A 72,089-nucleotide genomic window follows, 5' to 3' on the forward strand; every position below is an offset into this window, starting at 1 on the left:
TACACACATTTAAGAAAATAAAGAAATTAAATAAAAATGATAAATGCTATTTATTTTATAAAAAATAAAGCTAAAAACAATTAAAAATATTAAAACAACAAAAGGTATGAGTATAATAATGATTCTAACATAACACTAAGCCAAACACCAAAAAATAACTACGTATGCACAGCCACACACACACACACACATATATATATATATATATATATATATATATATATTATTTCATTTCCATTTAGTATGTTGAAGTACTAAAATAACTCAAATTAAATAAAACTAAAACTCAATGTAGAAAAAAAAACTATACAGATATAATAAAAAATGAATAAAATGACAACAATGAAAATTATACTAAATATTTTGGCGTTGCACCAGTAAACTTAGTTTAAACGTAACTCTACATTCCAACTAAATATTTACGGAAGCCTCTACCCATGAATAACGGTCGAAAAGAGATGGCAGCCAGATTAGATCACATCGATGAACTCGTGATCGATAATGAAGAACCGCATATTCGTAGACAAATTTTACGAGACAGACATCATCCTTTGGATATTTATGATGATGTGGACATATATGCTCGTTTGCGCTTTAAAAGAGAGGGAATACTGCGCATAACAGACTTGATAGCGTCTGATATTCAACAAGAAACAGACCGAAACGGCACTCTCTCCCCCAGCCTACAAGTGTGCGTCGATTTACGCTATTACGCAACAGGATCAATGCAGAATTTAGTAGGCGACAGCATCCAGATTCATAAATCTACAGTGTGTAGAGTGATCCGCAGGGTGTCACTTGCCCTGTGTCGCCATATGAGAACCTACATACGCATGCCAAGCATTAACGGACAAAATACAAACAGGCAAAAATTGCATGCCATTGCCGGTTTCCCTGATGTCATTGGCTGCATTGATGGTACACAGATAAAAGATAAAAGCACCCACAGTTGATGAGAATGCTTTTGTTAATAGGAAGGGCTTTCATTCTCTAAACACCCAAGTCATCTGTGACCCAAATTTATGTTTTTTAAACTGTGTCGTTAGATGGCCTGGTTCAAAGCACGACAGCTTTATCCTGAGGAGATCAAACATCCATGACAAATTTGATTCTGGCCAGTATAGTGGCATTTTGCTGGGTGATTCTGAATACCCACTTAAAAAGTGGCTGATGACACCATACTTAAATCCGTCCACGCAAGCAGAGGAAAAATACAATTCTGCACATACCAAGACACGAGTAACAGTTGAAAGAAGTATTGGTGTTCTAAAAAGGAGGTGGTCATGTCTTCACAGGGGTAGGCCTGTGTTACAGCAGATTTATTTTTCTTTGATTATTTGTTTATCTGTTCAGACAGGATAATATGTCAAACGAAGTACAAGTTTTGAATCAACTGTCCTCATTAGGAATTGCATTGGAGCCAGAAAGAGCAGCAAAGGTGACAGGAGCATGCATTGTTTTGCATAATTTGGCCATGCTGTGGAAGATGCCAGTTGATGATCTGGGAGGTGAAGAGATTGAGGAAGTCCCACAGGAAGAGCAATATAGACAGTTCCAAGACCCAGAAGTGCAGGAGGGTGCAACTGCCAGGCGTTTCATTACACAGAACCATTTCACGTAAACTGCACAAAACACATAGGCTAATTGTCCTTTTTATATAAATATGTCAATATTTGCCAATAGGCCAATACATAAAAGTTATTTACAGTAATTAATCTTTTTAAAAAACTGCATTATTCTTCATAGATTATTTTAATTAAACTTTTTTAATTATTTAAACATTTTTTTAAAACTATTTAAATTATAGGTGTACTTTTTATTACTAATTTAACTTGTCAATATTCTATACTACTACTATCTCCTATAGTTGTGCATTCAATTACTTACATTTTTATATTTATGAATATGGGGATCTGTTCTGTTGAAAGTAAAAACTATCTTTTTTCTTTTTACTTTTCTTGTCAAATTTATTGTGTGGTGTCTGCATACCAAATAAATACAGTAATCATACAAAAAAACTATATTAAACTAAGAATAATAAATATTTAAAAAAATGTTACGAACAGCAATTACATTTAATAATGAACAGTAGGTCTCAAAATTACATACTTTAACAATACTTTAATACTGGCCTTTAACAAAGAATTGAATCTGTCAATATGACACTACATTTCAACAACGTTGAAGGTGTAGCCATGAGGCTTTAACTCCTCTTGTAATTTAATGATCTCCAGGTTTATTTTCACATTTTCTAGGTCTATTTTTTTGCGTTCACTTTTTATTTTCAGGATCTCCTCTTTTACTTTTGCGCATTCAAGCTTGAGAAGCTTGCAGCGGTTATAGTTTATGTCCTCATCCAGCTCATTTGCACGCTTCCTTTTCCTTGCATTTTCGACTGAAGGTGGCAGTTCTTTGTCTTGTGTGCTCCCTGGATGGTCTGCATGAAGGACAGGAGGATCTCCTGTTGACGCTGGCAGTACGATGTTTCCAGCGCAAGTTTCTGTTACTGGTGTTGGCTGACTTGATGCAATAACGCCTGCTGGTGGATAAACAAGACCTCGTTTGTTTGTTTGTTTTTTACTTTACAACATTGTGTGCATTTAAATCACAGGGTAGAAAATAGTGATGTTGATAATAAATAGTGATGCTGATAATAATAATAATAATAATAACAACCACAACAACAACGTCACTGACTGTTCTCTCGCAACTGCGAGTCAGAAAAGTCAAAATGACCTTAATAAGAATAAAATTTAGTAATAAAGTATTTATACTTTGAGCCATGTCTGCGGCTTCAATTCCACTTTCAACTCCAGTGATTCCACAGACGGTGGGTGAGTTGTCGCCGATTATTTCTAGGATAACGGTTGAATACGGGCCAGGCTCTGGTCTCGGACCACCTCCAGTGGGTACATGTTTAGTGCGAGGAAAGTCCTCAATTGCTTGTGTCTTAAGGTCGCTCCACTTCTTCCTCAATTCCTTTACCTCCCTCTGCTCAAAGCCTTTTGCGTTTATTTTGTTTGTTATGTCCTGCCAAATCTCACATTTTTTCCGGTTTGTAACAGACGAGTTTAATTTGCTTTCAATGACTGTTTTGTTTTCTTTGTATCCATCAATTAAAATGAGAATTTCTTCATGACTGAAATTTTTCTTCCTGTTTCTTTTCTCTTCCATACCTTCGATTAAAAGTTTTCTTTGATTTTTGATTTTGATGACTTAAACGTTAGACGTTAACGTCTTTTTTCAGGTTCAATTTACACGGAGTTCAGTTTAACAATTTGAAGGTGTTTGATTGGGTAAGAAACATATACGTCATTCTATGCGACTACACATTACTTTACGGAGAGCTTACGGACTACTAGCTACGTCCTGCCTTACTAACAACTGGTGCAACCGAAGTAAGTACAAATTTAGTTACAAACTAGCAAGTAGTTACTAAGCCTCTAGTGTGGACTTAATGTTCTAATTTACATAAGAACTTATGAATGGCTGGTGCAACCCTACCCTGGGCCCGTATTCATGAAGAATCTTAGTGCTAAGAGTTGCTCCTAGTAACAAAATTCTAAGAAAATTCTTAGAAATGTGGGTGTTTCCTCTTAAAATTAAAGAAAAGATCATAGTAAAGAAAAAAGTAATTCAAAAAGCATCTTAACCCTTAAAAGAGGTCTTAAGGTCCAAAATTGTTAGGAGTACGGACGAGGACTTTTAAGAGGCCTAAGAGTTTCTTAGCAGTGGAGAAAATGGACGAAACATGAAGAGGGAGAAGAGATGTGTTGCACATAATGCATGACAGTGAGTTAATAAGACGCTATATTAGATTGTGCAGGAATCATGTTTGTGACCGATCTTATTTGAGACACGCTAATATCTCAGACACCGCGCAGAAATGCCATAGCGCCAGAAATGGACGTAATCACTACATTAACTACATTAACATATTTGGCAACTGGAAAAATGCAACTCTGCAGCAGCGGTGATTTGGGTCTGTTACAGCACTTTCAGAACCTCATTGTGTCGCTGTTCATTTCCTATAAAATACGTTAAGTACGACAGCATGGTAAATAAAAAATAAAGAATATATATACATATATAATGTGTGTGTGTGTGTGTGTGAGAGAGAGAGAGAGAGAGAGAGAGAGAGTATGGTAAAACAGGAAAAATTACGCCTGTAATTTCAAAGTGAAGGCTTATAATAAACCCTACTCTTAACATCGCTCTTTTATTTCCTTCTTGGACAACCAACCAATCACATTCTTCAAAAGACTGTGTCATCGCTAGAAACGGGTCAGCCCCGCCTCCTCACTAAGATAAAAGTTTCTGTCTTTTCTTCGCTCAGAGTTGCTCTCAGATTGGTCCTGAATCACTTTTAAGCTAAGACTCCTAGTTAGAAATGTTTAGGCTAAATTAGGAGCTCTCTGAGAGGACTCTTAGAATCTTTAGGAATACGGGCACTGGAATGCGATTTTTGACATTGTTAAATCTTTTGTTTCTTCTTTTTGATGTACAATTTATTTTGAATTCATGCATATTTTTTTATTTATCTTGTGATTGGGTATTGCACTATGTACTTTTCTCCACAAGTGTCTTGTTTTTGTTTTTTTGGCAGTGTGGGTCTGCCTGGTGGGTTGGTGGGTGGGGGGTATGGCTGCAGTCTGGGTTGGTGTGTTATATTTTGTGTTGTACTGAAATGACTGCTTAATAAAAAATAATTGTTTACAAAAAAAAAAAAGATACCAAGTTGTTATACCAACTTACCAACAGCTACTAAATGAAGTGTTGGAAGCAGTTGCACCAAATATTATTTCCGTTATCAACAGTTCCTTACAGACAAGTTCAGTTCCATCTTATTTTAAACATGCAGTGGTTCATCCAGAAAGCAAATCTTGATCCAGCTGATTTGAACAATTATGGACCTATTTCGAAATTGCCATTCTTATAAAAAGTATTAGAGAAAGCTGTTTTAAATCAGTTATCACCTTACTTAATTGAGAATACTATACTAGATCCTTCAGTCTGGTTTTAGATCAAAGCATAGCACTGAATCTGCCTTGTTAAGAGTGGTAAACGACTTATTATTTGTGGATTCTGGAAATTTTGCAGTTTTGGCACTGTTGGATTTAAGTGCGGCATTCGATACAGTAGATCATTACATTCTTTTAAGCAGGTTAAAAACTGAGGTTGGTATCTGGGATTCAGCCTTAGATTGGTTTGAATCCTATTTTACTGCGAGGAGTTTCTCTGTGGAGATAGGTCAGTCTCATTCATCACCTGCCTCTGTTACTGGTGGGATGCTGCAGGGCTCCATATTGGGCCCAATTTTGTTTGCTTTATATATGCTCCCTCTTCGTTACATTTTTGAGTTTCACAAGGTCCCATATCACATTTATGCGGATGATACCCAGTTGTACATGTCAATCAAACCTGGGTCAAAATCTTTATCCGACATGCTTGCTTGTGTAAATGACATCAAAAGCTGAATGATGATAATTTTCTTCAGTTAAATGAGAACAAGACTGCAGTCATTCTATTTGGCTCCCACCATTTGGTTAACGGCCTGTCCTCTAGTTTAGGACCCTTGCAAGCAAATAGCCGTACTCATGTACAGAGGTGGGTAGTAACAAATTACATTTACTTGAGTAAATTTTTTGGGTAACTAATATTTTTAGAGTATATTTAAAAATGGGTACTTACTCAAGTACATTTTTAGTGAAAAAACTGTACTTTTACTTCATTACTGTGGGCGACACTCCTCTCGTTACTTTATCTTAATGCAATACAAGTTATCAATCCTTCAATTTATTCCAAACGCGCCGTCTACTTTTTTTCTGGGCAATGAGCGATGCCCGTTCGTGAATGATTCATTATTTTGAGTCAATTCTGTTCGAAAGGCTTGATCAAACCAGTTGGCAAACCAGTGAATTGGTTCGCAAATCAGTTTGAATGATTCGTTCAGTTCCCTGCCGCATGCGCTGAGTCTTCTGAAGCGGCTCTCACTCAGAGTTGTAACAACAAGAGCATTGAAGACGTGGATTTGGATCAACAGTTAGTTGAAAGCAAATCTGCAAAGGCTATGGTTTGCTAGCTATGAAGATCTTTATTAGTGTGCTGTCGAATCCACAGGTATAGATTCGATTACAGTACACGAAACCACTATGACATTACCAGTTTGTTGTACATGTACCTTGCACATTAAATACAATGTATAATTTATTCATTAAATAAGCTGTGACAGAGTATGTAATGAACACCCGCCAAACCCGTGTTAGTTCCAGGAGGAATGCCTTTGCCTAGACACAATTAATATTGATATTTTCACAATATTTACGCTTGCAGAATTAAAGGCTACATTTGTTTACATTTTGCAGAACAGACGGAAGAAGATCCGTCAATGTGCATTTCTTTCGTTATGTTCAGATATTCTGTAGCGGTCATGTGAGGAGTTTTCACTCTTCTCCGTGTCAGAGGTTATATACATACATTTATAATACATAATTAAACTTTAAAATATAATTTAATTTAATTTAATTCAGTGATGCAAATCAGAATTTTTATCAGCTGTTACTACAGTTTTCAGAGTCATATGATCCTTCAGAAATCATTAAAATATATTGATTTATTACCAGTGTTGTTGAAAAAAAAAAAATGAAAAAAACAGCATAGGCTGGTTAGGTATGTTTTGAAGCTGGGATGCTGGTTTATGCTGGTCCTTTGATGGTTTAAGCTTGTCCTTAGCTGGTCATGTGCTGGTCGGACCAGCTTAAATCAGCTCAAACCAGCATCTCATGCTTCAAAACATACCATACCAGCATATGCTGTTTTTTTTCAACAGGGAACAGTTTTGCTGCTTAATATTTGTTGGAACCTGTGACATTTTGTTCAGGATTCTTTTATGAATAGAAAACTAAAAAAGAACAGCATTGATAAGTCAGGCTGATACTACTTTTTTTATACGATACTTTTTTACTCTTACTCAAGTGACTATTCAGACTATTACTTTTACTTGAGTAAATATTTCTTCGTGGGTACTCTACCCACCTCTGCTCATGTAAAGAACCTGGGTGTTATTTTTGATTGAGTTAAAATTCGACAAGCAAATAAAATCTGTTGTCAGGGACAGATTTTTTTAAAAAATTTTTCCAGCTTATGGGCAGTGGCGGTTTTAGGCATGGGCGAACGGGGCAGCCGCCCGGGGCGGCATTTTTCATGACACGTGGGGGCGGCACAAGCACTTGGAAAAAAAATCATTCATGACGCTAAGCGGTTTTCTATTATCTATCATATTATCTATCATATAACTGTGCGGGAATTGGCAAATTGGCGCCCCTGCTTGTTGAGAAGGTACCGAGCACAGAAGCTGTGTGAGAAGTGGAAAGGGGAGGGGGGTGCGGCCGCAGGGGACAGGTCACCTCTCTCAAATTAGTGGGACAAGTGGGCTAAAGTCAGTCACACCCAGGGGCGCGGGAAGTGTTTTTTTCATGTGGGCAACTGTTTAATTGTTGGGAATATATAAAAAAAAAAATCGGAGTGTCTATTTAAGTGCAAATAGCTATGTTGCTGGCAGAGGCTATTTACATTAACTCCACCCACAAATGTATGATTGGGATAGTCAAATATGCAAAAGACGGTTACTAGTTGTCAGATTCAGTGGTGCAGATGGTAAAATTTGCAATACACTTCTTTAGACACGATCGACAGGGGTTCGAATCTGCCTTTTGGCGAACTTTTTTTCTCCCTTTTTAAATTTCAAATCACATCACATCAGAAAAGCATTTATTTTTTAATAAAAATGAAGGAAATAATCAAAGAGTTGAACATAAAGTATCGGGTAGGGTTAGGGTAGGTGTAGAGAGGGCTTTTGTCCCAATAAGGTGGCATCCATTTAATAATTCGAAATAAAATTTAAAAATTACACTCAATAAGTTATTGCATACTATTTTATAATGTATTACAATGCAGAAGTGCAGATAATTACCACTATTTTTGCAATAAGTAATGTTTTTCTCTAATAATGTTTTTCGCCATGTTTTTATTTTATTTTAACATAGAATAAATAGAATCTAAAGCTATTTGCACTGTGTAAATAACATCACTAAAGAATACTGCTATTTTCACTTCGTGGTTTAGTCTTGACTTCTGGTCGTGAGTGAGTGTTGGGGGAAATCTGTTGATTGTCGAGTGCCAAATAAACACAGAGTGTTTATTATGTATATAGAGTATATTTATTTAAGTTCTGATAACTTATACTGTTTTGTGCAGAATTGTGTTTTTCATGTTGAAGGATTTGTGCAATTGAGAAATATAAGCTTGTCTTACACTTATATTGTTATAGTAAAACTGTTTGTGCAAAATTTTTTAGCAAAAAAACCTAAAAAAAAATTTCTCGAATGGGGGGGGGCGCTCGGAGGGGGTCTCGCCCGGGGAGTAATTCAATGTAGAACCGCCACTGCTTATGGGGTTACGTAAACTGAAATCTCTTCTATCTTTTAGTGATTTAGAGACAGTTATTCATGCCTTCATTTCTACAAGGCTTGATTATTGTAATGCTTTATATACTGGTGTCAACCAGTTTTCCCTTTCACGTTTGCAACTGGTTCAAAATACCGCAGCCTGCTTCTTAATGGGGAAGAAGAAGAGGGAGCATATGACCCCTATTTTAGCACATTTGCATTGGCTACCAGTTAAATTTAGAATTGAGTACAATGTTTTAATTTTCATATTTAAAGCCTTGCATGGTCTGGCTCCGGTCTACATCTCAGACCTTATTTGTCCATACTCACCTCGTAGATCTCTTAGATCCCCCTCTGATAATCTATTAACCGTCTCAAGGTGCTATATTAATAAAAATTAACCTTGACCTTGAATGACCTTGACTGCTGTAGGATCTGATTGAGACGGACACACAAATAACTGCAGAACAGCACATTCCTTAGAAGTTAAAGGTGCTGTATGTAGGATTTTGACTCTACTAAAGCATAAAAATGCCATATGTTTGCAGATATTTAAGAAACATCCTAAGTTAACATACTTGTTCATCTGAAAAACAATTCTACAATCAGTTATTCCCCTTTGAAAATGTGCATTCCGGCCCGGAATGTCTGTGTTTGTAATGGTTTGTGAAACCCGCCCACTGCCAGTTTACCCAATTGTATTTTGGCACCGCGGGTTGCCAGTTGGTGGAAAACACAGCGCATTTAATTTCATTCATCGGCATGTAGTGGACTTCGCCTCTCGCTACAAAGAACTCCACGACACCACTGGCTTCGGTGGACCACGTCTGCAGTTTATTAAAGACAGGACAGGGATCAACGCCACACAAACACACACTCTCAGTTCTTTGGTCTGTCTCGCTCAAGTCCAAAGCTGTTCTGACCATATTTAACAATAAACACTTTCTACATCCAGTGTCTTGTTTCACTCGTTTTCTTTCAACATGCATCAGACATAACATATAACACAACCTTAGACAAATTCAATAAGGTAAATGTATCCTCAATATAATATAATGTTCAATATATTATATTTCTACACACATATCATTTCATACTTTGAAAATACAGAAAATTATTTCAATCTAACATTAAAATGAAATATGATCGTATAGTGGTAATTATTTTGTTGCAATTACATACCTGCAGTTTATTAAAGACAGGACAGGGATCAATGCCACACAAACACACACTCTCAGCAGTGTTGCCAATTTGGGGATTTTGTCGCCAAATTTAGCTACTTTCTCATTGTTGCTGCGACTTGTCGCAAAAAATCAATACAAGGAGCTATTTTAGCTATATTTAAATAAAAATAGCGATTTTTTTGGAGATTTTTAATTTTTTACTTGGCCACACTAGGCCCGTGACCTCTCACGTTTGCTCTCAATCATGCCAATAGGTGCGTTCGACTTTAAGCGGCGCTGCACAGAATGGTCAGTGTCAAAGTACCGCGAGAGCGATTTGAATGCATAGGATCCGTCTGCTCTCTTATCGCTCTCGCGGTGCTTTGATGACACTGACCATTCTGCGCAGCGCCGCTTAAAGTGGAACGCACCTAATGCGTCTGCGCAGTGAACACACATCAGTACATCTGCCATTCAGACTAGAGGTCTGCAAGCCCGTCGGAGTCCATTCGGGCCGGGCTCGGGCCATTTTTTTTTTTTACAGATCGGGCTCGGGCTCATTTAGCTTCTCTCCTTTTATTGTGCCCATATACGCGCAGAGCACACATGGCTAATTAAATACTGATTATTTTATAAATATTATACATCGCCTAAGCAATACGCAACGCATACGCACACATTAGCATACAGGTGACCATGCAGAGCATCAGGAAGAAGTTGGAGCGTGGAATTACAAAAAGTTCCCAATGCTTCGGGAAAAGCTGCATTTTTGATCAGCCATGCATTTGATGATGATCCGCCATCTCCTCACTGGATGCGCCTTTAGAGAGAAATGCATCTTTAGGTATTTTATAATGAAAGTTTTTGTTTTCGATTCGAATTATTTTGTTTTAAAGTAGTAATTCAAAGCTTTCTATAGATACTATATTTATCAAGTCAGTGAGGCAAGTAGGCTATATGCTGTGTTTCGGTTTTTCAGAAACGCTCCCCTTGCTCAAAACCGAAACTTTTTTTTTTTTTTTTAATGAAAGCACGTTGTTTATATTGTGAGTGCACGCAAATAAAAGTAGACCCTTTGCGGTTCCGAACAACGTAGCCTTTTACTCTTGCCTTTATGAGCAAAAATGACAGCGTATTTTGAAATGTTTCCAATGCAAGTGATCATTCTTGCGCGTCGTGTAAAGCGCGCTTCAGCTTCCACTCTCCGCACAAACTACTGGATATGCATCAGTGCACATTTATCTAGCTCAAGCGTTTAAACTAACATTGTTAACATTGGAGCTGTTTTATAATTATAGATTTAATTTTAGAGAAGTCGTGATGATTTGAGAAAGCTAAATTTATCAAACGTAGGCTATGATCAACTCGCTGTCTGCCGCTGGCCGCTTGGTCGTTACTTTAAAAAACAAAAACTTACATTTAACGAATAAAAAAAAAAATGCTCCAAACGTTTTTCTAAATTAACTTAATAAAATAACTAACTAACTAAACGAATTACAATCACTTTGCCATTTCATACAAAACTGAACTATTTTAATAGCTGAAACGGTAGTAGATAAGCTGTTTTGGGAGAAGGGGGAAAAAAGACGGGCTCGGGTCGGACTCGGGCCGAGAATTCTGATAAGCTGTCGGACACGGGCCGGGCTAGGGCCTGAGCGTCTCGGGCCAGGGCCTAAATTTTAGGCCCGTGCAGGGCTCCAATTCAGACATGATGACACACACCACCATTTCATTATAAACATCAAGATGGTGGAGAAAAAAAATATGATTAGCTACATCAGTGCATGAACATCTTGTTTTAACCACAGACACAAAAGTTATGCTACAATTCATGCACAATCATGTCAACCAGATACTGAGAGACACAGTGCATCATTGTGTCATGTGTGCTGGGATGCAGTATTTTGCACTTACTTTGTAGTAATAGTAAAAGAAGAAAGAAAAGAAAGTGACCCATACTTGGAATTTGTGATTCAGAATTTACTGATTCAAATGTGTCCTGTAGAGTTACAAGTAGGCCTAAGCATTTCCTAATTTCACTTCAGATTTTTTTGTTATAGGCCTACATCTTTTGTTATATTTTTTATACTGTCATCATTTGTAAAGTAGATATATATATTTACTTTCCTTTACCAAATTTACCTGTATTTACTTTCTTTTCATATTTGGCGACTTTTTTTGAAAAATGGAGACTTTTGAGGGTGGTTCTAGAGATTTTCTGAGGGAGGGGTTTGGCAACACCGACTCTCAGTTCTTTGGTCTGTGAGAGTTGCGAGAAGAAAGAAAAGTGAACCCCTGTCCCCATTAGCACTGTAACTGCAGCTGATAAGTGACTCAACAATAGGACATGGCTACAAAAAATACAATTTAAGACATAAAATGACAATATACTTTTGACAAATTTAACTGCATGATGTTTTAAGAACATAATCCACCTTTTTTTCCGTTTTATTTAAGAACCAAAGTTACCAGAAAAATACCCCGTCATTAAAAATGGCGCTGGCGGTAACATGAACCAACGCATTAACAGCTCATTAACACAAAACTCTAAAAATACTGAAAAATAACGCCAAACGAACACACCATTCGACTCAATCCAGCATCAAAACATGTCATCCACTGATATCAATCAAAATTTTAACTCAATCTGATATATTTTAACACCATATCACGGAGCACATTTGCAAAGTACCTGTCTCGCTCAAGTCCAAAGCTGTTCTGACGAGAGCGGGACGCGATTGGGCAATTCAACCAGAGGAAGTGACATCACACAACATAAAACTCGATACATTATTTTAAAACAAATACACATAGCTTCCATATACTCTTATATAGGTTATTAAGAGAGTTATGTATAGAGAGAGACATGAAAAATAAAAATAAAATAATTACAATTTATTTCTTGGAAAAATGGAAAAAGTTTGCTGGAATGGTAAAACTCAAAACACTACACATTCATCGGCATGTGAGCTCCTTCCTGTTGGTGTTGTTAATCTGGCAACCTGCGTGTGCGTCAAGTCTGAGGAGGAGGGGCCTGGTGAAAAACCGTCTCCAATATTTTGAATTTGAACTGCAATACCTAGTTCAACCGCTGGGTGTCAACCCTACATACAGCACCTTTAAGGAGTCTCCTCTCCACCATCTGCAGGTCATAAAACTGATCCATGATCATCCTATGACTCCTAGTTGTCTGGACTGGCTTTCTCGAGGCCTGGTCCCTTTGCCCTCTGGGAATTGAAACTGCTAAAAATCTAACTCAATCAACACAGAACAAGTGCCCAGGTGGAGCAGAGAGAGAAAACTGTCTTGTTCAGGCCTTCAAGCGCAGGTCAGTTACACCTGTAACTAGCCCAGCAAACAATGACCTGGCGGTCCACCAGCGTTTTTTGGGCAGCACAAATTCAGCGGCTTAATACGGTTAGACCACCGTCGGCACACCATCGGCGAGCCGACCAATCTAAAAACGCTGTCTGCGTTTTTTGGGTGGCACGCCACCAGCTGTTTGCCGCAGCTAGGCCTCCGTCGGTGCACCAGTGGCAAGCGGAGGGTCTGTTCTGTGTTTCTGCTGAGCTCTTACATGACATATTTGTATTATAAATGTACACATACATATATTACATTTATGTATTGCATTACATTTTTACAGTTAAAAGGAATCTGAAGCACTGAATAAAAATAGTGAGAGTTATAATTAACAAAAGTTTAGCATAAAAACTGCAAGCCCATTTTTAAATGAAATGAATAGTTTGAATGATCGTAAAAACAATACAAAATCTAATAAAAATAGGAAAAAAATAAAAGAGCTAATTTATCCCACTATCACATGCGGGTTGCAGTTTACACCTAAATTCAAAATTAAATAATTTTTTTTTTGTTGTTGTTTATGTTCTATATAAAAAGTTTATTTAAATAGTGCATGACTGTGACGTGTTTTGAGCGCGCTCTGAGTCTCATTCAAACGCTGCAGGGAGGGAGTTACCATGGAAACAGGGCTGCAACTCTTTAACTGACAGCTGCAACACTGCGTCTCTCGCTGCTGTGTTCACCGTCTTCAGGTGAGTTTAGTCCCTAAAATCACACAAATATTACATACAACTGTTCCTGACACTTTTCTTTCTTGTAATTGATACGCTTCTGTTGAATATTTACTTCATAAAGACGGTTTAGTGTCTTCGAAAAAGTCCGTTAGCATCTCAACTGTTTTCAGACGATGTCACGTCTGGCTCAAAGCAGTGACAAAAGAGTGGAGGACATAGTCAGCTTGGTTTGGGTGCAATGAAAACATTAACATAAATATAAAAGTAAATAAAACAAGAAATCAACACAATCAAATACAATTCCTGTCAGGCACATGATTAAATCAAAGCATCAGACAGAACCAAGGAAATAACAAAAGCCAAGTAAACAAAGACCCAAACTCAAAACAGACGCAAACAGGAGCAGACCAGCATGCCAAAAAAACCTAAGCTTTATAGTGGGGAGAACAGGTGTACATCGTTCAACTTGATGAGTCTCCAGCCACACCCACTGGCCGGCCCTAGCAGGAAGAACGGGAGACCAGTCACACACCCCCCCCAAAAAGAAAAAGACCACAGTCTTTAACAAATTCCCACGTTACAATCCTCATTCATCCTGCAATCCCAGTAGCAAGATTCAATCCAGACCGCAAATATATTCTCTGAGCCTTTAATGTGGCGAATATCTAACAGGTATCCCTGTAAAAACAAGCGCCACTTCATTAACCTTTGGTTAGGATTCTGTAAGGAGTGAAGAAAAACTAAAGGGTTGTAATCAGTAAAAACTACCAAAGGTCCCTCAGACGAACCCACATACACTTCAAAGTGTTGCAAAGCCCAAATCAGAGCAAGTGCTTCTTTTTCAATCACAGAATAATTAAGTTGGTAAGTATTAAACTTTCTAGAAAAGAATCCAACCGGATGGTTGATGCCATCTTCAGAAGTCTGTAACAAAACGGCACCAGTACCCACATTACTGGCATCCACTTGCAACTGAAACGCTTGGTCAAATTTTGGAGCCTTCAAAACAGGACCCTCTGTAAGAAGCATTTTTACTTTTTCAAATGCTTGCTGACAACCCAGTGTCCAGCAAAAGTCTATTCCCCCTCAACAAATTTGTCAGGGGGGCCACCACGGTTGAAAAATTCCTACAAAAACAACGATAAAATCCTACCATCCCAAGAAATCGCATAAGTTCTTTCTTGGTGGTAGGTGTAGGATAATGATCTATCGCTTCCACCTTTGCACGGACCGGGAGCACTTTGCCTTGCCCAATCACCTTCCCCAAATAAACCACTGTGGCCTTGGCGAACTCACACTTTAACAAATTAACAGTCAAATTTGCGTTCACAAATCGATCAAATAGTGCTCTAATTTGAACATATGTTCATCCCAAGTTTGACTATACACGACGACGTCATCCAAGTACACAGCGCATCCCCTCAAACCAGAAATAACTCGATTCATTAAACGCTGGAAAGTTGCGGGAGCGTTTCGCAAACCGAAACTCATAACCTTATAAGAAAACAATCCCGATGGTACAATGAAAGCAGAAATTTCTTGAGCTCTTTCAGTCAAAGGCACTTGCCAGTAACCTTTAAGTAGATCAAACTTACTAACGAATTTAGCGTTTCCCACCTGATCAATACAGTCCTCAATTCGAGGCAATGGAAACGAATCAGGTTTTGTTACAGCGTTTACTTTTCGATAATCAGTACAAAATCTGAATGATCCATCAGATTTATTCACCAACAACGACGGAGACGCCCAACTAGAAAAAGAAGGTTCAGCGATATAGTTTTTCAACATATAATCAATTTCGTTTTCTAGTTGTTTCTTTTTATTCACAGATACTCGATAAAAACGCTGATGAATTGGAACCGAATCTCCCACATCAATGTCGTGTTCAATCAGACTTGTACGAGACGGAGTATCGGGAAACAGTGTAACATATTCAAAAATCAAATCAATCAAATCAGTGCGCTGCACTTCTGTTAAGTGACTAAATCGATCACGTAAAGAACTTAACGCTTCTGAATTGTGTAAACGACCCTGAAGAATAGAATCTCCAGGATCAATCTCCTCATGGTCCCCACTGATCACAATTGAAGCGGTTGACGATCCAGTATCGTCATCACCGGCAAAAGAACCTGCAAGCAAAACAGGTTTAATACAAGAATCAGATGTATCAACTTTGTCTTCAATATTTATTTTAGGATCCTCAGCATCTTCAGAACCATAAAAAGGCTTTAACAAATTTACATGACACACTCTAGTCTTCTTTCGCCGATCTGGCGTAGTGATTAAATAATTCAGGTCAGAAATTTTACGAGCAACAGTATATGGACCTGCAAATTTGGCCTGAAATGGTGACCCAACAATAGGTAACAAAACAAGGACCTGATCACCTGATTGAAATGAATGCAATTCTGTACGACGATCAAAGAGCCGTTTCATTTGATCTTGTGCTTTACTCAAAGATGCTTTTGCCAATTGACAGGATTCAAAAATTCATCTGCGAAAATCACTCACATATGATAAAATATTTTTGGGTGGATCAAATTTTTTCCAATCTGCAGACAAAACAGCTAGGGGACCACGCACACCATGACCAAAAACAAGGTCATTGGGACTAAACCCGGTACTCTCCTGAGCGGCTTCCCGAGCTGACATCATTAACCACGGTAACCCAGCTTCCCAATCCCTACCCATCTGAACACAGTACAATCTCAATGAAGATTTTAATGTTTGGTGAAATCTTTCCAGTGCTCCCTGACTTTGGGCATGATAGGCGCTAGATAGATTATGTTGAATATGAAGCCGTTTCAAAACTTGACCAAACAAGTTGGAAGTAAAATTACTCCCCTGATCAGACTGAATAATTCGAGGTATTCCAAACACGGAGATAAACTGAGTTAGTGCTTTTACAACCAACTTTGCAGTTAAAGAACGTAATGGGTACACAGCTGGATATCTAGTCGCTTGACACATAACCGTGAGCAAATATTCATTTCCCATTTTTGACCGGGGCAATGGCCCGACACAGTCCACAATAAGATGCTCAAACGGTTGACTAACAGCAGGAATTGGATAGAGAGGAGCCGGTTTTATAGACTGGTTTGGCTTTCCAGTAAGCTGACATGTTTGACAAGACTTAATATACTTCGATATATCACGTTTCAATTTTGGCCAAAAGAAACGTTTCAAAAGCAACTTGTATGTCTTTTTCACTCCCAAATGTCCAGATGCATCATGCGCCGTTTGTAAAACAAGTTGACGGAGAGACTGAGGTACTACAATTTGTAGCACAGGATCACCAATTACAAATTCTCCATGCGGCACCCATTTTCGAACCAACACATCTTCCTCTAGATAATATCCAGAAGGAAGGTTAACAATTGTAACATAAGGGACAACTCGGTCAAACAACTCAGTAAGAGTAACATCAGCTTTTTGTTCTTTAATCAAATCACCACGTGACACCGATAAGATGGAAGGGATATCCAAAGTTTCACTCCCCATCCTTTTAGGTCTAGATTTCACCTCAGATTGTATCTTACTCATAGACCGTGTTATCACGCATGACGGAAACACATCTGAGGGACAGGTACAATTTTCATCAGTCATCTCAGAAATCGACACAGATGGTGTAACCACCAAATTTGGTAAAACATCCTGCCAAACTCGTTCACCAGCCAAATTATTTCCCAAGATTACCTGTACTCCTTCCACAGGCAAACAGGAACGCACAGCAACCTCCACTTCTCCCTGGATCAAATCAGAACACAAAATGATTTTATGTAGGGGAACAGATATCACATTCAGACCAATACCCCTAATCAACACATAATTTCCAGTGTAAGAGTCATTTGAAAAAGACAAAATAGACTCTAGGACAAAAGTTTGACGACCCTGTGTCACGGAGAATTTTTACTGGTACATCTTCTGTAGAATTAACCAGTCTCACGAAACCATCTGTGACAAATGGAGAGAATGTTGAAACACATTCCGAACAATTCTTCTGCACATTATTCACTTCTGAAGCGCTCACAGCCAAAACAACAGGTTTCACTGAGAACTTAGACTTTGTTTTAGCAACATCTCTTGCTTTCAACAACGGACACTCATTCTTCCAGTGACCAAACCCATGACAATAATTACACACGTTTGCCTTCTCTTTTTCTCCAGAGACGCAACGTTGTTTGTCAGGTGAAGCACGCAAAATTTTAGAAGACCTACTAGGATCATACCCTGATTCTCTCTGAAAATTTTCTCCAATATTTTTATAACCAAAAGCGGTTTTATGAATCAGAGAAAATTCATCAGCCATAACTGCCGCTTCATATGCAGTGTCGGGTTTACGCTCACTAATATATGTTGCTACACGTTGTGAAACAGTTTTGTGTTTTGTGTGTATTATGCAGGAAAGACAAAAGTATGGCTACTTAATTTTCTCAAAAATATTTGAGGGGTAGAAATTAGATAAGCAATTCCCTCTAACTAAATTTCGAAACTATCTAAACTCATCCCTAATCTTCATACAGTTACTTGCAGTGGGTTTTTATACACTGTAAACCAGCATTTAAAATAGCGACCGATTAACGAGTCACCATTACAAAACACGGACGTGTTCCCGAGACAACTGCTCTACCTGCTTTCACCATACAAACAAAAACTAAAAAAAAAAAAAAAAAAAAAAGAATCGGAGCAGCCCGTTAAAGATACCCCGCTAAACCTAAACAGGGAAAAGCATATCCAACAATAAATCTCCCCTCAAATACACAAGTAGTAGCCAGTACTTACCGAAGCTGAACTCCCGTGAAGCAACCCAAAAGAGCCAAACCAACCATATCCTCCAGAAGTTTATCAAAGCAAATATCTCAATTTAAAGGACGAGCCCCCACATTTGTCATGTCTGGCTCAAAGCCGTGACAAAAGAGTGGAGGACATAGTCAGCTTGGTTTGGGTGCAATGAAAACATTTATTAACATAAATATAAAAGTAAATAAAACAAGAAATCAACACAATCAAATACAATTCCTGTCAGGCACATGATTAAATCAAAGCATCAGACAGAACCAAGGAAATAACAAAAGCCAAGTAAACAAAGACCCAAACTCAAAACAGACGCAAACAGGAGCAGACCAGCATGCCAAAAAAACCTAAGCTTTATAGTGGGGAGAACAGGTGTACATCGTTCAACTTGATGAGTCTCCAGCCACACCCACTGGCCGGCCCTAGCAGGAAGAACGGGAGACCCGTCACACGATGTATGCTAACTCTGTATATTGAGCTCTGATTTATCAAAGTTTTGACTTTTCATCACACATTTATGTGTAGTTGGGAGATTTTAATAGCTTTGTAAAGGTTTTGTCAATTGGTTATTGGAATTAGACGAATTTATTTAGCCTAAAATATGTGCTGTAACTTTACTGTTAATCGGTGATGTCACTTAAAGGAGCATGTATTAACTGAATCTAGTTAAAACGTGATTTGATATTTAATGGCAAACAATTATTGATAAAAATTGTTCTGTGGTTTCAGGAGTAACACTTCTACAACAGAAGAGAAGCTCCAAGATATCTAAATTTCTGAAGGAAGCTGCTGACAGAGATGTGGGAAACATAGGTAAGCTGCATGAGAAAGCTCATTAAATCACTTCATATATGCAAAAATGTAGTGAAAAAAATGCATCGTTTACAATTCTTTATTAAAGTTAATTTAAGAAGGTTTTGACATCCAAACATGAGTGAGTGATGTTAAGATGTATTTTATTTCTGTGATCAAAGATGAATTTTCAGCATCATTACTCTTCAGTTTTACATGATGATTATTCAGAAATCATTCTAATATGCTGATTTGCTGCTCAGGAAATATTCCTGATTCGTATTTTGTTTTGTGTTTTGTGTGTATTATTCAGGATTCCTTAATGAACAAAGTTTAAAATGAACAGTGTTTTTTTTAAACAAAAATATTTACTCTCACTTCTCATCAATTTAATGCATCCTTGCTGAATAAAAATGAATTTATTAAAAAACCTCACTGACTGTAAACTTTAGAACAGTATTGAACAATACCATTTAAAGGTCTGGAGTCTATTTAACAATGAATCCTGAAAAAAAATAAAAATGTTTTTTTAAACTAAATTTACACTAAAATGTTTATCAGCACATCTTTTTTTTATATATTGTTAATAATCAGAAATGTTTCTTGAGTAGAAAATCAGATTTATTTTTGAAGGATCATGTGACACTGAAGACTGGAGTAATGATGTTAAATTCAACTTTGATCACAGCAATACATTACAATTTTAACATTCAAATAATAAAAAAAACAGTTCTCTTGAATTGTAATATCATTTCACAATGTTATTGTTTTAACTGTTTGAGTTGTGAGTATAAGAGACTTCTTTCAAAGATGTAAAATTCCTACTGACCCCAGACTTTTTAACAGTTGTGTAAATTAGTTATGATGTTCCTCCAACTTCAATAATACTGCGGCATATGTACACTGTAAAAAAAATCCAATTAACAAAATGTTGAAAGGGCAAAAATATTTGGTTACACTTTATTTTGATAGTCCACTTTAGACATGTCTACTAACTCTCAGTAGGATAGGTTTAGGGTTAGTAGAATAAGTTGACATATACTTGTAAAGTTTCTGATAGTCAGTATGTTGTATGTTGTGGACCCATCAAAATAAAGTGTTATAAGTTATTAAGCAGAAAGTCTACTAATACTCTTAATGACTGCTAGTTGACGTGTAGTTGCAAAGTTACTTACTGTTAGTAGAATGTCTAAAGTGGACTATCAAAATAAAGTGTTACCAAATATTTAAGTTGAACTCTTTTTATTGCTTGTGCTTAGTTGAGAAGACATATTAAGTCTGCACAAGTATATTTTAAAAAATATTAAATGAATGGTTATTTTCAAATCCAGTCAACAATCAGAATGCTAAATGTTGACTAAACTAATAAAAACAAATCCAGCCAACACTGAGATCATTCCACACGTGCACGAGTCAGGTGAGTTGCACTAAATAAATGTTATTTTTTAGACTAACTTTAACGAGAAAATCATGCAACATATCCAACTTTTTTTGAGTGGACATTTAGAAAGTGTTTTATGAGTTGTTAAGTGGATATAATTAAAATTTTTTAACTTAAAATGTACTTTTCTTTCTCCATCAGGGTGTGGCCAAAGGTTTGTCATCACTGCAAGATTTCAGATGCAACCCAGTCAGTTCTTCCAAGGCACCAAACACCAGACCGCTCCACTGCAACTACATACTGTGTGTACCTTCAAGACTAGGAGTTTATTGTTTTCATTCCAGGTAATGTGTGTAAATGTTTAGAGTGTTTACTACAATTAAAATGTGCTTTATTGATGTCAGTGGCATCTACGCTTATATTATCAGATGGTGGATCAGCACCAAGAGATGATGTCTACAGCCCTGATCGTCAGCGGAGACCAGCACACCCAGATGACCCCCAGAGATATATCCCCAGATATATCAACCAAAAATAACAAAATAACTAAAATATAATAAAATACCTAACTACATAATACTACTATTGTTAGAAATTGCAACAAAATTAAAATAGAAATATAAACTTTTGAACTGCGGGTTTCGTCTGGTCAGAGGAGAAATGGCCCCCCGACTGAGCCTGGTTTCTCCCAAGGTTTTTTTTTCTCCATTCTGTCACAGAGGGAGTTTTGGTTCCTTGCCGCTGTCGCCTCTGGCTTGCTCAGTCGGGGACACTTAATTTCTAGCGATTATCGCCGATTTGATTGCACAGATACTATTTAAACTAAACTGAGCTAGACAATGACATCTCTGAATTCAATAATGAAATGCCTTTAACTGAAAATTGAGTGTTTAATCTTACCATTATACATTACTGACACTCTATCCTCCAATTTGATACTGTTAAGTGCTTTGACACAATCTGTATTGTAAAAACGCTATATAAATAAAGGTGACTAGTCTGTTTCATTCTTATTCCGAGGTCACCATAGCCACCAGATCCAGTCCATATCCAGATCAGATGGTGGATCAGCACCTAGAGACGACCTCTATAGCCCTGAATGTCAGTGGAGACCATGTCAACTAGATGGCCTCGTTGGCCATCGGGACAAGACCACGAGAACCAGACAAGTCCTCTGCTCAATCTGACCTGTGCAGGAATTAAACCATGCCATGCTGGTTTCGTCTGGCCAGAGGAGAACTGCCCCTCGACTGAGCCTGGTTTCTCCCAAGGTTTTCTACTCAGTTTCTGTCACCGATGGAGTTTTGAGTCCTTGCCGCTGTCGCCTTTGGCTTGCTTATTTGGGGACGCTTGGCTGATTGCATAGACACAGCTGAACTGAATGATGATTTCATTGAATCATCAATGAACTGACTTTAACTGGAAAAATTACTTGTTAATGTCCTCTTGCATTATTAACAAACTATTTTCCTGTTTGACTGTAAAGCTGCTTTGACACGATCAGTATTGTATAAAGTGCATTATAAATAAAGGTGACTTGACTTGATTTTATATACTGTAATTCCTGCTCCATTTTTTTTCCTCGTTTTAAAGATCTAATTTTGAACAGTAGTAATATTTGTAAATGTTTGTTTGCTAACATTTAGTTTAGCTTGTTTAGATTTTTCTTAGTTCATTAAAGTTTAAACTGAATTTTGCAGTTATGTTACAGATGTAATGTTTGTCAGCTGGAGCTTTAAAGGGATAGTTCACCCAAAAATGAAAATTTGCTGTTAATTTACTGACCGTCAGGCCATCCGAGATGTAGGTGACTTTTTTTCTTTAAGCCTGTATGTTTAGTCTATATGACAAATTTTATAAATGAAGATTGTTATTAAATAATGGCTATTATGTGTTGTAAATTGTGTGTTTTTAGTGATTGATAAACACCAGTTAATAATTTTTAATAATTTTGTTAAACTATACAAATATATCTTTTAGTTCCCCCTCAATTTCTTATGGTGCCCAAATAATGAATCTTAGTTGAGGTAACATATAAAACACATGGAGTAAAGTGTTAAATTTTAATTGACATAACTTGCTGTAGTCTTCTAAATGTTTGACCAATTAAAACATTTTATTTGAATGGACTATACAACTACTTCTTAGAGTGAGACTGTGTCTGTTCCCTGAATACTGAGGACAAATTATATGCTTACTAATGCCGAGTTCACACTGCACGATTTTCAAACTCGTCGGATCGCTGTTGTTTTCACACTGCGTGACTATCTGGGGTAGCATTCAGTCGCTGCTGTGTTCACATTGCACGATGGATCGGCGACAGGGGCTTTCACATTGCACGATTTCACAATAGGAAGAATCGCCGACAACTCTGCCTGATCCGCAAACTACGTTTCACAACAAAACACACGCGAGAAGTGATAAGGAAATAACGCGAGAACCTGAGTGTGTCAGACCGTTGTTCTCGAGCGAGACTGGAAGTATTAAAAAATATAGCCTGCAAATTGTCTATGTGCTGATTTCCAGCTACAAAAAGAAAAACAGATTATGCAGGAGGGAGATGCAGGGATTGTGTTCTGCAAAGAGTGGTAAATAATAATTTGCAGTAACTGTTATGCTGATGTTGCGGCTGGTCAAGCCTTTGTGCTCGTTTCTGTATGATATAGTTGTACATATTAAAATACTGATATGGTCTATAACTCCTCACCGAACTTCCCTCTGCCCTGTATCTTTGTCTCTCATTGGCTGAAGGTCATCGTGATGTAGTTTTCAGTCAGAAATCATTGCACACAGCGTGATTGTGAATCGCAGACAGCTCCAGATATTTAGCATGCCAAATATTTCACAGGCGTCGGCGACGTGTCGGCGATTCCCTCAGATCGCGTCTGTGATAATTCACACTGCGCGATTCTCACTCGCGTGAACGAGCTCCGATTTGCCTCCGATGTCGGGCATTTGTCGGCGATTTATCAAAACCTGTCGGCGAGTGAAAAATCGGGCTAAAATCGTGCAGTGTGAACTCGGCATAAGGGATATAGAATAAAATCAGATTGCGATTTAACCAAATTATAGCAAAGTAAGCTAAATAATGTCAAAAAAATCTGGACTATTGACAGTACCCAGAATATCAAAGTCCAATAAAGGATGCAGAGAAATAATATGAACAGCATCTATGCTAATTCTTCTCCTTTTGTTTTCCTGTTTCTATCTCTCAGGTTTCCCATCCCAGTGTTACTACAGCTTGGATCCAGCCTCACTAGTGGTGACTGCCAACACTCATGAAGACCCAGATGATGGCAACTATAGATGAACATACCAACCTGACAAATGTTATATATTGTAATCATTGCCTTAAAGCATACGTTGAGTGCGAACAATGTTTAATCTTTCTCTGAGTTCCATGAGATATACCCATTTATTTGTCAGCCAAATAATATTTAGCATTATCCGAGTATTGTTTATTTACATATTACAGACTTTGTGACAGTATAAAGTGGATTTAAATTCACCAAACTTACCCTTTAATGGCTGTCTGTTTAACTGAACATGACTTTGAACACATAACTTGGATTATCTTAGAGTTATTGACATATAGACATTAATTTGTTGCCAGAAGATGCTCCCCATTGAGTCACAGTCACCTCAGGCTGTTGATAGGATTTTTTTTTTTTTGAAACCTTGAAATTTTCTAAAGCTGCTTTGATTGTGAAAAGCATTGTACCCTTACAACAGTTAACCATGTTCTTTGTAAAACTAGTAATCATAACTGTAGTAATCAGGGTTTTTTAGTTTTTCTCAAACTAAGGTTTTGATATCATGGTTCTACAATAGTAATATTTTAGTAATGCTGGAGTAAAACTGTGGTAACCATAGTTTTTGAAACCATGGTGAAGTTTGTAGTTACTATAGGTTTACTACCATGGTTATGGTAGTTACTGTGAATTTAATACAACAATCATAGTTAAACCATGGTTAATTTTGTGGTTGACTTTTGTATGGACATATGTGAATTGAATGCTTCTATTTGAAAGTCACATTGGATAAAACCATCTGATACATATACTGTAAATGCATTTGTATGTTTAATCTGTTCACAGAAAATAAATTTGCAATTGTCATTGTACATTGTTTTTGATCCATTATTGTGTGCAAGGATATTTTGGTTAGCGTAATCGAACTGATTATGAACCACGGACCGACCGTGGACCGCCAGTAAACAGTAATTATAAACGAGCGGCTCGTCAGCGGACCGCTGTCGGAAAAGCGGCGGTTGCCGCTGGTGGTCCGCTGGAATAACGATGAGCAAAACGCCGGTGAACCACGGGCGGCGTCCGCCGGTGGGCTGCCGACTCTGCCACTAGTGGGCCGCCATTTTGATTTCATGCGAACTTTAAGCATTAAACTGCTAGCAATTGTTAGCAGTAGCAGTCGCTTACTGCAAAATTGCCAAAAGGACATAATTACTATTGTGGATTTAGCAGACAAATAGGTTTGGACTGAACTGCTTTCACCTGCAAAGAAATGTCAGACAGCACAGAAGACAATTTTATACAATATTGCAACATGCTGTGCTCGCACACGTCTGTAGAAGGCAGCATCCTCTTTTCTAGCCTGGTACCTGTGCGTGGTGGTTTCCCAAACAGGATTTCAAAGGGACTCAAATTGACATTAGTGCGTTTTCTCATTCTCATGTACATTAATACAATAGGTAGAGCTTTTACCCATAACAACCCAGTTTGTTCACAGCACTTAGCTAGTTTCTGCTTTAATACCCCATTAAATCGTTCAATAGCGCCCCCACTGGCCAGGTGATAGGCAAAATGTAGTTTGAGATCAATTTGTAAGAATCGGCCCACCCGCTTGACTACCTCATTGACGAAATGATTACCATTGTCACTGCTTATTTTTCTCGGAATTCCCCATCATGGAATTACTTCCACTAGCAGTGCCCTTGCAACTGCTACTGAATCAGCCTTTGATGTGGGGAAGACCTCTAGCCATTTAGACCACATATCCACCATAACCAAACAATATTTCTTCCCCTCACTTGATGTTAGTTCAATGAAGTCCATCATGACGTGCTCAAAGGGTCCCTCTGGTGGAGGGTGTGAAGTTACTGGGACATGTTGGCCCTTTGCCACATTTTGTGTGTTACAAATTGCACATCGTCTCCAGTGATTGTCAGCAAAAGTAGTAAACCCCTTTGTGAACCAATTTGAGGTTAACATTCGTGTCATACCGTCCTTTGAGACATGATCAAGATCGTGTGTCAATTTTGCATAGTGAGGAAAGAAGTGTTTAGGCAAACAGGGTTTGTCATTGGGTCCAAACCATACCCCAATCACTTTGCATTTGTGTCTCTTCCAAAGAGTTTTCTCCTGTGAAGTTACAAGGTCCTGCATGTAAACGAGAGAAGAGGAGTTATTTTCATCAGACACCACAGCAAACATTGTCTCTGTCAGGCACTCAGAAGAATCTCTCGCTCTCCCTGCAGCAGCTTTTCCCGCTGCATCCGCCCATGCATTTCCTGTGGAAATTGGATCTTTGCCTGCAGTGTGTGCTTGACAATTGCAGACTGCTATAGCCTTTGGCAAAAGGATCGCATCCAATAATTTTGACACTAAGGTAGAATTTAGAATTGGCTTTCCATCTGATTTTTAAAAAATTCTGTGTTTCCACAGAGCTCCAAAGTCATGTGTGACCCCAAAAGAATAACGTGAATCAGTGTAAATCGTAACAAACTTGCCTGCTGCCAATTTGCAAGCCTCAGTAAGTGCAACCAATGAGCTGATAAATCAACATTTCAAACTCGGTGGTAACAGCATATCCTACTTTATTGGTACCCGTGGAGGGATCTCTGAATACCCCACAATGTCTCGGGATGCTAGCACCGCCTTTTCTGCCGCGGCCACTGCGCGCAGGCATTTTGGCAGGCCTGCTGCAACAGGGTCAAGTTTCCCAGAAAAATAGGCTACTGGCCTGTCTCTGTCTCCGTGATGCTGTAGGAGTAGTGAAGTCATGCAACCATCTCGCTCATCCACTGTCTGTGTAAATGGGCGTGTTACATCAGGCAACCCCAAGGTCGGAGGGCTCTGTAAGGCTGCTTTGAGATTTTCAAAGGCAGTCAACCCCTCAGGTGTCCAATTGACTTTATCATGTGCTTGGAGATGTCGTTGGTGAGCCATATTATGCAACGGACTCTCCATAATAGCATAATTTGGAATGAATGTGCGACAACAAGATCACATTCCCAAAAATGACAACAATTGCTTTTTAGTAATTGGTTTTGGAATATTTTCTATTGCCTGCACTAGTTTATCAGACAGAGATTTCCCTTCCTTTGTTATGACATGCACTTAGAAAACAACAGATTGTTTCACAAATTGCAATTTGCTCAAACTATCTTTATGTCCTTCAGCAGCCAAATGACACAATAGGGCTATTGTGCCATCTGAGCATTATTTCTGATAAGGAGAACATAAAAGAAGGTCATCCACTTACTGCAGAAGGGCAGAGCCAGGTGAAAATTCCAAAGACTCTAGACTTTGCCTATAAGGGCATCATTGAAAATGGTGGGAGTTTCGCAGTACCCCTGAGTTAAACGGGTGAAAGCATAACCTTTGCCCTGAAAATTAAATTCAAACCAATATTGGCTGTCCTTGTGAACTGGCACGCTAAAAAAAAAGCATTTGCCAAGTCCACAACAGTAGTCATTATCCGCCAGCAAGTGACAAGTTTGATTAATTGCTTTGACCTTTGTGACCTCATAATAATATTAATAATATCCATATGTGACCTTTGATCTCATAACAAGTTTCGGATGCGGAAATCGGTCAAGCATGAAACTCCGGCGTCATCCGGGAAGAGTCATGTTATTCGGCTGGTGGAAAAAAACATAAATGAGCTGTCAAGTAATGTTTTTGAAGATATTATGGCCCGTTTTGAATCTTTCTCATGGGAACATCTGTGGGGAACGAGTGCCCCTCCCATCTGCGGTGTGCGTATCAGGTTGCGTTCACAGTGTCTACATCTTAATTATGAGGACTCAAGAAATTTCATCATAAACCACATTGTTATATCAGAGTAATACCCACATCATTATTTAAATTTGTTTACTGATAAATCATATAAACAATCACACACACAAACATTTCAAGCTAAAGAGAGACTTATTTCTATTTTAAAGAATATGGAAATATATAATTATATGACAGCATGTTACTATCATGTTACTAAAGCAAATCATTCATCATTCATTTTAATCAAGTATTCAACATTTAAGTTTATTGAACTTATAAAACACATCATAGTAACAAACACGTTACTAAAGCAAAGCAAATCATTTATCATACATTTTAATCATATATTTCAACAATTATTTAAGTTCACTGAACTTATAAAACACATAATACGTTTACATTTTTAAATTAAATATTGTTTTAAGCAATCTGAATTATGATGACTCAATTGTTATATCAGACCCATGTCACTATACAAATTTATGTTCTGATAAATCATATAAACAAGTAAGTGCATACATAAACATTTCAAGAACATGTGTGTTCATCCTGCTGGCATATTAATGTAGCCCTTACCAGATCTAGGAAAGTACGCGATAACGGCAGAGTTTATCCAGAACAGCAGCTTTTTGCTCGCAGGGGATGTAGCGTAGCCGAAGTGCCGGATTTTCTGCACATTCGAGCAAAATAAATTGTTGGGGGGAAGGTCTTGTTTCTACGTTTCAGATGTTGGTTGGTTGTTGAGATGGGGGCGTTGCACTCAAAAGAGGAGGAGGTGGGGCTGCGGGTCCGTGTTTTGGTCAAAGAGAAATAGTTCTCACAGAAAGATATTTTGGTTCTTATATTACGATATTTTAGGATTTTTGTTAAGACGTTGGTAAATTGTTTCAAGTAACATATCGTGGCTACGCAGACTGATCATTTAACTTGACTGAATCAGATCGTCTATCATTGAAAAATGATGTTTAACAGAAGCTTCTACGGTCATAAAATGTGCGCTTTAACGCATGATATGATCTCTTAAATTATTAGATCATTTATAATAATAGTAGTTCGTGAAAACCTCTGGTTGTGGTATTTATAAATTTTCTAAAAAGAAAACGGCCGGAATACGGAAATAGGTCTCATATCTGATATCTAAACTAGGATAGTATTAATAATATAACATAAATGTCTCGAATGAAGACGACGGGTGGGATGAAGCCATGTTTTATTAAATCAAGCAAATTAGAAGAAATATGGATTTATATGAACAAAGAGACAGAAAAAAACTAGGGCGCAAAGCGCAAGGCCTAACAATTACCATTAGACGGGGAAAATACAACAAGAGCGGTAAACAAATTCAAACAGAAAGAATGCACAAAGTAATGGAATTGTTCTGGTTTCAAAGCGTCGCCCCATGAAAAACTTTGCGATTTATATCTCACAACAGTGTGACAAGGCCTAGCGCCGTTAAACACACGGATAGTCTTAGGGGTACTTACCAGGGACCAGTCTGGTGTGTGAAAGAGTTAGAACAATCATTTGTGTTTGTGATGTTAGACCGTATTGTTCTTATTGTCTCTATAAAGATTTGTACGTTTATATACATTTATGAACGCTGTTACAGAATTTGTCTTAGTGACATGCAATGGAATATTTTATTAAAAGATAACGCAGAGGACTGATTGAGTAACACTCTGTCAAGGGTTCGTCCAAGTACCGGAAACCTGTAACTTTGTCGTAATTATTTAAAAAATGCATATAAGCATCACGCCTGCCACTTTTGTAACTGACTAAACATTTACATTTAATCATTTAGCAGACGCTTTTATCCAAAGCAACGTACAAATGAGAACAATAGAACAATTTTTTTTTAAGACAGACAGACATAATAGGTAAGTGTTAGTGTTAGTATTAGTTGGTCAGATGCTGGCAAAAAGGATGTGTCTTTAGATGATTTTTGAAAATAGCTAAAGACTCAGCTGTACGAATTGAGATCGGGAGGTCATTCCACCAGATGGGTACAGTCCAGGAAAAGGTCCGTGAGAGAGATTTGGTACCTCTTTGTGATGGCACCACAAGGCGTCGTTCACTTGCAGAACGCAAGCTTCTGGAGGGTGCATAAGTTTGAACTAGTGTGAGTTTAGATATATTGGTGCAGTGCTAGTTGTCGTCTTGTAGGCAAACATCAGTACCTTGAATTTGATGCGAGCGGCTATTGGTAGCCAGTGCAATCTGATGAAGAGAGGGGTAACGTGAGCTTTCCTCGGTTCATTAAATACCATTCTGGCTGCTGCATTCTGGATCAGTTGTAGAGGCTTGATAATACTTGCGGGAAGGCCTGCCAAGAGCGCGTTACAATAGTCCAGTCTGGACAGAACAAGAGCTCGTGGTATCACGAGGCGTCGCTCACTAGCAGATCTCAGATTTCTGGAGGGGATGTAGATTCTTAATAGTGAGTGCAAGTAAGCGGGTGCTGAGCCTGTGGTTGTTCTATATGCAAGCATCAGTGTCTTGAACTTGATGCGAGCCGCGACCGGTAGCCAGTGCAAGGAGATAAAGAGAGGTGTAACATGGGCTCTTTTGGGCTCGTTGAAGACCAGTCGTGCCGCTGCATTCTGAATCATTTGTAGAGGTTTGACTGTGTTTGACGGAAGTCCAGCCAGAAGAGCATTGCAATAGTCCAGCCTAGAAATTACAAGGGCCTGGACAAGAAGTTGTGCAGCATGCTCTGTCAGAAAGGGCCTTTTTTGGCCCCATATTTACTAGGAATGAATTGAATCTTTGTAAAAATAAGAAAAGTAATAAATAAATCAATGAAAATAATATAGCTCTATGAGACTTGTGAACCCTTAAAACTTAAAAGTATTACCACTATTAATAAGCAGTCTTAACAACAAAAGCATATTGTATATAGGTTTTAACAACGTAGGTATTTTCTACCCCGCCGGACATCATTTTCATTTAGCTTGTTCTGTTTTTTTTAAGATCAATTAAATATTCTCAGGAGAGCCATTGATCCACAGAAGATGCTTGTAGAACCTGGTTGAAAAGAACGCACACACACGTGTAACTTAAGTTACATTCCACTGGAAACTAATCTAACTTCATCAGATCGTAAAAGTTACAAATGACCAACCCAGTGCCCAGGTATCTGACTAAGTTTCCTGTCTGTTCTCCTTATCATCTCATGAAGCTGGGAGGAGAACATCTGGCCAATCTTTGAAGCACAGGATTTTCAATGTTGGTCTTGACCAGTTTACCATAAATAAAGTCGAATAAACAGACAGTACAAAGCACGTGGGATCTGGACATGTTCCAGATCAGACCCTCCCTAAGTCCCCTGACTGCTTTTGACCATAATTCAATGATGGTATCAACAAGGAAAGACAGATATATGTTAACCAGACTTGAACAAACCTACAGCACAGACATCCTGGTGACCTCAGAGCAAACCCCCTTTTCCAAGTTGCATTCCAAGATGATGCCGCCTCTTGTGCTCGGACAACAAAGAAACTCTAGTCACACAGAGTTTCTTTCAAAAGGACAATCCGGAAAAGACTGCTGCTATTAAAAGCAATATATCCAAGAGACAATACATATACGAATGTGGTATTTTATGTTTCATATATCTGACTGTAGTTATCAGAATTTAGGATATTTTTAATCTATGACTTAACTCGTTTAGTAGATAAAATTATAGGTATTCAATATAAGTATCTCGTGTTTGATATTAAATTACACGTTATGCTGATTCCAGTACATTGAAATAGATGAATGTTGACTTTTAGCATCATAAGGTATGATTATAACACTTTGTAGAAATCTGCTAGGATATTGTGGCTCAGGTGACATATTTATGAGCAGATAATGTATGCACTAAAAATTAGTCGTGTTGGGCGGGGCTCCGCCCTACAGAGACAATGTGATTGGGTCAGACAGTGACTAGGATGGACTTAATTCTGTCCGATAAAAACAGACACCCCAACTTTGAACCAAAGCTCAGAACAAAGAACGGGGTGAAACAACTGGTGCAACTGCAAGAAACGTGGCTGAAAGTCTGGGCGTTGCCCCTCGATCGTGCTGTGAAACATCTGGCTGATCATCAAAAGACTTCGACACCCTGGCCACGTCTGACCAAAGAAAAACTTGCAAAGCTGCTGCGTAAGAACTTCAAACTCGCTATTCGCGCGCTGCCAGAGAGTCATCCAATCCAAAGGAGGAATCCCGAGTGACGTCACGCGACAACACGTCAGCAGGAAACGTCCTGGGTTTCCCTTCAGCAACCCCTAAGTACAGCCTTCAACTTCCACGCACGATAAGTAAACAAACAAATCTCTTATTCGCTGAAACTGGTTGAGTTGAATGAATCGTTAAAAGATAACAATAACTGAGTCTTCCGTTTGTGACGTCCCAATAAGGTCGTCCTTAATTCTCAAGAAAAGAGAATAGTTACCTTCCTTCAAACTGCTTTGATCTTGCCATAATATGTGTATGTGTGTGTATGTGTTTTGGTTATTTGTGTTGTACCCTAGAATAGTAAATAAACGCTCGATTCATTTTTAATGAATAGTCTGGTGCCTTGATTTTCAAATCTTAAATTATTTGCCATAGATCGTGTTACCTGTTGCTCAGGCAAATTTCCCAATCAATTCTGTATTCTTATCAACAATAAGAAGCATTGCTGAATTATACGTATTAATACTCGCGGGACGAGTTGTTAATAAGGTATAAATTATACAATTTTGATTAATATCAATTAATCAGATTAAAACCAAATTTCTACGATTTGGTTCCCTAAAGCTAAAATTTATAAATGAAGGATAAAACCTTACAAATTCTTACATGCTCCTCACATGTGCTGCTTAATTCAAGCGTTTAATCCAAAGAATGAGCGTCGTGGTGACATGTCTGTAGTTGACTTAAACAAACATTTTAAATGAGTTGGTGTCTGCTAAAGTCATAAACTCTTTCTTCAAAGACCAGCATCCAAGCAGATACATCGACATATGGTCCGTCTACATATATTTCAGAGTAGACAACCGATAGTATATTTTCAGTGAATGCTATGTTGCACCCTGCTGATAAAGGTCGGTTCAGAAAAGTGCGATATACAACAATAAGCGCCAAACTAGATCACAGGCTCACCCTAGTAATAATCTAAGATATGGACACTTTTTATTTAGCCTTTTAAGCTGGAATATGTTTTGAAATCAAATAAACTAAGTACAAGTCTCCTTTAAAAGGTTCAACTAAGTTTTTGAACACGTACTGTTGAATAAAAATCATAATTTAGGTTAAATTTACAAGTAAAAAATAAAAGATGTTATTTAAAACTTTTAAGATTTAATTTAAAGTCATTTAATTTTGAAAGATCTTATTTAAACACTTAAGATTATGCTTTAATAATAATAATAATAATAATAATACATTTTTTAAGATGTCTTCGTTCACTCTGGAAAAAAAAGAAAAAAAGAAAAAAGGATAACATCTCAGATCATCTGGTCAGTAACTCGACCCTCCCTCGTCTGTGAGGATCTGAAGCAGACCCTCAGTTTCACATTGGAGTTGCGAGTTTTGTTTTTATTTAATAATATTTATAACTTCAACTTTTTTTTATTTTTATTTATTTTATTTTATTTTGGAAATCTTTAATTCCCAGTATGGACATCATTGTTCACAGAAAAAATGTAAGACATTTTTATTGTCACCTAGCCTGGCTATTGTGAATGTTTACTTTTATATAGTATGTTACCTATAATCACATTTTATTTGACATCTTTAAAAGACGAGAATGATGTGTTTTATAAGTTCAATAAACTTAAATAAATGCTGAATAGGTGTTTAAAATGTATGATGAATGATTTGCTTTAGTAGGTTGTTTTATAATGTTAATAAGCTTAATAAATACATAAAATAAATGCTAAATACGCTTAAAATGTATGATGAATAATTTGCTTTAGTAACATGTTTGTTACTATGATATATAATTCTCTGGGAGTTTTGGAGTTGAAGAAGTTTCAGTAAGTCTGCTTATACTGATTATACTACATTAATATGCCAGCAGGATGAACACACATGTTATCAGAACATAAATTTGTATAGTGACATGGGTTCTACACTGATATAACAATTGAGTCATCATAATTCAGACTGCTTAAAACAATATTTAATTTAAAAATGTAAACGTATTATGTGTTTTATAAGTTCAGTGAACTTAAATAATTGTTGAAACATATGATTAAAATGTATGATAAATGATTTGCTTTGCTTTAGTAACGTGTTTGTTACTATTGTAACGGGGCTGACGAGACGTGAGACGTGCGGATCCAAGTGCAAGCTTTTATTTACAGGCATGGTCATAAATACAGGCAGGGTCGAGCAATGGCAAACAGGTATGGCATGGACAAGACAAAGAGTAATCCTAGGGCAGGAAAAGGTCGGTCGACAGCGAACAGTATCCAAAGGTACTAGGCAGAGAGATAATCTAGGTACACGAGCTATAATCCAGGCAAGGGAATAAACAGAGTCCGAACAGTGAGACAGGAGTAAATACAGGGAACACAGACTAGAAAATAACAAACGTTCCGTAAAGCAGCTGACACTTGGGGAGAGAAAAACGCAGGACAATAGAGGAACTAAACAGAGACACGGAATGGCACAGAAAGGGTTAATCCAGGAAACACGGGCTCTGTAGAGTTGCTACGGCTAGGGAAGCGGTAAACGCATACAATACTCGGCAGTGTGGGAAACAAAGTCCAGGGTTTAAATAAGGTGTGTGATCAGTGTGTGCGTGGGATCAGGTGTGCGTGTGATTAGTGCAATCAGCCGAGTGTGCAATCAGTGCAGTGAATGATGGGAAATGGAGTCCATTGTGATGTGTGGTGTGAAAGTCCATGTGGTGAGCGAGTGACCTCTGGTGGTGAATGAACGGAAGTGCAGACCAGATTCGTGACAACTATGATGTGTTTTATAAGTTCAATAAACTTAAATGTTGAATACTTGATTAAAATGAATGATGAATGATTTGCTTTAGTAACATGGTAGTAACATGCTGTCATATAATTATATATTTCCATATTCTTTAAAATGGAAATAAGTCTCTCTTTAGCTTGAAATGTTTGTGTGTGTGATTGTTTATATGATTTATCAGTACACAAATTTAAATAATAATGTGGGTATTACTCTGATATAACAATGTAGTTTATGATGAAATTTCTTGAGTCCTCATAATTAAGATAGCTTGCAAACAATATTTTATTAAAAATGGTTGTAGCAGAATTTTGGTAGGCGTACAGTAAAAAAATTATTCTGTCTATGGAGTGTCATGGAGTGTCTATGAAGTGTAGTAATACTCCACATGATTGTACCCACGAGCATAACTTTTTTAATTAAATACATTTTTAAAAAATAAATTAGCTTTTTTAAATTAAATTATACTAAATGATGTTTATGAAAAATAAAAAAAATAAAAAGTTTACTGCGATTGAGATCCAGAAGAGATGTGTTCAGTTCTGGCACCACCTCCATCAATCTGATCCTGATTCAGTCCAATTTAAAGCCCTCCTCGCCAATGAAATCTCAGCAGAATATCATCCTCTGAACACGCTCGCTGTTCAACTAGTCCATAAAACCCAGCTCCTCACTGACTACAGCTACAACCCCAAAGCCATTATTAAAGAAATCTGAAAGACACTCATGACGAATCTCTAAAAATACACTTTGACCTTCAAAATAAACACCAATGCTACTCAACCCTAAACAGAATCACTAAATTTGCCAAATATTTATTGATTAATCCATTTACAGAAAGACAAATCTTCTCCAAATACAGCTGAAGTAACCATGATTTAGAAATAGAGAGAGGAAGACATAGACAAACATGGACAGAGCGAGAGCAGAGGATCTGTACTGTAGACACTGTGATCTACAGCAAATAGAGAACGACAAACACTTTCTGCTGATTTGTCCTAAATATCACAATGTGAGGGAAACATTTCTTCCCAGATTTAAAGCCCTGATCCCATCATTTACTGAACTTAGTGATACTGAGAAAATGCCCTTCTTACTTGGAGAAGATGATAACAAAGCTGCACTAGCTGCTAAATATGTATTAACCATTCACAATGTTAGATATTAAACATGATTAACTTGAAACTGACTTACTTTATCTTTTCATTTATTTAGATGGATTTTATTGTTATTTAGGTTGTTATTTATGTTGTTGTTGTTATATATGTTAATGCTTTGGTAACATTGTGTTACACAGTCAACACAAGCTGAATTGAATTGAATTGAAAATTGACAGAGAGAGAGGATAGCGACATGTGTAACACCCCATCAAATTTATAAATTGTGACTGCTTGTTCCTGTGTAAGCTTACCGCTAAATTGTTCGTGACCATGTCTAATTAGAAATATTTATTTTGTCGTGGCTAGACCCGAAACAGATGCCTAGAACTGTTATTTAAACAAGCTTCTTAAAACAAACCGTAAAATTACGCGGACAAAGTCCATGGCTCTCGGGTTGCATCTGTCTAAACAAAACATCAAGGCCGGTGCAGTTAGGCTAAACTGAACGTCTGAATTCTGAAAGGGTATGAAATAAACAAAACAATGTGAAATAAACATAAAGGTTGATTAGTTGTAATTTTAGATAAATAATTAAAAAAGTTTTGAAGCCCTTCCGAGATTAGATACGTTATCAAAACAAGCATCTAACTGCGTCACAGCGCCTTAGCCCATGGAGCCATCGGCTTCGCATGTTTCATCACACCGTGAGCAATGGGATGCAATTTTGAAGAGGATGAATAAAATAAGAAACTATTAAACAATCGTTTGATGTGAAATAAGACTTCAGACGTATTAGGGAAACATTTAAACATTAAAGTATACAAATAATTCAAATGTTTGCAAAGCTTTCTCTCCCAAAATGGACCGAAATGACGGGAGCGGTGGGGGCCTGCGTCACACACAAACAAACACACACACACACTAGCATGCTCACTCTGCAGATAGAGAGAGAGAGAGAGAGAGAGAATTAAAGTTTAAACACAACCATATTTTTTTTTTTTGTAATCAGTTCATTTTAGACCCGCTGGAATACCGTGAAAACGTGTATTCTCTGCTTCCCTGAAGAATGTAAGACAATTTATATTTTTTAATCATTTTATTCGTTAAAGTAAACATTTTTTACCCCTTCTCATTGATAGCCTATTTTATTTCAATTATTTTTATACAGTCAGCAGAAGATATGCGCGTCTTAAAACTGTTCTGTTAAAAAATTGTTTATTTATTCTGATTTTGTCCTTAAATCCAATATCTTTTTCATACATTTCCCATAGAGAGAGAGAGAGAGAGAGAGAGAGAGCGTGCGCGCCTCAGAACGCAACCTGATACGCGCACCGCAGATGGGAGGGGCACTTGCTCCCCACAGATGTTCCCATGAGAAAGATTCAAAACGGGCCATAATATCTTCAAAAACATTACTTGACAGCTCATTTATGGTTTTTTCCACCAGCCGAATAACATGACTCTTCCCGGATGACGCTGGAGTTTCATGCTTGACCGATTTCCGCATCCGAAACTTGTTCACATATGGATATTATTAATATTATTATGAGGTCACAAAGGTCAAAGCAATTAATCAAACTTGTCACTTGCTGGCGGATAATGACTCACAACGGAGAACCATGCTGCATCAAGCAGGAATTTGTGATAAAATTGCATAAGGGTTTGGTACATTTGGTGCTCTTGCCTGTACTGCAGCGTTGACGGCCTGAAGATCCTGCACAAATCTCCACTCAGTAGGTTGGTCTTTTTCTCAGATTTTCTTTACAGGGAAAATAGGAGTACAGATTGGGGAACTGTAACAAGGGATTATTATGCCAGCTTTCAAAAATGATTCAAAAACTGGTCTAATGCCATCGATTGCTTCCTGCTTCAGTGGGTATTGTGGTTTACAGGGTCTGAAATACTTCCGTACTTCCGCTCAATTTCATTTTGCTTCTGTACTCAGTCTGATATAGCAAACCATCTCCCAGATTATCTCAGGCTCCGCAGCAGCCGGGCCAACCAATGAACAGAGGGCGGGCTGAGAGCCGTGACGTAGACGCTAAGCGCCGAATTTAAGATTGTAGTTTAGGTTTAGGTGAGGGAAATCTAAAATGACAGTGGACAGGAAAACACGGGATGCTATTCGCTCTGTTGTGGAGAATATTCCCGGCATTTGCCAACTGAATCCCGAACAAGACGAGTGTTTGGTTCACATTTTGAATGGAGGTGATGTTGTGGCCCTACTGCTGACAGGTTTTGGGAAAAGTTTAATTTATCAACTGTTACCGATCGTCAGCGAGAAACTGGGGAGGCCAAAGTCCGGCAAGGCAATAATTGTGATTGTGTGTGTGTGATGTGATTACTTCACATAATCTGCAAAAGTCATTCACAGCCATCTTCACTCCGGTATTTCGCTTGATGGTTTTGTTTTCGCCACATACCTGTGTTTACAGCGGAAGTTCGAGGCGGCTGAGCTGGCGAATAACATACGTCATAACCAACCATTATGTGATTGGCTTACGGGTACACCAATGATTTTAAACTTCAGACAAGCGCCCACCCATGAGAAAGTAAACGCTTGTCAATTATGCCCTTCCAGACTCTGTCTACGAAGCAAAGAGAAGTAGCAGAGTTTGGTATTACCAGGCTATGAAATCAGATTTGGGTGTTATAATAACAGGTTCTGCATTTTTTTATCAAGCCAACGTCATATTTATTTTTTGCCCACAGACATTTTGGAACTTGATCTAAGGGGCAGTTCTGTCTGCTCTATTGAAGCAAAACAATCCACAGTTTGTTCATTCAGTATTGGCGCTATGGTTCTTTGTACTGGTTCAGTAAAAGAAAAAGTCTGTCTGTAAGCATTTACAGAGCTGCTAAACATTACACATGGATCTACAGTCTGTGTCCAGTCCAAGGTTATTTTCGTAAACGAAAACTGAAACTAAGACTAAAACTATTGGTCAAAAAACATTTTCGTAAACTGAAATAAAATTACAATTTCTAAATAAATGAAAAACTAAAACTAAACGAAACTAACAACAGCAACGGAAAAACTAATGAAAATAAAATAATAATTAGCAAAAATAAATAATCGTTTTCATGATTTAATAAGCTCTCTGCGCCAGAAAATCGGACCTGTGGTTGTTTAAATGGCGCTTCATGCACGTGAGCTGCGTCCTAAGCAGCTATTCACAGAGAATGCGTTTTGTATTTAAAAATAAGAATGCTATGAAATTGGAAATAAAATAATAATAATGCACACCTTACAGGGCACGAGCGTTTAAAAGCGTGCTAGAACAACATGAGAGTGAGTTAACAGACACAGAATTAAAAGTTTTAGATGAACTGACTTTAGTGAAGAGTCATTCTGTCACGCTTTGCGATTACTATGATAACGTCCGCCTCGAGTCCATGACACGAGCACCGCCTTGACGGTATAAAACGCATCCAAAATGAGAGAAAGCGATTGCCGCGCTGTTTTCACCGCTGGCCGTGTTGTGTAAAAGGGGCTTTAGTACTGGGATTGATTGCTTGGCTCATCTGAAGCGCGTGCGCACTGGAGCGGCTCGTCAAAGTAAAGCAAGTATCCATCCACCTTTTTCCTGGGGGGCGCTTGCTGTAAAAACGATTATGGGTATAACTTCCGCCGGAAGTAGTAGCAGCGTTAACTGAGTTGCGCCGACGGTGAAATGTTTTGTTTATGAGCCGTTTGTTTTTCAGGCGGGAATATGTAAAATGGCATTACAACGCTCTGGAACAACCTGTGCTGTTCGTGGATGCACTTATAACCAGACAAAGCTTAATTTGTGGCTTAAAGAACAGTGTTATATTCACAAACTTAAAGTTAGAGCGGAGTGCACTTGCGAGAGAAGGTACAGTTTTCATCGCCTTCCTGTAGAAGAGGAAGCTAAGCGAAACTGGCTCAAAAACCTGAACTTAAAGAAGCCCCCCAAAACGCTGTACGTATGCTCTTTTCACTTTGTGGAAAAAAAACCCAACGGAGGACAACCCATACCCTACTCTTTTCCTGGGTTATGAGAAGCCTCCAGAAAAGAGACGCCGACTCCTCAGGAGGGATGATAGTTCATTCTCAACAGGTAAGTTTACTCACCAAGCGTTACACAAATTTCCGCATTTTACTGGAAAACATGATTAAGTTAGTAGAAAAGGGTTGTTTATACTTGCTGGCTAGCTAGCTTATCACAAATTAGACTTTTCATACTGTATTGTAAAGTGACTACCAAATTAGTTTTATCAAATACAGGTATTCATGTAAATTACATGTATTATGCATTTGTAGCATGCGTTTTTTTAAATTCTGTTTTATCTGTATTTGCAAATTTAATATAGTGTGCCAGCCTAACACTATACACAATACATTACTCAAATATATCTTATGGTAAAATACATTACACATGAATGACTGATTCCTGTGATCATTTGCGTAACTATTAGTCATTTATGTGTAATATATTACAAAGACAAAGCTAGAAATTTATTTTAAGGTTATAAATATTTTTCCTAAAATACATTTCTGGCTTTTTCTTATTTTTAACCACAGCAACAACTCTTATTGAATTCTCAATGTGCAATTGTTCTGTTACCTGTAGGTGAGCTTGATACCATGGATGTGGAACAAAGTCCTACTTCCTCTGTGATGCCCAAACGCAGTGGTCCGATCCGTGGTTGGATGACCACACGTATTCGAAAGGACCTACTATCCCATGTGGCTCAACACTCGCAGCACCCCCTGAGTTACAGCCAGCTGCAAGTTATACATTGACAAATGATGCAGACTGCTTGTTGTACACAGGAATTCCACTTCTTGAGTTCCACACTCTGGTATCCTGCCTGCAAGGTTTTGCCCCTACTTCATCTGCAATGCCTGTTGCAGACCAAATCATGATGACACTGATGAAACTCAGACAGAACTTTGTCATTGCTGACTAGGCAAAACGCTTTGGCAAGTCACATGGTCAAGTCAGCAAAACAGTGAAATTTTGGATAGATGCTTTGTACAAGCATACCAAGGATCTTATTCCATGGCTGCCCCGTGAAACCATCAAGGCCACTCTGCCACAGGCTTTTAACGATCATTTCCCAAACACTACTTGTATAATTGACTGCACAGAAACTGTTCTACAGAAGGCTAAAAATCTAGATTCAAGAAGTGAATCGTACAGTCACTATTATGCCAGTAATACTCTGAAGTATCTGGTAGCAACTTCTCCATCTGGATTAGTCATGTTTATTTCAGAGGCTTATGGTGGCAAATTTAGCGACAGGTACATTGCACAGAACTCAGGGTTTCTGGACTGCCTGAGACCCGGAGATGAGGTGATGGCGGACCGTGGATTCACTATCAGGGACTTATTGGAGGAACGCAAGGTGAACTTAGTTATGCCAGCATTTACACGCAAACAGTGTCAGCTGACTAATGAGGAAGTCACCCACACGACGCATTGCTCATGCCCGCATTCACATTGAACGGGCAATAAGGCGGCTAAAGGTGTACAAGATTCTCTCACAGACTTTGCCTATTAATTTGGTCCCAGAGTTTGATAAAATACTACGAATTTGCGCTGCTCTTGTAAATCTAAGAGGGGAGCTTATCTCAAGCAAATAGATAAACACTTAACATCACTTAAACTGCATGTGTTTATAGTTTAATGTCATTAACAAGATGCATGTTATTAATACATGTTGTTTTATACACTGTGTAGACAGTAAAAATATTTACAGGATTCTTTCATGTATTTCATCCTCATGTTTCCTAAAAAAATAAACTGATGAAACTTATTTACACTTTATTGGTATGTTTTGTATCCTGTGTACCACATTCCTTACCCTCTACTTGTTCAAAAGCTGCAGGTAATTCTTGCACACATTTATCTTCTTATCAGCAAAATCATCAGCTAATGCTGGCAGCATGTGTAAAAAGTAAAATTCCTGTAGCTGTTGCACATGAGATTCTGCATAATTTGTGTCAAATGGAATGTCCATTTCTAGGTGCTCAGTTGATGTCCAGATGACCAACTTGCAGCTCAGTAGACCCACACACATCATGGTTAACTGGATCTGAAGGAAGATGTCACACTTTAAAGTTCAATAATTTGATCAAATTGAATTGAATTTGGATTGCAAAAATGTGCTCACAATATAATTTATACTTTATAATATTTTAAGTAATGCTTTTATTATATGCATATTATGAGTTAGGCTGTCATCTACATGTATGTATCATGTATGTATGTTTTTCTTTTCTTTTACTCACTTGGAGGTAGTATCCATCCTTTCCATCCGGAAGAATAACATACTGCCCATCACCTAAGCTTCTGATGTCACCATTTGGTCGATTCAAAAACTCAGTAAGTGACATGGAACTCTTGAAGGGACACTTGATCTCAAGAAGCTTTGTTGAGTCAAGGATGCCATCTGGGCTAGCTGACAACCAAGGATGTTCAGGATGGATCACCAGGCCTCTCCTCTCCACAGCGTGCCCTCGGCTTTTCATGAGTTGGATGATATTGTCCTCATTTTCTTTGCCATATTTTGTAGCAGTATTACCTTTGAAGGTTGGGTAGAAGTGCTCATTGAGGAATTTTTTGGGGTTAGTAGTAGGTCGTTTGGGTACTCTCTTTGCTGTGCTGGCAGTGATACGGAGCTTTCTGGCATCATGCCACAGTTGTGAGGCGCTCTGGACCGTAGTTTCTTCCATTAGTATAGTTGCTTGGGTGGGTGATAGTTTTATGTAGGACTCGTAAAACAAAAGGCACTTCCTACAACTTTGTGTTAAGCTGTGGTCTGTGTGTGATATGTCTGTATCATGTTCACTTGAGCTGGTGTTGTTGCTGTCTACATCTGCTCTGAAGCTTAGCTGAAGAAGACCTTCTGTCTGCAGCTGAAAGAGTGGTGCCATCACGGATGAATTGCTATGGCTTACAAACTCAGCATGGTTCTTGAAATGCTGGGGGGAAGTTGTTAGATCTGGAGGTAATGATGATGGGCCTGGATATGTGTGGCCTGGTCTATGGTGTTTAAAGTTGATGTGTTTTGCCTTCCTCAGCCCTACATTCTTCCTCGTGCCTGCATTCCACTTCCTTTGCACATCAGTGCATGACATGCCTGTCTTGCCTTGCCTGACTGCATTCTCTACCTTTATAGAAGAAATAATAGTTTTTCTTACTCTTTATTTTCTTGCCTCCCTAGGATTTTAGCTTTTAGATGTAAAACACTAGTTAGCACACAGATTATGCTTTTACTACTAGCTACTAGATACTAATGGTAATACTAATAATATAGTACAATCACCTTCATCAATCCCACTTCATATTGGGTGTCTTTAACGACTATGTGCATATGTTGAAGAAAAAATTTACTTTTTTCTTTTTTTACATTTGATGCCACTGAGGTGTGATTTGGGTAAGGCTGGCACCAGTTCCATGGTATGGGTAGGTTTAAGGGGCATGGTTAGCAGTGTAATTTTAGATGTAATTACATGCAGGTAAATATAAGTACATTATTTCAAATTATTAATTTAAATGTTAGTACATAGTCGTTAAACACAGTTTATTTCAAGTGGGTCCTCATCATCTTCATCTTTTTTTTTTTTTTTTTTTTTACATTTATTTACTGACCTTCCACATTACTGCAGCTGCGTGACTATATGAGCGCCCTGGACCTGCGATACATGAGCACCCTGCCGTCTGTATGACACCTGACGTTGACACTAAAACCCAAGCTTTATGGTGTGACACATTCAGGCTTTGACTCGGCTCTGCATCAGCTTTCAAGTACACAAAATCATTGCCTACATCCTTGAATAGCACACGACCTACTTTACTACTGTGAAGGTATTGGTAAGCCTCTGAGCTTTTCAAATTGCTCATTGCCTTACCATCACAAGCAACTGAATCAACAAAGTAGCTAAAAATGCTACTGTAGGTTATGCTAGGCCACTTTTTTAAATTGTCCTCCCATTCCTCTATTAAGGAAGGGATGGGTATGCTGATGTTGTCCTTTATAAGTTCTGTCAGCGTGTGATTCCACATCTTGCTATGAATGAATGAATTAGTGAGTAGCGGCACTATGACTGCAGCGAAAGATTGTTTACGTCGTAACGGAAGTTCCACCCATAATTCGCGCAAAGCATCATGGGGCGTAGGAAAAAGGTGGATAGGTCTCTGCAGCAAAGTAATGGGAGTTACCAGATCGGGGCGTTTTTTGACCATGTTACTTGATTGGCTGACGTCATAGTGACGGTAGGTTTAGGGGTGGGGTTAGGTTAGGTCAGGGGGATCATTTTGATTGCATGATTTAGAAACACCCAGCAGTTTGAAAATGCCTAGCAATTCAGAAACACCCACTTTTGCTCTGCAGAGACCTCAATCTCCAGGTAAAGTGCAAACATCATTTAAATCACCATATTGCATTTATTTTTGAGTACTATGAGGTTTCAAACCATTTTAGATTGTTTCTTCTTATTGTGTACGTTCATTGAGGGAGACGGGACATACAGTAGTGTGCACCGGCTCGTATGTGCAAAAAATCCAACAAATTAATGCATTGAAAACACAGATGGACAAAAATAAAGTTTACAGAGTTTCAATGACGATTGCAAAGAACATGCCTGTGTCCCAATGTGCACACTATCCATGCTAAATTCTATCTGATATTAGTTATTTTTAATACTATTTAGGGCAGATAGGGTGGATAGTATGCACATTGGGACACAGGGCATGTTTCCTCAAATCCAGCACTGGAGGGCCATTGTCCTGCAGAATTTAGCTCCAACCCTGATACAAACTCAACTGCCTGATGCTGTCTAGTAACTCTGAAGACCTTGATTAGCTTGTTGTTTGTAAGCTATTGGCATACAAGATTACATCTTTAATATGAATGAATATGAACATGAATATGAATTAATAAATTGTATACATATAAGTAGCATATTTTTGTTTTTTGTTGAATTGTAAATAATTATTTTATTTTCATTATTAAGAGGTTGGCACAAGAGTTAACTATAAACTGCAAACATTCAACTTTGCTCAAATTAAATATCTTGTTTGGTCTACTCTGGAAGTGTTCAACTCTGTTAAACTATAATTACTAAAACTAAAACTGAAACTAAAATATATCAAAACTAAATAGAAATGTATTCACAAAATAAAAACTAAACTAAAACTAACAAAACCATTAATGAAACTAACTAAAACTAAACTGAAATTATAGGAAATTTGAAAACGATATTGCCACTCGTATGCATATTGTAATTCCCCCTTCCAAAGAAGGGTTTCTCCCTCGTTTGGATGCACCCTATTAGGAGTAGAAATTACAGAAATTCCCAATTTATACATCAAATCTTGCCCCAGAATATTTACAGGGCACGCTTCTAATAACAGAAAGGCATGTTTGAATTTCGTGCCCCTTTCAGTTTCACAGCTAAGAGGGGTAGTTAAAAATTCATCCATTGCATGACCGGAGACTGACACTGAACTTATGCATACATCAGACCTTTCTGGCTTGCATGGCAATTCACATGTTCTCATTACTGACCTACCCACCCCCGAATCCACCATAAATGGTATCAATGTATCTTCCACAATAACATACATGGTTGGCATTTTCTGAAAGGCATCATTATGTATTTTTGAACAGCTAATATTCCCTAAACTATCAGCAAGCAGTTCTTCATTGCAGATAGCATCATCAGTGTATGTGTCTGTGTGTGCATGTGTGTGCATGTTACCTCTCCCTTTCTGAGGACTCTGTTCCCTTCCTCCTCCCCGTCAGTCAGCCTTTAGTTTCACTTTGCAGTCCCACTCCCAGTGCCCGCTCTTCAGACAACTTCGACAAGTAGTTGTGGGGCACCTCCGTGCCAAATGTCCCCGTTTGCCACACAAACAACATATCCAGGTATAATTCCCCTGGAATTGCCCCTGCTTTCGTTGATCTCCTTCCACTTTATTTCGTTGTGGCTGAGTTGCCTGGATTAGAGCTAGTTGCAGTGTGGTCTCTTACTTTTCTTTCTTCTTGGTTTGTCCTTCCATCATCCTTTCCTGTGCATGTCAAGTCAAGTCAATTTTATTTATATAGCACTTTTAACAATACAGATTGTGTCAAAGCACTTAACAGTATCAAACTGGAGAATAGAGTGTCAGTAATGTATAATGATATAATGATGATTAAACACTCAATTTTCAGTTAAAGGCATTTCATTATTGAATTCAGAGATGTCATTGTCTAGCTCAATTTAGTTTAAATAGTATCTGTGCAATGAAATCGACAATAATCGCTAGAAATTAAGTGTCCCCAACTGAGCAAGCCAGAGGCGACAGCGGCAAGGAACCAAAACGCCCTCTGTGACAGAATGGAGAAAAAAAAACCTTGGGAGAAACCAGGCTCAGTCGGGGGGCCAGTTCTCCTCTGGCCAGACGAAACCCGCAGTTTTTATTTTATTTGTGTAATTTATATTTCTATTTTTAATTTTGTTGCAATTTCTAACAATAATAGTATTATGTAGTTAGGTATTTTATTATATTTTTAGTTATTTTGTTATATTTTTAGTTTTATTGTATTTTAATCGAGGTCTTCACTGGGGATATGTCTCTGGGGCTCATCTGGGTGTCCTGGTCTCCACTGACGATCAGGGCTGTAGACATCATCTCTTGGTGCTGATCCACCATCTGATCGGATACGGACTGAGAAACAGAATAGGAAAGAAACAGACAAATATTAGCGTGTGTGTTATGCAGTGTTGGGCATGTTACTTTAAAAAAGTAATTAGTTATAGTTACTAGCTACTTCTCACAAATAGTAACTGAGTTAGTAACTGAGTTACATCATTATAAAAGTAACTAATTACCAGGAAAGTAACTATTGCGTTACTTTTAAAAAATGTTCAAATGTCAAATAACTTTGGATGCCCCAATATTAAATATGTTAAATTAATGAAATGGACACTAAAAGAATAAATTATTATTATAAAACATTGTACATTAATCTACACTATTTATCTGCTGACACTTAGTATCAGTCAGTCAAGCATTATAATATAATATTATGATAATTTAATATTATATGATGATAGAACTTTAGTAATTAGAATAACCAGGTATGAATGCATATTTGTCATCAATATAAAACGCACCAAGGATTAATGAGCTGCTGGGTTCGTGAATATTAATCATGTTGTCTGCGTTCGCTCGAATTGATTTGTTGAGATCAAAACAGGGATGATAATAGGTGAGCGCCAGCCAATGAGATTGTCCTTTGCACATTAGTTCCACCCACTACCAGATAAACCGGCAGTTCTTAAAAGCTGAAGAATTCCAAAGGAACTCCGTTATTTTGACAGGAAAATACAACAAAGAATATCATTTACATGTAGCGCGACAATTCTGCGTGTTATGAAAGACTCACTTGCTCTGTATCTTTCTTTGCGTGCGTGTATGTTAGAGAAAACGGCGGCGAGTCGTGCGCCTTCACACTAGAGTTTATGGTACGTCAAATACAGCTACACTGCGCATCCATTCAGATGAACTGAAAAATTAAATTCTAATAATATAATATAGTAATGCCACATTTTATTGTCAGTAACGGTAAAAGCGTTGTAACGGGTGAAACAGTAATTCGTTTGATTACTCGTTACTGAAAAAAATAACGCCGTTAGTAACGCCGTTTATTTATAACGTCGTTATTCCCATCACTGGTGTTATGGGGAGTGTTCCCGGTTGATCTAATTAATGCAGCCTAACAATCCTCTAACGGATTTGAATAATACAAGCGTATTAGTGTGTTATGTGTAAGCCAGGCTAGAGAGATGGGTCTTTAATCTAGATTTAAACTGACAGAGTGTGTCTGCCTCCCGAACAGTGTTAGGTAGATTGTTCCAGAGTTTGGGTGCTAAATATGAATAGGATCTGCCGCCCGCAGACGATTTTGATATTCTAGGTATTATCAAACGGCCAGAGTTTTGAGAACGCAGTGGACGTGGAGGACTATAGTGTGATAAGAGCTTGCTCAAGTACTGAGGAGCTAAGCCATTCAGGGCTTTATAAGTAATTAACAAGATTTTAAAATCTATCCGATGTTTGATAGGGAGCCAGTGCAGTGTTGACAGAACCAGGCTAATATGGTCATATTTCCTGGTTCTAGTAAGGACTCTAGCTGCTGCATTTTGGACCAACTGTAGTTTGTTGATCAAGCGTGCAGAACAACCACCCAATAAAGCATTACAATAGTCTAACCTCGAGGTCATAAACCCATGAATTAACATTTCTGCATTTGACGTTGAGAGCATAGGTCGCAATTTAGATATGTTTTGAGATGAAAAATGCAGTTTACAGATGCTAGAAACATGGCTTTCAAATGAAAGATTGCTATCAAACAGCACACCTAGGTTCCTGAGTGATGAAGAAGAATTGACAGAGCAGCCATCAAGTGTTAGATAATGTTCTAGGTTATTACATGTGGGGTTTTTAGGTCCGATAATTAACACCTGTTTTTTTCAGAATTTAGCAGTAAAAAATTACTCGTCATCCAGTTTTTTATATATCGACTATGCATTTCGTTAGTTTCTCAATTTGGTGCGTTTCCCCGGGCCGCGAAGAAATATAGAGCTGAGTATCATCAGCATAACAGTGAAAGCTAACACCATGTCTCCTGATAATATCTCCCAAGGGTAACATGTAAAGCGTGAAAAGTAACGGCCCTAGTACTGAGCCTTGAGGTACTCCATACTGCAATTGTGATCAATATGATACCTCTTCATTCACTGCTACGAACTGATGGCGGTCAGATAAGTAAAATTTGAACCATGCTAAGGCACTTCCACTAATGCCAACAAAGTTTTCTATTCTATTCAAAAGAATGTTGTGGTCGATAGTGTCGAACGCAGCGCTAAGATCCAGTAGAACTAATAAAGAGATACAACCACGATCAGATGATAGAAGCAGGTCATTTGTAACTCTAATGAGTCGAACAACATCCATTCTTTCTTCCTGCCACCCAATGCAGCTGTGCTTTACCGCAGCACACAGCTCTGGGCGCAATCCATTCAGGAAAGAGTTGGTAATATGCGAATCCCATGTGCTCGCTTCATCTCCTCTGGTGGCTGGCTCCGTTAGGCCGCTATAGCGATTAAAAGTCTCATGGAGTCTCTCATAATAATCCTCCATCGTTTCCTCTGGCGCTTGGTGGCATTGCTGAATCTTGGACGTGTCCACATGTAGTAGAAAGGCTCTCTTAATGGCATCGCAGACTTGTTCAACTGCCTCTTTGTATACCTGGTTACTTGCATTGTCCCAATCGGCTTCCACTCGCCATACCTCAAGTCTGGCCAGCTGACTCGAGAGCTTTGACCAGTGTGTGGTCCCCATTTTCATCACCAACAGTCTCTTGATCTCATCCCCTGTTGGGCTGAATTCTCTGCAAAACAGTTCAAAGGCTTCTGCAAACCTTTTACCTGAATCAGAAGGATGTGGCAGGTGCTCCATGTTGTCTTTCATGTCTTACAAAGTCCATGGTCTGAAAACCATCATAGGTCCGTCTGGTCCCGACACCTCAATCATATAGGTGCTAGAACCTGAACTTCCTCTTCTTCCTCTTTTACCTCTTTGTCTTCTTTCTTTGCCTGTAATCTGGTCACTTGCTTTTCAGCGCCGGCCTGTTCAGCCCCTTTCTCCTGAGTGGGTGGTGGAGGTACATGGTGAACCTGGGCTGGCGATGAAGGTCGAGAGTGAGCCAGGGTTGATGGTGAAAGTTGAGAGTGACTTTGGGCTGGTGGTGAAATTTGAAGGCGACTTTGGCCTGGCACCGGGCATCGTGGCGGGGAGGTGTTCAGGTCCAGTTTCAAAGCCTGTAATTCCTCCCCCGGATAGATGAGATATGGGGGAGGTGGAGCAGAAGAGAGACGAGTTATCTGTTCTAACTTGATCATAATTTTCAGCCCTTTTTTTCCCCCTCTCAGGGGCATCTCTTTTTGCAGGCATTTCCTTTTCCTACAGTCTGCTTCTTCCAACCAACAATTCACTGTATTATTATACTTAAAGGGATACTCCACCCCAAAATGCAAATTTGGTCATTAATCACTTACCCCATTGGTCTCAAACTCAATTCCTGGAGGGCCACATCTCTGCGCAGTTTTGCTCCAACCCTAATCAAACACACCTGATGCAGATAATCAAGGTCTTCAGGATCACTAGAAACTTCCAAGCAGGTGTGATTTGGAGCTGGTTGGAGCTAAACTCTGCAGAGCTGTGGCCCTCCAGGAATTGAATTTGAGATCACTGACTTACCCCCATGTTGTTCCAAACCCGTAAAAGCTTAGTTTGTCCTTGGAACACAATTTAAGATATTTTGGATGAAACTGGAGGCTTGTAACTGTCCCATTGACTGCCAAGTAAATTACACTGTCAAGGCACAGAAAAGTATAAAAAACATTGTCAAAATAGTCCATCTGCCTTCAGTGGTTCAATCTGAATTTTATGAAGCGACGAGAATACTTTTTGTATGCAAAGAAAATAAAAATAATGACATTTATTCAGCAGTTTGTCTCCTCTCTGTCTCTGTGTCAACGTATCGCCATTTTGGAGATCATCCGATGGACGCAAAGTGCGTACGCTATTCTCTGTCATCAGTTACGCATGGATACGCTGTTTCCATTCAAATCAAAGTGTAAATAAACGTACAATACTTATCCATGCAGCACCAGGGCCATCTAGCGGGGAGACTCGGCAAGTTTTACTGTGCAATGCTCAAACATTTAATATAGCATACTGCATAAGTGAAGTGTGTCTTCATATAAAATATCCCATTGGTTGACAATCATATAAACATTCACTGCGCTATACATGCAGTTTGCTGACAATTCTGGAATTTCAGTCAAATACATGCTTATTTCACTGCTTATAAAACATACAATATGCTTTGAATGATCGTTCATACTGTATCTAGCCTAAATACACTACTTTAGCAACAAGACAGTAGCAATGGTTGTCCCCTACACCATGTTTAAAGTTTATGACCCGACCAATTCGAAAACTCTGATATCAAAATTATTTCCAAGTTTTCAAGTAGTAAATACGACTTGAGAGGCTGTTCACGTCCAATTTCCAATTAGGAAACTCATATTTATGATAATTCCGATAGCACATAAAGGTAGCATTAGACTGACAAGGACTAACAAGAGGATGTGGTAAAGAGGAGGGACTAGAGGAGCACATGGCTGACAAAACAACAACAAAGCCATGTGCTGACATACATCAAGAAAAGCAAAGACAAGACAAACGGAGTGTCAGGACAAAACCCTGACAATAAAAAATATACTAGCCTTTTGTTTTGAGAATTATCAATGTCTTCAAAATTTTCTTGCTGAAGAAGAAGTAAAAAACAAAAAACGCATTTTAAAACTGTCCATTTTCTGGAAGGAAAAAAAAAAGAAATGTCCTTATTTTAGGTTTCACCTCAACACAGTGTTTGTCGGGATGCTGAAGAGAAATCACAGAGAATGTTTGTCAAGCTCAATTTATAATGTATGAAGCATTTGGACCAATCAGACACACAATTCTGCATTTGATTTAACAAATCAATTAGTTATTAGATTAACAAATAGTCACAGACCTCTCACCCAATACACATACCTGGTCCCAGTAGGACTGTCAAGGACTTCAGGCCCCCGGTCCCATGGCAACCCATGGCAACCCATCAGATAACACTAGTTTTATTGCTCAAAGGAATGCAAATGCAGAGCAGCTCACACTATCTTTTTCCTATAGGAAAGACATTATGCCATAAAAATGGAATATTCTCTAATTAATTCATAGAAAAACCTTTCTTTGAACGAAGACACATATCATTCAGGTCATTGTGTATATTATTACTGTTCTTGTATATGTTTTTGTGTATTGTATACTGTTTTATGCATGCTTATGATAGATCACTTGTTAATATCATTTTAACTTATTACCGTGTCTGGTCTCTATCAATTCGTCTTCGGATGATCTAATTGAAAGTGAATATTACATGTTGATACCTATCAACATTTGTATATCAACTTCTAATCCAACCCCTTTGCAAATTACCATGCTTTCAGACAGAGGGTCATAACCCCCAGTATTTCCAAACTCTTGCTTGGAAATTCAGCCTTTCTCATTGGTCAAGCCCATCTTGAGAAGTGTGACTCTTCACAGACCTTAAAGGGCTCACGCACAGTTCCGCCTACGTGCTCTCTTCTGCAAAAGCTCTACTGCTAAATCTCCAGATTGCTGCCCGTGTGTAGAGCCTGAGCCAGTACCAGCATGCCTGGTGGGCTCCAACATATATCAGTCTGCGGTTCTGTTAGATCCTAAAAGGATGTGAGCTAGAACTCTTCTGGACACTTATGTTTTTGCGCCAGGCCTTGCGGCCTTGATTTTCCATTCAACCAAAGCTCCTCGGACCTCAGAGCCAGAATAACATCTTGTGGAATTCATCACTCTTCAACCCGGAAGAATGTGATCGCGAGTCCAAAACCTTGAAACCATCAAGACTTTTCATCCGAGACTGCATTCCAGACATACGCCAACAGCCATGGAAGTGCAAGTATGGTACATCTAACTAAAGTAAACAGAGGTTTAGTATAAGTTATAGACCCCGTTATAAACGGCGCTGATGGTTTTACTCAGGTGGTTAACTGACTCTTTCCATAACTGCATTCTGTCTTCCCTAATGGTTTCATTCATCCACTTTAGCTCCCCTTTTGTATATACACGTGAGTGTATGTATGTTTGCTTGTTTGTTTAGATTAGTTGTGTGTGTTAGCGTTTAGTTAATAAAAGTTGTGTGTACAAATTACATGAGTTTCTGATTCTGCCTTGCAAATTAATGTCCCTTTACGATTTTCGATCCTTACTACATGCTCTAATGCATTAATACTTAGGAAAGTATTTTCTTTGGCCACGAAAATATCCTTTCTTAGAGTTGATATGAACTTACACTGAATGGTCGCTGGAAAAACAGATCAGTTGATGGCAATTTAATTCTGCTACAGTTATTACTGTAAGCCAATATAAATAATTGTAATTAATCATAATTAATTGTAATTATTTATATACAATTCCCTTTAAGCTAATTTGCTACATGTATCACACCCATGATGAGAATGAAAGTAAACAGATTGAACATAATTTTGTGGGGTATTATTATTTGAGCCTGACAGTGTTCTGAGGGGAATTGATTTGCATTGAAATTTGCTTACATGTGGGTGTGCCTAGTACCTCCATGGCAGGATTATAAACATCTTTTGTATGAATGACATTTCCTTCAGCAGAAGGACAGCTGTGTGACCAGTCACGCACAGAGGTGTTGCTAGGGATTCTATGATCTTCGGACAGGTAATTTCTTCAGGTCCCCATGGTTGAAATTGTGTTCTTGTTTTATACACCATATATACTAAAACTAATATAAAAATAATGCAGTCAGCAGCTAACTGTATTGAATCAAAAAATGGCCTACCTTTCAGGAAGACTGTATTTGCATCAGTTTATGGGTTAAGGGGATGGGCATGTGGGTTAGTTCTGCTTCACAAAATATGCTACTCATAATGGTAACACATCCTGGTAGACAAAACATACTACAAAATGTTTGTCCCTGTTGCAATTTTCAAACATAACAGCAAAAAAATTAACAAGCAAAAATCCCAGTACCCTTATAGCTTTAAAGCAGGGGTGGGCAATTAATTTTCCCAAGGGGCCACATGAGAAACATGGGTGGTTGCAGAGGGCCGGACCAATACACTTGACTCAGTTCCAGGAGCGTAAATTTCATCTAACAGTAGGGGGGGGACAATAAACATAAAATTTCTCAAGACCAATTTTTGAAGGGGACACAAATAATACAGCCAAAATTGTACTTTTAAGGATAACTATGCGTTTAAATATGAGTTCGGTTCATATGGTTCACCACACGATCATATTATAGTTATTATTTTGCGTCATCCATAGTATTTTAGGTTTCGTCTGTAACCGAGTATGTCTCTTTAGATATTCAACCCCATTAAGCCCACTGATCTGCCACTTAACATCATATTGAGCAAAACCCAACACATAGGTAGGTCTACAATATTAGCCTAATATCAGTTCACACACAGGCTTATCGCTGTGTTAGTTGTAGTGGGTGACAAGCTACGGTATTAAGCTTGTTAACCTTATAATCGTTTATAGAAAAAACATCGGATATCATAATTTTTTTGTCATGACTAATTTATTAATGATCCAGCATCATCTGTATTAAAGAGAGAGAATGATTTCACCTGATGTTTAAAGTGAATAAAATAGCCTTGACAGCCTAAGTTACTTACACATAACTAACTGTTACTGAGGAACTTGCTCTCTCCCACCGGACTCTTGTGTGTGTATCAGTAAAAGAGGAAAGCAGGCAGTGGACCAAACCACTGTGAGGCAAGGGAGGGGGGAATCAAAACATTTCTGAACTTATAACGGTTTTTTGCGTTTATTTTGTTTTACTACTCACACAATTATTTTAAGTATATGTCCATTATATTATTTTTAATACACAGAGTCGCTTGTAATGATATTTTTAGGGGGGACAGTTTTGAAAATGTGCTTTTTTTTTTTTTTTGCAGTGTTTCAAAGACTACCATCACAACTTTTAACAAAAAATCAAGTATTTCAAAAATTATAGACGTGACATCCGCAGAGTCAAAACCTGAAACTTTCTGACTTTCTGTGATTTGCAATGCACAGCCCAGAAGCCGCAATATCTGCCGGATGGAAAGGGTTGGCTATTCACAACATAAAATATAGCCTACAATTTTTTTTTTATTTAAATAAATTTGTTTTTGTGTTTCCGAGGAAAAATCAATGTTACAGATGGACATCTCTCCGTTACGGACGTGACAGTTCTGAAAGCGGAATTTATCTGACAATGGAAACGCGTAGCTAAAATTCTTTAAAAACTTTAACAGAGACGTCTGTATTTAATAGGGCTGCATTAACTAATCGCATGTTTATATTAAAGCTAATAATCCAATGAGCTTCAATATATTCTGCGCTCAAGCCCACGTATTGGTTTGCCACCAAGCACAGGCAAAAGTCACCTAATGATTATGAATGTGTTGGAAAAAAGGAGATATTTTAATTATTTATTAATTCTCTCTCATCTCCAGAGTAGCATACTGGACGTGCCTTTAGAGAGAAATGCAACATTGATTACAATAATCAGGAAATATTTGTTTTTGAAGTGGTTCATTTAAAAGTAGGCATTTTACACTTTCTATAGATATAGCTTATTTCACATGTCTGTGAGGCAGCCGTGTGCCGAGTTTCGCTTCTTTTTCTGACGTGCTCCAGCTTCAGAGATGGCAGAAAGTGCATCCTGCTTTCATTATTTTACAAAAGCAACGTTTTGTTCTTTTTATGAATTTACAAAAATAAAATCAGTTTCGAACTGATTTTAAGTTTCACTATCAGGAAACAAAGCTGTTGCCTTGAAAACAAAAGCTGTGCGATTGTATTGCATATACACCTTATTAGCCTACACCTATTTGCGATTGACTTTTAATTCACGAATTACCTCATGTGGGCCGGTCAAGGATAGCCAGGTGGCCCGGGGGCCGTGCAATGCCCAGGTCTGCTTTAAAGCAATGACCTTCTGAAATAGAATAGACTGGGGCAGCATGCCCTTAACAGAGAAGAGCAGCACTGAAAGGGTGTTCTTCTTTAAAGAACAGCCTTCGTACTTTCAAAGTGGAACTAGGCACAGCTAGAAGGACCTTCTTCTCAAACTTAAGAGTGCGAGTGTTTAAGTTACTGTTTATTGTTACCGTTGAGAGTAACAAACCACCCAATTCAGATTCTCAGTGAAATGCCATTTGACAGCAAATGCAATGAGTTTGTTTCCTTCTTTTCTGTGAAGATCAATAATTAGCACATCCTCAGTTATGCAGAGGTCAGACAGATTGTACCATAATTTCAAAAAGAAGTTACTATGTCTGTTTTGTTTTTTTTGTTTTTCTTTGCAAAATTTGGAAGAAAGTGTACAGCACCTTAAATCGTCAACCTGCTACCTTGACACACTTTCCACAACTTTTTCAAAAGTGTGTTTAACTATTTAGAAGCAGATCTCTTAGAAATGGTAAATGCCTGACTTCTTTCTGGGACTTCCAAACTCCCTGACAACTGCAGTTGTTAGCCCCTCCTGAAAAAGAGCAATCCAGGGATTGAAATGAACTTTTTCACTCACCAGCCAATTTGGCTACTACTTTTTTAAGTTACTGGCCATTCATAACTTCTTCTATTGAAAAAAAAACAAAAAACAATAGCTTGAGGCTGTCTACACTGGACATGACAAAGCGACCTTTGCAAATCATTTTGTGTCAGTACTAGGGGTGTGTGATATTGACAAAATAATATCTCAATATTTTCTGGTATTTCATTGATAATGATAATTAGATTATATTTTACTAAGCGTGTTATTGTGCTGATATCTTAACCCTTTCGCGCGTGAGTTTAAAATATTCTAGCTGAGCCCCCGGCGTGAGTTTTTTTAGGCGACCATTATTTTAGAATTTATAGCCTTATTGTTTCCATGGCGACGCATCATGCTTGTCATGTGACACACCTCGGCTCTAATAGCGCTGTATGACACATGGATTGCTTTTATTTCGTTTTTCCTTTTTTTAATATTAATATTCACAAACATACTCGCTATATTATGAAATATCTGATATTCCGATTCTGAAATATGTGCAAGTAAATGTATTTGGTTGTTTAAACACTTTTATAATGACCGTGTTAGTTGATCTATACCGGGTGATGGGCGCCGCCATGTTTGTTCGCGCTGAATCCCAGCTGTGGGATTTACAACACATAAAGGTGAAGTAAACATCAGAGATGCTTTGCCACAAGCTGCAACTGTAGGAACTAAACTAACTATGGTGATGCAGATCTTCTTCCGAGATGGTATTCCTTGGAGCATCCACATTGTTGAAAAACCTTCCGCATCATCAGCAGGGATCTCAGGGTCTCGGATGTTTCGCCTTAACCTGAACACCTCGCCTGAGTGGGGCAGCGAAGACTATAACTAGCCTTCACCTAAAGAAGGGTTCCAACTGTGGGCTCTCTTCAGCCACAGCCATCTTGAACTGGACTCGGCTGCTGCGGCTATGTCCCTGGTGGCTTTCTTCAGCTGTTTCGGCTCCAGGCCCACCCTCTGGAGGAAATAGCGGACTGATTTTGCTGGGAACCCGCGGCAGCCAACTTCAATAGGGTAGCTGGTTGCGTGCCACCCTTTACAACCGCCGTCAACCAGGTCCTGGTACTTAGCTTTCTTCAGTTGGTGGGACATGGCTAGCCTCTCTTCCCAGGGCACCGTGAGCTCAGCAACTATGATGGTTTTTGTGCTCCTGGATAGCAAGACCATATCTGGTCGAAGGGAGGTCACTGCCACGTCCTGTGGGAAGACAAGCTTCCTCTTCAGGTCCACACTCAACTCCCAGTCAGAGGCTCGTTGCAAGGAAGAGGGTGGGTTCTTGACTACCATGCCGGTCTTATGAGGTTTGTCTCCTTCCTCACAAAGGTTATGGCTTCGGGGAGATGGGCCTGCTTGTTATTGGCTTTTTCTCGCTGCTGTTCCACCCATTTGGCGATCTCCATGAGGACCTTATCGTGCCTCCATCTGTACCGCCCTTCTGCCAATGCCTTTGGACAACCAGTCAAAATATGCTTCAGTGTACAGGAGACTGCTCCACATTGGTTGCATGATGGGTCTTCCTCTCCACCCCAGATCTTTATGTTTCTTGGTGTTGGCAACAGGTCGGTCACCGAGCGCAGGAGAAAGCTCAACCTCCCTTGGTCAATCTGCCACAGTTCCTTCCAGGACAGCGGTCGCTCCTGTGCCTGGTCCCACTGCGTCCATCGACCCTGAGAGGCAAGCCCGATCGCTTTCACCTGACGCTCCTCCTCTGCTGCCTCACGGACTCTTTGCACCACGAGGCCTCTTCTGGCTCTGGCATCAGCCCTGCTCCACCTCTTCTCACTATAATGTCCAAGGCCCAGGCGTCCCTGGCATACCACGCCCACGATTTCCTGGTGTTTCCAGTGGAATTCTGCTTCCATCACGGCTTGCTGGGGCTTCCACTTTCTGCCGCATTTGATGGTCTTGCTTGCGTGTCTTACCTTACCGTCCTCAGATGAGAGGAGTGTACTGACTGCCCTTGCCTTGGCGGCTTTAAACTCCTCGACCACCGATGAAACTGGCAAGGGAAGCTTGGAGGTCTTGCTGTACAGGTTGATTGCGCTAAATGATGGGGACTCCCAGCCATTTCCGCAAGAACTTACTGCACAGTCTTTCCATTCCTTCCACCTGAGACACGGGAAAGTCGTAAAGTAGGAAGGGCCATTGCAGGCGGGGTATGATGCCATACTGAAAGCACCAGACTTTAAACCTCCCGAGTAGTTGGCTGTGCTCGATTGCCTTAAGCCAGGTGTTCAGCTGGGCCTTGGTATTAGTGAGATTGCCACTGTCCTTTAGGGAGCTGTCGTACTGCTTTCCAAGGCATCGGATCCTTTGATCTTGGATTGTTGGGATCTTAGAGCCTTGGATGTTGAAGATGTTTCCTGTTAGCTTCCCTTTCAAGATACTGAGGCTCCTTGACTTTTCCGGTTTAAACTGCAGACGTGACCATGTTGCCATCTTTTCCAGTTCGCTCAAGATCCACTGTGTCCCCTGGATAGATGGAGTCATTACAGTCACGTCGTCCATGAAAGCTCGACAAGCGGGATGTCTCGTGCCGTCGTCTGCTTTCGGGCCTCTGCACTGCGTTCCTCCTGCCTTTAGCAACAGATTCATAGCCGCTATGAACAGGGCCACGGAAATCGTGCATCCTGCCATAATGCCCTTCTCGAGCCTTTGCCATTTGGTGGTGACACTTCCCACGGTGAACCTCATCTGCAGTGCGTCCATGTGTGCCATTACAAGCTCAACTACCTCTGATGGAACTCGGTAGTGATCCAATGCCTTTCGGATCAGCTGGTGTGGGACGCTTGGGTAAGCTTTGGCAAGGTCCAGCCAAACGACAGAGAGTGTGTTGTTGTTACTCTTGGCTTCGTTGATGAGCTGGCTAATCACTGCTGTATGCTCCAGGCAGCCGGAATATCCCGGTACTCCTCCTTTTTGGACACTGGGATCGATGAACTCATTGGCGAGCAGGTATGTTGTTAACCTTTTGGCGATGATGGACCAGAAGATTTTCCCCTCTACGTCCAGCAGGGAAATCTCACGAAACTGGTCGAGTCTTGTGGAATTGAGCTCTTTTGGCACAAAGCAGCCCTCAGCGAGAGTCCAGAGCCCGGGTTCCAGCTTCTTCTTCCACAGTGTCCGTAGGAGCTTTGAGAGCCTCTTCAGCAGCAGTGGGCAGCATTTATAGATTTTATAGGTGGTGCCTGATGGTCCTGGGGCTGATCCCGCCCGTGCTTTTATCACCACTGCCCTCACTTCATCCATGGTGAAATCTGCCATGTTAAAAGGGGTGTGTGGTGTAAGAATCGGCAATTGGAAAGGACATTCACCCAGAGGAAAATCTCTGGAGGAGTCTCCATGTGCGGCTGCCACACTGTTTTCTATTTCCTCCTTTGCACAAGATAGAGTCCCACCCTTGGGCTTTCCTAATAGGTCTGCTGTAAATTGGAAAGGGTTGTTGAAGAAGGCTTTCCTCTTTCTGCGCTTCTCCCTCTGTTTCTCTCCGAAGCTGGATTAGCCTTTTCCGCGTCTCTGTGCTAATCTCATCCAGGGCCACTCTTTCCTTATCGCTTGCTTCCCGCCACCTTCTCCTGAATGTCTTTAATTCTTCTCGCAGCTCCTTGATCTGCCGCTGTCTCCTGCTAGGCCCTGCTGGTGGCCTGAGAGTCTTAGCTTCTTTCGCGCCAAAGGTGTCGTGGCACACCTGGTACACAACTTCAATCATGGTCTTAATCTTCTTGACTGCATCTCCTTTCAGGATATTTTCCAGGATGGTATTTAGATCGTTATCCAGTTGGGCCCATCTGAAGTCTGATGCTGGTGGTAAATTCAAGCGTGGTTTCCTCTCGAAGTCTTTCGGGCTTTCAGGTTCACCGGCTTTTCCTATGCTCCGAGTAGGTTGAGCAGGGAGGTCTGGGGCACTGTGGTTTGCCTCCTGGCCCTGGACCTCCTCCACCGACTGATGAACACCCTTAACAAACTTAGAGAGATTACTCTGCGTAAGCTCAGGTGCTCTGCGTTGCTGACTCTGCTCTTTGCACTTGGACTTGCCTTGGTGGATTTTAACACCACGCTCATTCTTAAAAAACCCTCCACAGACGTTGCATCTTCTTTTGGCTTCGACCTTTTGTCTTTCCACATCCGTTCTCATAGTCCTTTTTCCATTGTCCGGGTCTTTGACCATTGATCCGTCCGATGGCAGATTATCCTCCCCCCCTCCTCGGTCCGCCTGGGGGTATTCTCTTTGTTCAGAACTCGTAGCTTTTTTTTTGCAGTGCTTCGGGGTGCTAGCCCTGACACTATTGCATGCCGTCTTTGCGAGCTGTCGTCCGTTCTTTCACGGATGTCCGTGGGTCTTCCCCCACCGCCAATGGGCCTCTCCCCATGGTCTGGACAATAAGGTGAAGTAAACATCAGAGATGCTTTGCCACAAGCTGCAACTGTAGGAACTAAACTAACTATGGTGATGCAGATCTTCTTCCGAGATGGTATTCCTTGGAGCATCCACATTGTTGAAAAACCTTCCGCATCATCAGCAGGGATCTCAGGGTCTCAGATGTTTCGCCCCTTAACCTGAACACCTCGCCTGAGTGGGGCAGCGAAGACTATAACTAGCCTTCACCTGCAGAAATGTGACACACCGCAGCTCTAATAGCGCTGTATGACACATGGATTGCTTTTATTTCGTTTTTCGTTTTTTTAATATTAATATTCACAAACATACTCGCTATATTATGAAATATCTGATATTCCGATTCTGAAATATGTGCAAGTAAATGTATTTGGTTGTTTAAACACTTTTATAATGACCGTGTTAGTTGATCTATACCGGGTGATGGGCGCCGCCATGTTTGTTCGCGCTGAATCCCAGCTGTGGGATTTACAACACATAAATTCATCCTCTCCTCCCGAAACACGTTAAAGTAAGTCTCCAGTAAACTGGGAGAAGAGCAGAGTAAACTTTAAAGTTATCTACACAATCTGTATATGATATCAATAAAACATGTCGTCAGATTATATTTGTAAGGATCATTATTGCTGCTGATAGACATCAGCACATATATAAATGTATGGTTTTGCTAGTACTTTTGTGTATTTAAATGTCTGAAATCTAAAATAAGCATTATATGGTTGAAAACACTGAATAAGTGATAATATGACAAGCGCTCGCGCATCTGATCTGGCTCCGCGCCAGAAAGAAGATTTGAATTCAGCAGATGATGAAGTGGATGCACTGAACGTTCTAATCACACCGGTGTGATCGTACGCTTCAGGGACCAGCCAAGACTGATCACACCGGTGTGATCGTACGCGTTAAAGGGTTAAGGACTACCGTGGACAGCTGACTCCTACATTTTTTTATATTCTTCATATTCTGTGTGGTCAGTTCACAGCAGTGATAGAAATGAATCTTTCCAAATAAGTTTACATTGATTTTTACCTTTTATGGGCATTTTTACCTTTATAAAGTCATTTTTTTCTGAAAGTGTGCATCATCTTTTGAGTCAAAATCTTACATTTAATCAGTCAATTATAATAATAATACATTTAGGCTGTGTCACGTTTCACAGGAGAGGGGCGAGGAGATGTTGGAGAAACTTAAACCGTCTTTAATGACACTGGGAAACACAGGGCTTAAGTAACGATGAGCTAAACAAGGGAATAAATGAGACCGCTGAATGAAATGAGCAACACCAATGAAACATTGGGAACAGGAACAGGAAGAACCAAATATGGGCATGGGAACACACGGGGAAAACTGGGTCACGGGGAGCACATTGGGAGAAACCCACCACAACACAGGAACACAGGACTGACATGACCTCCCTCTCCCGGAAGGCGCATCCACGCCCCACATAACATCCAATGGGGAGGGGGGATGGGCGCTCTGGAGGCCTCTAGGGACAGGCTTACACGAAACGGAAGGCCTCCAGGGCGGTCTGGCAGATCAGGGTGCCATGGCGGAGCAGGCAGCTCGGAGCGCCATGGCAGAGCAGGCAGCTCAGGGGGCCATGGTGGAGCAGGGGACTCAGGAGGTCATGGCGGAACGGCTTCTGTGGCCTTGGCCTCAGCCTGGCCTCTACGGCTGGTACCTTTATAGCCCCCCTTAAAAAAATATCTTGAGGGCAATTAAGGGTGTTGAGGGTCTCCGTGGGCCAGGCGTTGGAGCAGTGGCTCTCTCTGGGCCGGACATGAGAACCAGAGTCCTCTCAGGGCTGGACTTGGGGGCAGGAGCCCTCTCTGGGATTGACGTGGGGGCAGCAGCCCTCTCTGGGCTTGACTTGGGAATAGAGTCTTTCTCTCGGTGGGATGTGGGAACAGGAGCCCTCTCTGGGCTGGACTGGGAGACAGAGTCTCTTTCAGAACTTTGATCAGGGGCTAGAGCCATCTCACGAATCTGGTCAGGGGCTAGAGCTATCTCTCGAACCTGGTTAGAGCCATCGAGATTTGCGCAGATTTAGCTTGCATGAACTTCCCCAAGACATTAATGAGTGAACATAATTTACAAAAAGTAACCCGCCAAATTGGCTAGTGATTTGACAGTGTTACCCGCCACAGCTGATTTTTACCCGCTTTTGGCGGGTTGGCGGGTGTTAATTTCAAACCCTGTTGATAACATATTGAGCAACTATGACCAATATCAAATCTCCTTTAGGCAAGGCAAGGCAAGTTTATTTATATAGCACATTTCATACACAATGGTAATTCAAAGTGCTTTACATAAAAGGAAGTGAAATAGTCATTAAAAATAATAAAAATCACAACAATAAAAACAAAGTGATTTAAAAATTGATTTTAAAAGAATTTAAAACATTTAAGAATAGAAAGTGATTATACATAGTGCAATCAGTTCGGACGTAGCACAGTGCTCATTCAACAAATGCACAGCTAAACAGATGAGTTTTGAGTCTGGATTTAAAAGTGGCTAATGTTTTAGCACATCTGATCTCTTCTGGAAGGTGGTTCCAACTGCGGGCGGCATAATAGCTAAAAGCAGACTCCCCTTGTTTTGTGTGAACCCTTGGTATTTCTAGCTGACTCGATCCTAATGATCTGAGTGGTCTGTTAGGTTTATATTCAGTGAGCATATCTCCAATGTATTTAGGTCCTAGGCCATTTAGAGATTTATAAACGAGTAAAAGTACTTTAAAATCAATCCTAAATGTAATCGGAAGCCAGTGTAAGGACCTGAGGACTGGTGTAATATGCTCAAATTTTCTGGTTCTAGTCAGAATCCTGGCAGCAGCGTTCTGGATGAGCTGCAGCTGTCTAATGGTCTTCTTTGGAAGGCCGGTGAGGAGACCATTACAATAATCCACCCTGCTGGTGATAAAGGCATGAACCAGTTTCTCCAAGTCTTGACTGGAAACAAAACATCTAATTCTTGCAATGTTTTTGAGATGATAGTATGCTGATTTAGTTACTGCTTTGACATGGGATAGTTTTTAAAGGGATAGTTCACCCAAAAATTAGCCTGTGTTTTACTCACCCTCAAGGAATCCTAGGCGTGTCTGACATTCCTCTTTCAGACGAACACATTCTGAGTTATATTCGAAATTATATTCGTAACGAAAGGCGCAATGTAAGATCCAGGGAGAAGACTGCAGTCTCGCTAGAGTAAGGTCTGGGGAGAAGCGTGTAATCTCGCGAGAACCAAGTTTTGTTTACGGCACAGGAAACCATGTGAACAAGTACATTTACTTTCTCCTCTGTGCTTCCGCGTTTGTCACTCTCTCCCCGGATCTTACTTTGCGCCTTTCGTTATGCCTACGTCATACTCTCGACCGCCTTGTTGTGAGCTTGAGGGACCGGAAGCTGGACATTATACTTTATAAAGTTTTAAGAATTTACATTTTTCTTAAACTAACGCATCGTTTCTCTTCAGAAGGCCAATATTAACACCCCGGAGCAGTGTGGAGTAGTTTTATGATGGATGGATACACTTTTTTCGGATTTGGAAACAGGGGTACCATTCACTGCAATTATACACATTGGAACAGGCAGGACAATTTCGAATATAACTCCGAATGTGTTCGTCTGAAAGAGGTATATCAGACATGCCTAGGATGCCTTAAGGGCAATGTTCCCTCTAAGCTGCGGACTAACATAATCAAACTGTCCAACGCCATCAGATAAAGATGCCAGGACAACAGCCAGACACCTCTTAGAGGGCAAGAAGAAGACTATTTGAAGACTTTTGGTAAAAAGTCTAGGAAGGACAGGACTTCTCATTGGTCAAATGCAGTTTCTGCCCTTCACCCACCAACAGACTGATTCCTAAGGTTTTGGCCTGTGACTGCCATAAAAATTCATTAGGACCTCTGGATGCAGCAGCAGTGGGTGAAACAAAGAGAGATCACAAAGTTCCATCCAAATCCATTCATAACTATGTTCTCAAACCTTAAACTGATGCAAACTACAACACACACATCCTACTTATTCAGAGAAATAAGTATTCTTAGTGACAGTGACATATAGTGCAACATCTTACACAAACTCAGCTGTTGATGGACAAATGAATGCATGCATGACAGTTCGATCTTCTTCCATCATGGACTTAATGTGTTCGTAACATTGCCAAAGGTATTCTGGTTGTGGTTTGGTAAGTGAATGATGCATTGGTAAAACTTTTGTGACACTTTTCTAACTTTGTGTTTGGACTATGCAAATAAGTTCCACAGGAGGAAAGAAGGGTGGGCCACACCATGTCCCCTCACTCTGATGGAAACAGCCAATCACAGCATGGAAATGGAGAAGCGCCAGATTGCAATCTCCTCCTCATCGAAAAGAGATAAAGGTACCTTCCCAAAAGACACTCCTTGTTCTGAGTCTTCGGCCTGTTACAGGGAAGGCAGCAACAGATCAACCAGTTCTGAGTCTTCGGCCTGTTACAGGGAAGGTAGCAACAGATCAACCAGATCTGAGTCTTCGGCCTGCAAGGGTGATACACTAACAGATCAACCAAGTTCTGAGTCTGTAGCCCAAAGAGGCAGAAGACACACAGATATCTGTAACAAGGTTAAGCTCCAGCGAGCCAATCTTCACTCCAAGGTACCTTGACTTGCGTGTTCCAGGCTAAGGACCTTCTGCACCTACTCCAGGGCCACATCTGCGTGTTCCAGATTCTAGGACCCTTTGGTGCTCCAGGAGATACGCATCCTCCAGCGCTTTGTGTTCAAGGCTGTCAAAACGGATTCCTGCTCCTTTCCCCACCGCATTGTTACCAGCACAACCAGTGGATGAAGTCACCGCCACCGGACTGCTCACTCGACCACAGAGAACGTAACTATCACTTATCCAAACCTCTTCCAGAGACCTTGGCATTGTTGTATATTATCAGTATATGATTTTTCTAATTTACATTAGATATTATATAGCCGATTGCATTTTATAACAAATCTTTCATGTATTTGTTTGATGCATAATAAGGTTCTTCACCTTATTTCTTCCAGAGTAGCAACAGTTTATCTGTCCAGATAGCGTAGCTCTGACATTGCAACACCCAACATAATCACTTGCATTTTATGCATCTTATGGACTTTATTCCTACTTAATTTATGGTATTCGTTTAGTAGTTGTTGATTACTCTTGTCTATTTTTTTGTTAATAAATTCTATTTTATTACACTTGTGTCTTCCTTGTGTTGATGATACAGAAAGAGGTTCTACAAGTTAGAGATCCCACCAATCTTTCTTATGTGATGTACTCATAATCGCACCTTAAGTGACACGTCATCCAAATATCATAACGTCATTGGTGATGCGAGTACCCATCACTACACCATTTCGCCTCCCTAGGTTGACGAAAGCAAAATCACTACACCCCAGCACTGTACATTTTGTATATCTCCCTTTATTAGTCACACCCAATTCAGGTCTTGGAGTCTCTACTAATGAGATGAAGAGTTTAAACAGGTGTGTTAAATAAAGGAGACATACAAAATGTGTAGTACTGGGGCTCCAGGACAAGTTTTAAAACACCTGGCCTGGAAGATATTATCTGAAAACAAATAATGTATTTGACAACTTAATTCATAAAACTCTATTCAGCATGTTAATATATAGCAATAAACCAATATATATATACTGTATATATATATATATATATATATATATATATATATATATATATATATATATATAGGTTTATTGCTGGATTTCTATACATCTTGAAAGTAATCCTTTTAAAAGGGCTATTAACCTTGATAGTGAAGTAATCTCAATTTAATTCAGAACACAACTGTTGATTGTTTCCATACTGCTCACTTAGTTATTTGTTTCCAAGCTTTCAAAATTAATGGGGTAAAGCTGAGTAGATTTTTGGCTAAATAACTAAAGCATCGGTTACACTTTATTTGATAGTCCACTTTAGCCATTCTACTAACTATAAGTAACTTTGTAACTACATGTCAACTACATGTCAACTAATTCTCATTAATTTGCAACTACATGTCTACTAACTCTCAGTAGGGTAGGTTTAGGGTTAGTAGAATAATTTGACATATACTTGCAAAGTTTCTCATAGTTAGTATGTTGTATGTTGTAAACCCATCAAAATAAGGTGTTAGAAGATATTAAGCAGATAGTCTTCTAATACTCTAATGACTGCTAGTTGACATGTAGTTGCAAAGTTACTTACTGTTAGTAGAATGTCTAAAGTGGACTATCGAAATAAAGTGTTACCAAAGCATCAGTGCCATAGCTACAGTACACAATTGTCCAATTACTTTGTGATCTATTGAAAATAAAAAAAAATAATAATATAAATAATTTGGTCCATATTGATTTGGTTGTTTCATTTTTGTCAACATATAGTCTCCTAGTTCTCTTTGAACACTCGAATATACTGTTGATGAAAGATCTGAGGTTTAAATGAGGTTTTTTTTTTTTTTAACTCTGGGATTCTGGGAAGACAGAAGTCATCATAGATATGTAAAAAAGGAGGGATTGCGTTCACAGAAAAAAGAATGCTACATAATCACATTCACTTAAACAAAAATCCATGTAAGATGATCAAATATTTTCTGTCTGATGTCAAATCAGATCAATGGTATTTCACTTGGCTCTGTGTGGATGGCATGAGTTTTGGATGCATGTGCCTCAATGTACAAATCAGTTGCAATTCTGTGAAAGAGCAAGCTAGTGATTACATTCACGTCCAAATAACAAATTCATAAAACACTGCATACTGATATATCCTAAATGGCAGAGTTTTTGGCATAAAGTATTTCATGACACTGTTTGATATGTTGAATGAAGGACATCAGTGCAGTTCTACAGATCATTGCTGTGCTTAATCTAAAAACATATGAAAACTGATTATTGTTATAGCAGCATAGTATAAGCACTGATGGCTTGGAAACGCAACCTATGCTTTACACACACATAATCCAATGTTGTGTCTTGTAGTCAATTTCAAATTCTTCAGATTAATTTATTGAACATAACGAAAAATACTTATTTGCATAGTGGTAATGATAATAGTGATACTGGACATCTAATTTGGCTTCGAGATACTGTGTGTCTGTGTGTGTGTGTGTGTGTGTGTGGTAAGAACACATACATCCCCTCAACCAGGTCGTGGCTAGAAGGGATACAGGTATGGCTGGAAGTGATGCAAGATCTCACCAGCTGGACAGGAAGAAAGTGAAAGAAAAAATATGCGTCTGGCACAAGAACATCAGTATAGACCTCTGGGACACTCGTTGGCTCAGGTTAAGAGCTGTCCTGATATAATGTGAATGGACCAGCTGTCTTAATATTTTCTTATGTTTATTAACTAAAAATGAAATGACTAAGGATGTTATAAGGTCAACAGTAAGTTCATCATCATCATCTCAAAACGAACAAATCTATTCAAATGCACTTCCTGGAGGGCCACAGCCCATATAGTTCAGTCCCAACCCTAAGCAAATACACTTGCTCATAATGATAACAACTTTGAACACACTGATTTGCTTGTTCTTTGTTTAATCAAGGTTGGAACTAAACACTATATTTTGGACCAATTTCTCAAAACATTTCATTATGATTGAGGTTAACAACAGCGGCCTGTAATGATTTAACTCCGATGGATATGATCTTTTGGGAACAGGAATGACAACTGATGATTTCCATATGACAGGTATTTTTGAAGTGCAGAGAGAACGAAGGAAGAGAGAATGAAGAATAGGAATTAATTCCAGGGCACAGTTTCTCAAGACCCGACCAGGAATTCCATCCGGCCCAGGAGCCTTATTCAGCTTGCATTTAATGAGTTGGAAATAGACATCCTGCTTAGTTAAGAGGGACTCATAATCCAACTCTTGTGAAGGCATGGAATCCAAAAGGCTGTCACACTCTGCTGAAAAATCAGAGGTGTCAAAACGGGCATAAAAATGATTAAGGTTGATAGCAAAGGTGATAGGATCTGAAACACAAATAGGTTGTTTAATAGATTGTCCAGTAAGAGTCCTGACACGTTGAAAAGCCTGTTTAGTGTTCATATTTGCAAAATCCTGCTCCAGATTGTTTTATAATGCTTTTTAGCCTTATATATTTCACTTTTAATGTCCCGGTTTATAATTTTGAGACCAGCAAAATCCTTCTGCCTGAAGGCAAGTTGTTTCTTATGAAAAAGATGTTTTATCTGTGGATTGATCCATGGTTTTGAATTTGGATAGGTTTTAATAGTCTTTACCGGTATCAGGGTGTCTATACAAAATTTTATATAATCACTGATAACTAAAGTCTGTTCATCAAGCTCTCCCTCAAAAACTTCCCAGTCTGTACACGCCAAGCAGACTTGTAGGCGTGCAATAGCCTCCTCCGACCATTGTGGGGTGCTGTGTATCATAGGTTTGTGTTGTTTCAACCATTGCTTGTAAACAGGAAGTAAATGAATAACATTATGATCCGCAAGTCCCAGTGGTGGTAGAGCTTTGGCTTTATAGGCTTCTTGGATATTACTGTAGCACAAATCAGTTGTTTTTTTTAATCTTGTTGGTACATCTACATACTGTTTAAAGGCTGGCAGTACATAGGCCAGCTGACAGCTGTTGAAATCACCAAGAAGTAATACTGGAGCGTCCGGATACTTGCTGAGCATAGCCTGTGTGTTATGTGCTAACTGCTCAGCCGCTGCCTTAATATTGGCGCTTGGTGGAACATACACACAACTAAGCACAACTGTCGAGAACTCCCTCGGGAGATAAAAGGCACGGGCGGACAGGGTGAGCAGCTCCAAGTCAGGATTACAAATCCTCTCATGTATTTTGATGTTAGTACACCACTGCGAGTTGATGTACAGTACATACACCCCCCACCCCCCTGCACTTTCCCCGAGTTACTGGTTCTGTCTGCTCGAAGGATCTCAAAGCCGTCCAGGGCAACCTCCGTATCCGGGACAGACTCATCCAGCCAGGACTCAGTCACAGCCAAAACACATGCCTCCCTAAACGATGCATCCGTGAGACATTTAGCATGTAACAAGTCCGTTTTGTTTTTCAATGATCGAACATTTGAGAGAATAATTGAAGGTAGTGGAGGTTTAAAAGGGCGCCTTCTTAGTCTACAGCGCACCCCTCCACGCCTACCTCTCTTCCTCTTTAAGCCAGGTGTTAATGTTATGTCGGGCGGAATGAGGATAGATGGGTTCAGTTGACAATAAATAGAACCACAAAGGAACAAAAGTCTATCCCGGGAGTAGGTGAGTCCATGCCCCTCGCCGACATCATTTAATTGGATACTCAAGACAGTGCAGTCACTAATAATCCATGTGATTATAAAAATGTAGTATACTCTCCGCATTAACATAAAAAACAAAACTTCAAAAACACGCAAACAAACAAACGCACCGACCATGCCGTCGCAGCCAACGCATGCGCCGTTAATTACAAATGTCTGGGACTGTTGTTAATGACTATTGTTTTGGACCTCATTGTGTGGACAAAAACATCTGGAAAGCTATTGAAGTCAAGCTATTGAAAGAAACTTCCCAGTGTGCCAGTCCAGTGTGGCTAACCCACCTGTCTGACATGTTCAATCTTTGTCCACTTTCATTAATATCATGGGTGTGACACACCATTTAAACTGTCTGACACACAGGATTTCAGTCTCTTTGGATTTCTCTTCAGCAAAAACCACAAATACTTTGTCTGACTAAAACCTAAATTATACAATTATACAACTAAACAATCACCCATCACGCACGATCACAAGCATAGTGATAATTTAAAGTGCTTTAATGAACATAATAAAGAGAAACAAATGCATGAAAAAAATAAAGCAAAATTTTTGTGTTTACAGTGAGAAAATGAGGGGAGAGTTTACTAAGAGGGAACTTGTATGTGTTTATATATATATATATATATATATTAAAGTTGATACTATAAGTTGATACCCCATTAGAGCTGAGGCTGAAGGAGGTAACAGATGGAAGGCTTTTCTTACCGTACGAAAATAATTAAATTTGTGGATTCATCATTAGTTGAAGGACATGTTGAAACAGGTCAGTAAAACTGCAAACTGTTGTCTTTTTTAAAGTGTAATAATAAAGTTGGTAATTCTTTAATATATATATATATATGTATGTATCTATGTATGTTACTGCTGAGAGCTGTTGCACACTAAGGTAACTATTTGTTACTAAAATTATGAGAATGAGAATGAGCTTTATTGCCAGGTATGTTACACAAATGAGGAATTTGTTATAGTGACAGAAGCTCCACAGTACAACAGAATGACAGCGACAGGACAGGACAAAGATAATAAAAAGAATAATATACAAATATACAAAATAGACAATGTACAAAATAGCAAAAACACAATATATAATATAGACAATTATGTATGTACAAGTATGATATGTTCAAATTTGAACTGTAAATAAGTATGTGTGTTAAATAAATAATGTATAATAGTGTTGTGTGTTCCACGTTTATTGTCAACTGTTCATGAGATGGATTGCCTGAGGGAAGAAACTGTTCCTTTGCCTGGCCGTTCTGGTGCGCAGTGCTCTCTAGCGTCGACCAGACGGCAACAGTTCAAAGAGGGGGTGTGCTGGATGTGAGGGGCCCAGAGTGATTTTGCCAGCTCCTTTGCTCACTCTGGATGAGTACAGTTCTTGGAGAGCGGGGAGGGTTGTACCAATGATTCGCTCAGCAGTCCGGACTATCCGATGTAGTCTTCTGAGGTTAGATTTGGTAGCTGAGCTGAACCAGACAGTTATTGAAAAGCAGAGGACAGATTCAATAGGGCCTTTTGCACTGCTTTAGTTCCAGAACTAAAAGTGCAGTACTAAAGTACTGGGACGATTTTGCGTGAACTATTTCCCAGTAACATTTAAAGGGTTGCATTCGCACCGCGACAGCGGGTACTAAGAAGTTACTTAAGCCGGTCGAAAGCAACGTCATTTGTGACGATTGAAAGAACGGAAAGGAGAACTAAGAATCTCCAACAACAATTTGCAGTGTTACATTTCATTGAGGCTGATAAAAGCACAAAACGCCGTAGACGAAGTCTCCAGGTAAATACCGTTTATAAATGCTCTCGGCATGATACAATGTTTACACAGTATATGTTTACACAGTGTTTTAAATCATGGCGGGTGAGGGTGTTTTCGTACGCGTTTAGCCAATCAGTGTACACTTACGTCACGGTTAGTTCCTAGAACTGTTTTAGACCCTACTCTGAAGTAGGAGCTACTTTAGTTCCTCCAAACGGAGTTCCTAGAACCAAAACCGTTCCTAGTTCCCGTGGTGCGAACACGCCAAAAAGTGGGTAGTTCCACAATTAGTTTGGGTACTATGAAAAGGTTCCTGCGGTGCGAAAGGCCCTAATGATGGCGGAGTAGAACTGTTTCAGCAGCTCCTGTGGCAGGTTGAACTTCCTCAGCTGGTGAAGGAAGTACAGCCTCTGCTGGACCTTTTTCACAATGGACTCAATGTGATTGTCCCACTTCAGGTCCTGAGAAATTGTGGTGCCCAGGAATCTGAATGACTCCACTGCAGTCACAGTGCTGTTCATGATGGTGAGTGGGGAGAGTGCAGGGGGGTTTCTCCTGAAGTCCACGATCATCTCCAGAGTTTTGAATGTGTTAAGCTCCAGGTTGTTAAGACTGCAGCAGACAGCCAGCTCTTCAACCTCCTGTCTGTAAGCAGACTCGTCACCATCCTGAATGAGGCCGATGAGTGTGGTGTCA

The 72,089-nt window shown here is 39.3% G+C and overlaps 2 protein-coding genes, 1 long non-coding RNA gene and 1 pseudogene across 3 annotated transcripts; 2 read left to right on the top strand and 2 right to left on the bottom strand.

Moving 5' to 3' along the window:
- Positions 1 to 2,165: 2,165 nt before the first annotated feature.
- LOC131533858 (nuclear apoptosis-inducing factor 1-like) lies at positions 2,166 to 3,174 on the bottom strand. Its single transcript, XM_058766286.1, has 2 exons — positions 2,775 to 3,174; positions 2,166 to 2,536 (listed from the first exon to the last, which is right to left on the bottom strand). Exons 1-2 carry the CDS (start codon positions 3,172 to 3,174, stop codon positions 2,166 to 2,168), a joined length of 771 nt encoding a protein of 256 aa, XP_058622269.1.
- A 10,442-nt stretch (positions 3,175 to 13,616) lies between these two features.
- LOC131534431 (uncharacterized) lies at positions 13,617 to 23,882 on the top strand. The gene is made up of 3 exons (XR_009269353.1): positions 13,617 to 13,665; positions 19,171 to 19,254; positions 23,830 to 23,882. It is a non-coding gene; the product is annotated as an uncharacterized LOC131534431 (long non-coding RNA).
- A 15,420-nt stretch (positions 23,883 to 39,302) lies between these two features.
- On the top strand, positions 39,303 to 41,298 carry LOC131533860 (uncharacterized; annotated as a pseudogene).
- Positions 41,299 to 41,490: 192 nt separating this feature from the next.
- LOC131534411 (uncharacterized) lies at positions 41,491 to 43,605 on the bottom strand. The gene is made up of 3 exons (XM_058767264.1): positions 43,310 to 43,605; positions 41,947 to 42,828; positions 41,491 to 41,750 (listed from the first exon to the last, which is right to left on the bottom strand). The coding sequence occupies exons 1-3, from the start codon at positions 43,559 to 43,561 to the stop codon at positions 41,523 to 41,525; spliced, it is 1,362 nt and encodes a 453-aa protein (XP_058623247.1). The 5' UTR covers positions 43,562 to 43,605; the 3' UTR covers positions 41,491 to 41,522.
- Positions 43,606 to 72,089: the final 28,484 nt, after the last annotated feature.

Source organism: Onychostoma macrolepis, chromosome 25 (genome assembly GCF_012432095.1).
Source record: "Onychostoma macrolepis isolate SWU-2019 chromosome 25, ASM1243209v1, whole genome shotgun sequence".
Taxonomy (NCBI): Eukaryota; Metazoa; Chordata; class Actinopteri; order Cypriniformes; family Cyprinidae; genus Onychostoma; species Onychostoma macrolepis.

Coding starts and splice junctions, on each gene's coding strand:
- LOC131533858 (XM_058766286.1), bottom strand. CDS start 3,174: ATGGAAGAGAAAAGAAACAGGAAGAAAAATTTCAGTCATGAAGAAATT. Junction 2,537..2,774: donor AGCCGCAGACATGGCTCAAA/GTATAAATACTT, acceptor ATCCACCAGCAG/GCGTTATTGCATCAAGTCAG.
- LOC131534411 (XM_058767264.1), bottom strand. CDS start 43,561: ATGAGCAATTTGAAAAGCTCAGAGGCTTACCAATACCTTCACAGTAGT. Junction 42,829..43,309: donor CAGCTGCAGTAATGTGGAAG/GTCAGTAAATAA, acceptor TCTTCTATAAAG/GTAGAGAATGCAGTCAGGCA. Junction 41,751..41,946: donor AGGATGGATACTACCTCCAA/GTGAGTAAAAGA, acceptor ATCTTCCTTCAG/ATCCAGTTAACCATGATGTG.